This window comes from Lycium ferocissimum, chromosome 4 (assembly GCF_029784015.1).
Source record: "Lycium ferocissimum isolate CSIRO_LF1 chromosome 4, AGI_CSIRO_Lferr_CH_V1, whole genome shotgun sequence".
Taxonomy (NCBI): Eukaryota; Viridiplantae; Streptophyta; class Magnoliopsida; order Solanales; family Solanaceae; genus Lycium; species Lycium ferocissimum.
In genome coordinates this window covers 51,222,249-51,294,337 of record NC_081345.1, presented here as the reverse complement: position 1 = coordinate 51,294,337, position 72,089 = coordinate 51,222,249, and the positions used below count along the sequence as shown (strand labels likewise).

Here is a 72,089-nt window from a genome sequence, read left to right as displayed (position 1 = left end):
GCTTTTAACTTAATATCTAGTACGATATATATATTATGTGAAGACAAATAGTAATTAGTATGTGGAAAGTAAAGGATTTAATAAAGTAAAATTAATTTAACGAGTACAAATCCTAAAATGAAACGATGACGAACCATTTAAAATTTGTGATAAAGTAATACTAGTAATGTTGACAGTAAAATAGTGAAAATAAAAGTAATGATATTAATAGTAGTAGCAAATAAATATAATAGTGAAAATAAAGTGTTTCGCTCGTCAATAAATTTAGAAGCCCAAGGAAGTAAATTGGAATAAAGGAGGGACAAAATTGGATGTCAACAAGTGGTTCACCCCTTAACAGCGAGGAACTTGTCATTAAAGTCCTGAGTGGTCTAGGTCCTGAATATAAGGAACTATCTGCAGCAATAAGAGCTCGTGATAATCCTATCACATTCGAAGAACTCTTTGACAAACTCCTCGCTCATGAGATGTTCATCAAACACTCGGAGCCTAAGGCCGACACACCCATGATCACTGCTCAGCTTCATCAACGTTCCCACAACAATGCTCCTAGAAATAGACCACCAAACTCTTCCAATCGTAGGAACACTACTCCGTCTAATTCTTTCAACTTTCGTAACCAATCTGTCCCAAATACCAATTCCTTCACCCATCAGAACACCACAAAAAACAACAACCAGCGGATTCAATGCCAACTTCGTGACAAGTTTGGGCACATCGCAAAGGTCTCAGAGGTCTAAATCACACGATGCGACTGAAGCTTATGCCAATTTTGTCAACCGTCAATCTTATGCTCCCAATCCCGCAAGCCCTTGGGTTGTTGACTGCGAGCCTCTCATCATATTACAAACAACCCTCAATCTCTCCACACTCCAACTGAATTCTCTGGCACTGATGAAATAATTGTTGGTGATGGTAAAGGACTTTATATCACTCAAATTGGTCACGCTACTTTAACTTCGCCTCGTCTTATTACCAAATTTCTTTTGAATAATGTTCTTTGTTCTCCATCTATAAAAAAGAAGTTGATTTCTGTTGCTCGATTTTGTAGAAAAAATCTAACTCCATTGAATTCTTTCCTTATTCTTTTGTTGTGAAGGATTTGAACACGGGGGCATGTCTTCTTCGAGGAAAGAGTAACGGCGATCTCTATGAGTGGCCAACGGACATGACCAAATCAGCCACATCTCGTCCTCAAGCACATTTTACTGCATCAATGTCTCCTTCACTGCATCTATGGCATGCTCGTCTTGGCCATCCTCAACCTCGCATTACCAAAGCTTGTGTCTCTTCCTTCAACCTACCAGTAAACCATGTTGAGTCTTTTACATTTTGCAAGTCGTGTTTATGGAATAAGAGTCACCGTCTACCATTTGGTAACAATTCAATTTCAAGTTCTACGCCTTTTGATGTTGTTTACTCCGATGCTTGGGGTCCCTCTCCAATTATCTCCTTTGATAATTTCAGATTCTATGTTATTTTTGTTGATCATTTCACGAAATATACATGGTTATTTCCTCTCAATCCAAATCAGGCGTGAAGGAAATTTTTACTAATTTTGTTCGAATGGTTCAAAATCAATTTCAACTGACAATTAAAACATTGTACACTGATGGGGGTGGTGAATACATCGGTCTTAAATCCACTCTCTTAAACTTTGGAATACAACATCTCATGAGTCCTCCATATACTCCCCAACTGGTTGGTACTGCTGAAAGAAAACATCGCCATGTTGTGGACACAGCTCTAACTCTTCTTCACCATGCCTCTGTCCCTCTCAAATTTTGGTCCCTTGCATTCCAGACTGCAGTATACCTTATTAACAGATTGCCAACGCCACTCCTTGGTCTTAAATCTCCTTTTCAGTGTCTCTTTAACACTGCCCCAAACCATCTCAAGCTGAGGGTATTCGGTTGTCTTTGTTATCCTTGGTTAGAGCCCTACACATCAACCAAACTTGATCCCAAGTCCAATCCTTGTGTATTCGTGGGCTATTCTGCTGCCACAAATAGTTATGCTTGCCTAGACCTCACTACTTTAAAAATTTATATCTCTAGGCATGTCGCATTTGTAGAACACATTTTTCCGTTCACAACCAACTATCCTCTGTTCTCTCGTCCACAAGTCTCTCACATGGCTAGTTGGATTTTTCCAGATGCTCCCTCCAGCCTCTCCTCTTCCTCACAATCGCAACCTCCTTCGCCTCCCGTCGCTGACCCAATTCCGATTCCTGCTACTACTGATTTGGTCAACTCCGTCGTTTCTCATGGATCGCACACTCAAGGCCATCGGGATGACGTGCCTACCGACTCCACTATAAGTCCTTCTACAAACTCCTTGTCTTCTTCTCCCTCTCCAAATAGCAGTACATATGCTCCCACACGGCCAGCTCCTGAAGCACCATCAAATCGAATGGTCACCCGGTCTCATAATAATATTTTCAAACCCAAAGTGGTCTTCGATTACCTTGCAACCTCAACTGTAAAACACCTTTCGGTTACCCCAAATACTTTCAGTCAAGCATCTAAATATCCCGAATGGCAGGCTACCATGAAAGACGAATACACAGCCCTCCTCAAAAATAAAACTTGGTCATTGGTTCCATCTACTCCCTCTCAAAACGTAGTTGGGTGTAAATGGGTGTTTCGTGTCAAACACAAACCTGATGGGTCCATAGAGCGTTATAAAGCTAGGTTAGTGGCTAAAGGATTTCATCAACGTCCTGGAATTGATTTCCATTCCACCTTTAGTCCTGTCATTAAAACCACAACAATTCGTCTCATTTTGGCCTTAGCTGTGTCTCTCAAATGGCCGTTGCGTCAACTTGACGTGAACAATGCCTTTTTACAAGGCACTCTTCATGACGTTGTTTTCATGCAACAACCACCTGGCTTCGTAGATTCTCGATTTCCGAATCATGTGTGTAAACTACATAAATCTATCTATGGACTTCGCCAGGCACCACGAGTATGGTACACTGAAATCAAGGAGTTTCTCTTATCACGTGGCTTTGCTCGCTCTAAGTCTGATGATTCTTTATTCATCAAATGGTCTTCTAATTCTCTCATTATTATTATGATCTATGTTGATGACATTGTTGTTACAGGCTCTAACAACTCTCATGTCCAGGCAACAATTAAGTTGTTGGGTGATAGATTTTCGATCAAGGACCTTGGCCCTTTACATTTTTTTCTAGGTGTTGAAGTCATACAGAATGCTCATGGATTGATGCTCACACAAAGTAGCTTCATTGAGGATGTACTCGGAAAGTTCAAGATGCTGGATGCAAACAGTGTGAGCACTCCTCTGTCTACAAGTGACATTCTATCCTTGGACGACGGTTCTCCATCCGCAGATGCCAAGCTTTATAGGCAGGTCATTGGATCACTGCAATACCTAACCTTCACACGACCTGATATATGCTTTGCAGTAAACAAGCTCACCCAATTCCAACATTCTCCTTCATCCAAACATTGGTAGGCAGCGAAGAGGCTTCTTCGTTATCTAAAAGGAACCATTACCTATGGACTTCACTTCAAACATGGTAACTCTTCACAGTTACTCGCCTAATCGGATACAGATTGGGGTGGTATTCCCGACACTAGGCACTCCACCTCAGCTTATGTTATTTTGCTTGGAAACAATCCAATCAGTTGGTGCTCCAAAAAGCAACGCACTGTCGCTAGATCTTCCACAGAAGCGGAGTACGGTCGTAGGTAAGTCTTTGTTATTTTTGAGCAACCGGCTCACCAACCTGCTGCAAGATCTTCGAGTCAAGCTGCCTTGTCCTCCCAAGGTTTTTTGCGATAACATCGGTGTCACTTACCTATGTCGCCATCCAGTCTTTCATAGTCGAATGAAACATGTAGCACTCGACTTTCATTTTGTCCGTGACCAAGTTGAAAATGGAAAAATTTCAGTTCATCACATTCCAACAGGAGCTCAACTAGCAGATGCTTTAACTAAAGCACTTCCCAAAAGGTCCTTTGTCAACTTTGTTAGCAACATTGGCCTCCAGAAAATTGAGCCAATGTTGAGGGGGCATGATAAGGATAACGATGTACAGTCCTAGTACGTTAGGATAGGTATCTGATTTGTATACGTATTTTAGTTCTTCTTATCTTTAGGTCTCTTAAGCTTAGCAAACTCCTTTCTCTTATATACTTGTATCTATATAAATACCACATGTACGTATCAATGATAATCCAAGCGTTTCATAATCATACTCAACTCTTATAGTGGCAAACACCAAACTTCATGTATGTAAATGAAAGTTGAGAATATTGGTGATCATATGAGAGTAAGAATAGTTGTATTATAAATTTTATAACTCATAACCCATCTAACTAAATATTATTCCCTCCGCTTCAATTTACGTGATGATGTTTAACTGAGCCCGAAATTTAAGAATGAAAGAAAAACTTTAAAACTAATAATCTAAACCAAGTCATAGATATTTGTGTAATTATAAATCATCTCATTAAGAGTAAATGAAAAGTTTAAAGTGAAATTGTTACTAAATATAGAAAGATGTCAATTTTTTTAATTGACTAAAAAGAAAAAAATCACATAAATTAGGAGAAAGTATACTTTTTGGTCCCAAATTTGGTTGTTAAAAAACGTTTTTTTTTTTTTTTTTGCGGGGGGGGGGGGGGGGGGGGGGGATTTGTATTTCAATTTATCAACAAAGCATTTGAATCATGGTTTTTATATTTATTGAATAAAGTAGGAGACCAAATTGTGTGCTAAGAAGATTTGAAATGACTCCATTTAACTTTTTTGGACTGTAATGTGTTTTGCGAATTGGTTTCCTTTCTTTATAATGTAGCCATCATTATTAAATTATAATATATTTAATGTCTTCATACTTTCCTCATATAATATGCTTTCACCCAACCAGCATATTAATTTTTAATTAGTTGAAAGACTGCCAAAATAAATAGTTTCGTTAACTTAATATGTACAATGTATAACTTTTTACACCATCAGGTTAAGATAATTTATACCAATAGGACGTAATTTTGTGTTGTTATTCTAACTTTGTTGACTTAGAAATGCAGTCACCAATTTGCTAGAACCGATTAAAATACTTTGATGGTGTAATCATTTTCACGGTTATTAAAATACTTTGATGGTGTAATCATTTTCACAGTTAGTATTACATAAGTTAAATTCAAAAACAAATATATAAAAACTTGTGGTCTCTGTTGACCACTAGTGTGAAAAGAAGAAATAGTCTTCATTCACACAATTTTCCATTTATTATATACTCTTTGGTCCAAAATTAGGTGTTGCAGTTTAGGTTTATATGATGTTACACAAAAAAAACAAAAGTCAATAAAGTAGGAGAACTTCTTGTCTGTTTCTGTTAAGAAGATTTGAAAAGAGTCCAAGTAAACTTTTTGGACTCTAATATGTTAATTATTTTTTAAAGAAGGAAAATTTACATATACATGCATCTGCAGTTTAGGTTTATATATGATGTTACACAAAAAAACAAAAGTAAATAAAGTAGGAGAACTTCTTGCGTGTTAAGAAGATTTGAAAAGAGTCCATGTAACCTTTTTGGACTCTAATATGTCAATTATTTTTTAAAGAAGGAAAATTTACATATACATGCATCTTAGCCAGATGTATAGGCCATTCATTTGCCAAATAAATTCATCTACCATCTAATAATTTTATTTATTTCCAATAGCAAGTGAATGTAACGCATTTGTCAGCAAAACCTTGCAGTGAAAAAGCACAAATGCGTATAACAAACCACCCCTCACACAATGAAGTGCTTGCCAGTATATAATGCTTCTGAATATTATGTTTCCATTGCTTATTAGATAATATATTAGTTTCATCTCTTGTAATTTGCTATTCAAAATAAACTAATTACTGAAGCAATAAAATATTAATATATTGACCTAAACCGCGACAATCGTGAAATGGAGATTATCGTTCTCATGCAACATGAATAAAATTTTGAATATACGCGCAAAAAGAAAAAGTGAGAATAAAGGGAGATACGATGTGAAGTTTTCCGCCATTCGATCAAGTTCATTGATTTTGATTAATATATGAAACCAAAATCAATGAATCCTTGAACAACAATTTATATAATCAAAGAGAATTACTTCTTCTCATATTTGCAGTTCAATAGTGATATAAACTAAGAGTTCACCAAAACAGATAAGGGACCAGGTACCTTATCTGTTCTATACTACAGAAAAGCAGTAAGAAAATAAGCACGATGTTTACGTGAAAAATTCCTTGCTCAAGGGATAGAAAATCACCACCCACTGGAGTAGGATTTCAACTTCACTAAACGAGCAATGTTTCAGATTACAAGCCCTTTGCAACCTAGGAATTAAACTCTTAATCCCTCCCCTTACAATAACTCTATTGCAAGCTAAGTCCTTAACTAACTCTAGCTAAGACTGATTCAACTAACTCTAGCTGAACCCTAACTCACCATAACTAACTCTAGTTAGGCGTTTAGACCAAAAGCTTGTAAAAAGCAAATACCTATCAAACCCTTCTTGAGAGAAGTGTAGGTTTACAATATTGAGAACAAAAGATAAAGACATAAACAACCTAGTACTTAAGGTATCTTCAGTCTGGGGATCTGGTCCTTAGAGTTATTTAAGCTTGATCTTGAAGGCTCTAAGAAAACAGTGGCGGCTGCTTCTTTCACACAAATGAGAATCCTTTCTTTGTAAGTGATAGGTTAAGCAATGCCAAAATGTTGTGTATATAGGGAACCAAAAGAGGAGCATTTGAGTGGCATGTGACCATGGATAGTGACATTACAAAGGCCTTTGGCTTTTAGCAGACATGCATTTGTTCCGTGAGACACCGTGTGTCGGAACGATCTTCATGCTTTTACATATCGTGGTCGTACAACGCCCAGGGAATCTCATCAGGGACCTGGTCCCTTAGCGAGTATGTCAATCATCAAAACTATGAAATGTTTGAACTCATCAAATAGTTTGCCCACTAAAAAGTAGTAAGTCTGGCGGATATATGTTTAAAAATTTGGCTTCGGGTATCAACATAGAGTCATAAACAACATAAAATAGTACTAATATAAAAAAAATTGCGTAGGATAGCCAGTTCGCATGTTTTAGACTATTGGATTTTGTATTGCATTACCGGTAAAGTATCCCCTTAAAATAGGTTCTAAATTTAGATCCACAAATCTCTCAAATCATATCCATAATTTTCGCTATCAGTATCTCAGTATCAATAGGTGATATTCAATAAAAAGAAAATCAGTTTCTTGATAATATCTCAGTATCCAAAATTCTCACATCAATATTTTGAAGACAATGACTTGGAGACATTTCTAAGGACCAGTGAAACTTGATTTGAATTTTTTCAATTTGCGTATTTATGATGTTTCTGATTGTGTGATATTAGAATCATCTTAAGGAGCTTGAATATCAATTTTGGAGGTGTTTGGAGAGGATTTGAGGCGAATTTGAGCCGAATTTCATATTAAAACTCGAAGTTGAAGGCGACTTCACCTGTATGGCTGTATATCCCTCACTATATTCATGTATATCTCATGTATATTAGTGTATATCACAATGTATAACCAATTATCTCTTGTGTATCATGTATAATCTGTGTAAATCAATGCAAAATTGTATGTGATATACGCTAATATACACGATATACAAAATAATATACACATGGCATAGTAGAGTCCATGAAAATATGTGTGTGATATACACAGTGATAAGCACATTCCCTTTTATAGGTATGTTTTTAACTTGAAACAAGTCCAAATCACTTCCAGTCTTCCTCAAATTTTGTATATATTTTCGTCTAGGAAACCATGTCCACTCACACATGTTCAATCGAACAGAAGAGGAGGTTGAAATTTATGCAATTTTCGAATTTTCACTTCACCTTCCTAGTAAATCGCCGGTTATAGTTTAATTGGCTGTACTATATCAATCTTTTTGGGCTTTGATTGCCAAGCGTAATTCTTAGCTTAAATATTAATAAATGCTTAGGATTCAATCAAATAGAAGAGGAGATTGACATTTATGCAATTTCTGAACTTTCACTTCACATTCCTAGTAAATCGCCGGTTATTGTTTAATTGGCTGTACAATATCATTTTTATTTTTTTTGGCTTTGATTGTCAAGCCTAATCTTAGCTTAAAAAATTAATAAAGGGATTACTACGTGGTGTAGAGAACATTGAGTTATTTATATTTAGTAGCTATACTTTATTTTAATTACATCTCATAGCTAAATCTTATATTTCAATTACACAAGGTAACTAATTCAAAATCCATCTCCTCTTATTCCATTGTATCAATCTTTTCCCTCAACTCCCTCTCTCTTCTCCCTCAACTCTCTCTCCATTTTCACTCTCTCTTCTCTGTCGCCAGCTGCCACCGGTCTGCCTCCGCCGCCGGTCATCTTCAACAATTCTTCAGCGCCTCTGAAGCCAACCATGTCTGTTCCAATTGACCATTAAGGTGGGACCCAACAGCCCGCACTTTGAACCTTCTCTGTTCCAATCGACCCACATATACTCAGCCGCCGGTCATCTTCTCCAGCGTTTCAGATCTGAGTATATTTGCTCAGATCTGAATGTATTTCTCAGATCTGAGTATTCATCATTATTGTTGCTTGAGATGTATTTGTTTTTGTGTTGAATACATAGAAAGAAATGGTTTCTGGTTGGATTCTTACCGGACGACGGCGTCGTTGCCAGCGATAGAAAAATCTCTGGTGGTGTATTTTGAGTGTATTTTTTTTTTTGTATCTCAAATATGAGTGTATTTTTTTTTTCTTGTATCTCAAATTTGAGTGTATTTTTTTCTTGTATCTCAGATCTAAGTGTATTTCAGTGAATTCGTTATTTTTTTAGTGTAAAATAAGTGTTTCTTTATTATTTTTCGCTTGTATTTCAAAGGAGATTTTTTTTTTTTTGTATACAAATAAATACAATGAATTTTGAATACAGCCTAATATCCCTGTATTTTTTTTGCATTTATATTGTTTGAATACAATCGAATTTAAATACAGTAAGTTGAATCCAGTGTAAAAGTTGTACGAATGAATACATCCGAATTGAATACAGCGAAATACTACGAATTGTAATACACGTTACTGTAGCTACGAAATGCAATTAGCAAAAGTGTAGCTATGCCTAAAAAAAAACTTAAAGTATAGTAATTTGTGTAAGTTCCTCATTAATAAATGATTAGATTGTATGTAAATGTCAAATATGGCAATAAGGTCAAGTCCAATTGCTAGCCCATGTCCGCTCAGATCTAGCCCAATCATGTTCGGATTCTATCTTATTTTATGTCTCCTATTATCTTTAGCTATTACAGGTTGTTATGTAATTTGGGTGATAGTTTGTACATATTAGGTTGACTAATAGTCGATGTTGATGTAGATGCGGAAGCAGATTGGATTGGGAATCAAATGTGAAACTTAAATTATGTTATTGGAAGAAATAAGAGGGTGTTTGATTGCTTAATGCTTATAAGCTAGTCAAACTAGTTTATAAGCATTTTTTTTTTTTGGCTTATTTACGCATTTGAGAAATATCAAAAGTGCTTTTAGTTAAAATCAGTCATAAATCATATGTTGGTCACCACCACGACTTATGGTTTTACAGCTTATAAGTAGTTTTGATTTGACCAAATCATTTACAATTTTATCCTTAATAGTTTTTGTAATCTCCAAATTACTCTTCCTAAAATATAAATTTTAATTATTTTTCTATTCTATTTCTGCCATTCATCCTTTTTTGTGTAAATATCCTTTTAATATATTATTTCTGAAAATAGCTTTGAGGACATTTCGTCATTTTAATTAGGAAAAATGCTAATCAACATCTTTTTAACAAACACATTAACCATATTATCAGTTTCAACACTTTTATACAACACGTGATCACTTATTTATAATATCATATTTGACATCTAAAAGTAATGTTCAACATTTGATGTTTATCAACTACTTATAATCAACTAATCCAAACGGTTGTAAAGAATAATGAGTGGTTCAGTTTTCCCTTGGGTAAAAGTTTGTTAATTCGTGCTTCTTTGTCTATATTGTATTGGATGTCATAATGTTTTGACTTTTGATCCTTTTTTTAACACCCCTCCACTTTTCTTTTTGCTCTCTTGGTGACGCGAATTCATAACTTTCGGATTGGAGTTTGGGGTGGGGGGGGGGGGGGGGGGGGGGTGCGGATGATTATCATCTGAGTAACCCCTTCTTGTCTTGATGAAGAAGAAATTTTAACTATTTTAATTTTATTTGGCTAAACTTTTAGAAATATGTTTATTTTGAAATATATTTTTTATTAAATTTTTTAACAGTAGCAATATGTGCTTGACTAATTAATTCGAAAAGTTCTTTTATAATATTAGAGTAGTAATTTATGCTAGCTTGTCAATATTTCAAAAGTGCTTCAAGGAAAAAATTACTTTTTCAGCTTATGTCATTGTTGCTAAAAAAATACTTATTTCTTCTTAAAGCTTAATCAAACACCTCGACTCTCTAAAATAAATATTCTTAAAGATAAATACTAAGTACTTGTGGCTTTCGAAAAGTTTGGCCAAGTAGATGATGGGATCACAGTTTAGAAAAAGTACTAGTGGCATTTAAAAATTGAACAAAAATTCTTTTTTTGTCCTTGCTTTAGACCTTTTCTTTTTGCCTTCAAATAAATACATGACATAAAGTCTCTTAATTTTTTAACAACATCCAATGTGAACTATAATGTTTTCTTCCAAAAGAAGAAAAATATTTTGGTTCTAGAGACATCAATTAGATATGCTATATTTATTCTTTTGTTGAGATTTTAATGAGGTTACTTACAAACAAAGATAACTTTCAAATAAATAAAAATAAAATTTTATACCTTACAAATGTTTATAGATGTTAATTTCAATTAAATTAGACAAAGTATATCGAAAAGATGAAGAAAACTAACTACTTTTCTTAATACATTACACTTTCCTTTTACTTTCTAAAAATTTACGTGATGAAAAAATGGCATTTTTTCCTTCTGTTAGTTTAAGTAAGATATTATTTTATAAAATGTATATTTTAATTATTTTCTCAAATGAAGATTCAATGCTTCATGATTCATTTAATCATGTTTCCCTATGCTAACAAACTCCACCTAACATATTTTTTAACCGCCCAAAAAAAATGATACTCAAAAAACATAAAAAGTTTACTCCCTTTTGTTACAAGTTGTTTGACATTACTACTGCTTGGAGAACTAAAAAATTATTTCATTAACTACATATTTTTCAAAGATGTTCTCAACATTTAAACTACTCCATCAAGTTCAGATTATAGTTTCTTTTTATGTAATTTTTAAGTGTAAATATATATTAAGAAATGTATTTATGAATTCAAACAAAAAATTGAACTGATTGATCGTGTAGTACGCTTAGCATTATTTATTTTAGATGAATGGAGTATAAACTACAATTTACATTGTTTGTTATGCATAGAAAATATTATTAAGTATGCGTGCATCAAATTGAAAAAATAAAATATTATAATACACCAAATGATATCGAAAAAAGAAAGTTAATTTTGTTAAACATGAAGGATATGGCTAATCAACATACAAACCAACAAACTATGCCGATGAAAAGATTCAAATTTCAATATTGTTAACAAATGATTAGATAAAAATAAATATTTTAGGTAACAATATCTAATCCAAATGAAGACCAATTTTATCTATTAAACTTTCAAAGTTTCACACTGAACATTTAAAGAGCTTTTAATTAGAGAAATTTCAATTTTGTGCGCAATACATGTTTTAATTAAGGTAACTGCAAATGTGGTGTATTCTCTCATTCAAATAATGCATAGTGACGTGCTTTTTTTAATTGACATCATCACAATTCGCAATTTCTTAAGCGATTTAAGAAGACCTTAAAATTTTCTAAATTTACCAAAATTGGGTGTGACACTTTAATTAATAAAGAGATAAAGTAGGAGTTAAAATAAGGCATATGTCACATCACCTTCAAAAAAATTAGTCTAAGAAGTCTTCTATTATCAAAAAAGGCTTGAAAGTGCCTTGATATTCTAAAACGCCCCATAGTAGAGGAAACAATAAAAGACAGATATAGGTGTAGATTTGGAAGAGAAAACCTTTAGTTGACAACCCTTAGTTGTAATGTAACTAAGAAATCTAACTAACGACTACAAAAAAAGTTAGATCGGCCCTTATATACATATATTAATTTGGTTGGACATTCTAGGTGTCAATATTGTCAGATTATAATTTTAGCCTTATATTTTCTGAAAGAGGATTTGGTCCTCAAGTTAATCTATGAATTGTAACTTTCGCTTAGGTTTGGTATTCATCGTCCTTGTCTAATGAATACTGAATGATTTCTAAGATTAGATTTCTCACTAATCTGTACTAGTGCCGTGGTTCCATTATTTTCAATATAATTGGTTATTAGTCTGCCTACTTGTTGGATATTATCAGGTCGACTTATATTATTTCATTATATATGCAGAAAAATTTAGTTGCTAAATACTTAATTGAGATATTCACTCATGTATTCAGGAGATGGTACGTGGTTTTCAAGTTTTTAACGGCTCCAAACTAAAAAAGATCTAACTCCCTTTGGATTATATATTACTCGCCGAAGGAAAATACAATAATCCACTAGGAACACATGGTTCCCCCAAGATTCTTCAACATTTGTTTCACTAGTCGTCAATGTAATCACATGTTTATGGAACACGAACTATATTGAAATATTCGCAGTAAATGACGACCTGAGTTACAGAAACGAAGATTGTTCTGTGAGCAACACAGGAATCTTTCACAGAAGTTCTTCGCCACAAAGAAGAGAGTTTTCAGAGGGAGAGAGCAACAATACTTTATGTTTCTATGTCAGAAAGTAGCGTGAGATTTCAGATTTAGAAGTCCTAACGTCAGGACTTTTCTTTAGATAAATAATCTGAAGAATGCAACGGTTCAGGGACTCTCCCAATAGTTGTGTCTTCTCTTATTATAATTTAATAATAATATATAACTCATTATATATTTATTAATATGGATATGAATCCGGATTAATAGTTGCCCAAATCCAATTTCCAACACTCTTGCAGTTAAGCTTTTAGTTGCAAACAATTCCATATATAGTTGCTTATATGTACTTTCAGGCTTAGATCTACAATTCCATAGTTGCTTATAGGGGTGTACAAAGTAAACCGACAAACCACACCAAATCGAGAAAAAAAAAACTCGATTAGTGATTTGGTTTGGTTTTAACTAAAAAAAGTCAAACCGAACCAAACCAACCCGACATTACATATATATAAATTTTTATACATAAAAGATTTGCTTATAATGTAAATCATTAATATTTCTTAAGTTTTTTCATAATTTTTGTCTTTTAACATATTATTTCAAGTTTGGACTTAAAATTTTGAATGTTCCAATAAGATTTATAGTTCATAGATGTTAGTAACTCAAATAAAGTCAAAATCAAATCAATATTAATGCTAACAAAAGTAATTCAAGCCTAACACTAGGAATGATAAAATATTGAATATCTATTATTTAGTTTTGCATTGTTAATTCAAACAATGAAAATACATAACTTAATATTTCTGTTTATCTTGTAATTAATAATTATTAGCCGTACGTATTTTAGCACAATTTAATAGTCTTAGGTGATGATCATTTTCATTATGCCTTATTGATTAGCTAAATTTATTTGTTGCTATTTCATTATCTTTTTTGTTGAATATTTTTTACAATGGCATCACTCATTTCACATTTTTGTTCTTTTCTTAAGAAACACCTTAATTATATAGTTGCATCTTACTAGGACTAAAGAAATATTTGAAGTAAAAGTTAATATTTTGTATAAAAAAAAATTGGAAAAAAAAAACAGAAAAATCCGAGAAACCCGAAGTTAAAAAACTCGACTTTTATTGGTTTGGTTTGATTTATCGATTTAAAAACCCGACCCAATTGACTTGGTTTGGTATTTGAAAAACCCGAACCAACCCGGTGCATGTACACCCCTAGTTGCATATATATATATATATATACACACACACATACTTTCAGGCTTACATATACTTTCAGGCTTATATATACTATTAAACCCCTAGACCGTCTTCCTTAGCGAAGGTGGAAAGTGATTCTAGTCAAAGTGAAAAGTGAAAGCCTCGCGATAAAAAATAATATTTTTAGGCTCAATAATATATCGAAAGCCTCTTAAATTTGCTAGTGAATAAACAATGATAGTGTAGTTGTGTATATTTACTTATACCCGTAGATAACCATTTCTAATTGTTAGTGTATATTTAAATATTACGCGAATAAATAATAATATATATATTTATACAAAGCATATACATAGTTATAATGGAAAACAAAGTATACACATATCATAGTACACCTTCTTTCTTCCTTCAAAATTCATTATTCGTGAAAAATTATTTCAACCGGATTATCCATGTTAAAGCTAATAAAGTGGTACGGGAAGAGTGAGCACGTGAGTGTGTAAAATCTTAGAAAGAGCAATATAACTAATGAAAGACAATATGGGAAAAGTAAAAAAAAAAAAAAAAAAAAAAAGTATTTGACATAGGGAAGAATGAACATAAATAGGGGTGTGTGAAGTCTTACAGAAAAAGAAGTTAATGGGTTACACGAGTAATAAATTAGGAGTTGGGCCAAATTTTGTAAACTAGATAATCGAAAAGCATTGAGCCATAATTTTTTCTTTTATTAACTCTTGAAAATGTACTTGAATATTATAATTATAACACAAATATTTAGTGAAAAATGTGAAATTGACCAAACCATAAGTCCACAAAGGCCAAACACCGACAAAGCGCAACTTGCTCCGTTTGGTGGAGTACTGCAAAGCCCAAGCAAACTTTTAAAAGCGCAATTTGCACGATTTCCTTTTGGGAAAATGATCTAAACAAAACATAAGGATACTTTTTCTTATTTACAAAACATACTAATAAAATTACAAAACATACCAGATCTGAAAAAATAAAAAGCCACCCTTCTCTTTCCCTTTTCCCCATTCTCTGTTTCATTGAGAACAGAGCCGCCTCCGGAAAATTAAAAGCGCATCCCTTCCCCTTCTCCTTCACGCCACAGATCTGGAAAAGCCCTTCCCTTCCCCCTTATTCTTCACGTTACAGATCTGGTTTGATTATGTTTGCTGGGTCATCTTTTAAGACTGATTTTTGGTGGGTCGAAGTGGAGAGTTCGCAAGACACTCGCAGAGGCTGTTGTTGGCAAGAGCGGAACTGCTAGTGAAGATCTGGTGGTGTGATTAAAAAATAACATAGTCGAAGATTGTATTTTTGTTAGTTCAGATGTACTTGAGTTGACGAGACTGGATGGTATTGTTGTAGATTTAGGCAGTCGATGAAGATGCTCCAACAGAATAGATAAATTAAAATTGCATTAAAGTTTTGGTTTACACGGCTCAGAAATCGAGTTTGGGTGGAGGAACTTTAAATTTCGGGATTAATTCAGCATGGCTTCTCTCAATGAGCTTTTCCCAGCAGCAAGAAGCCATTGTTGATTCTTCGCCTCCTTCTCTCGAATCGATAGCTACCCTTTTTTTATCTACTTTCTCGCTTTGTACATTTAACAAGAAGAAAAATTTGTAGTAATATTGTATTAAAGTTGTATACAATGTTGTTGTAGTTGTATTAAATTTCATCCCAATTTCGAAGCAAGATTCAAAATTATATTAAATTTGTATGAATATTGTATGAAAGTTGTATACAATGTTATTGTAGTTGTATTAAATTTCCAAAAAATCTAACATGAACTTTATACACAATTATATACATATTTCATACAGTTTTCATACACGAAAAATGTGGGAATTCTAAAACTTGAGCGAGATATACATATTTCATACAGTTTTCATACACAAAATTTTGAGCGAAAATATTAAGTCTTGAGCAAGATATACATATTTCATACAATTATCATACACAAAAAATTGAGCGAACTTTTTAAGCCTTAAGCGAGATATACATATTTTATACACAAAATTTTGAGCAAAAATTTCCATATGTGTTTTGTAAGAAATCTATTGGTACATTTTGTAAACTGAAAAGTATTGTCATATTTTGTAAATATACCCTCGTTTTATGTATACATACGTCATTCTCCCTTTCCTTTTTTGGGGTGGTCTTTAATTTTGTCCCTCAAATTGTTGGGCCTAATTTTTGGTGGCCTAATTTTTGGTTGCCAAATTTTTCACTCAGTTAGGCCTAATTTTGTTACAAAACTCTGTCTTGCAAATTTTCTTTTTTTACTGAGTTGGGGTTCGAACCCAGAACCTCGGAATATTTTAGGCGAAAGACAAAAATTAAAGATCAGTAACTTGAGGGGCAAAATTAAAGACCACCCCCGAATAAGGACAATCGTGCAAATTTCCCGAAAAGATATAGGGAAAAGAACGTCGATGTCCTCTAAAAACAAAATAATTACCTGCTCATACCCCCTTACTTTCATGCCCCTAAAACTATTTACCCAAAATGCCCCCAAAATTATGATACCAACATGGTATCATCCTATCTCTTATATACCATGAAGGTATCACAGAGAACTTCTTTCATTTCTTCAAAAACACTCAGCAGCCCTCTATGAAACCCATATGGTATATATAATATACTGATAGGATTTCATATAAGATCATGTTCATTTAAAAAAAAAACACTTTTTTAAATATGATACCATCGTCTTATATACATATAGTGAGATGATATTATGGAGGACTGCTTCAATCCTTCAATGAGACACTCCTCAGTCTTTCATGATACCATCATGATATATATCATATGTTGAGATGGTATCGCGAAGGACTGCTTCAGTCCTTCAATGAGACTCTCTTAGTCCTCCATGATACCATCATGATATATAAATATACTAAAATGGTATCATGGAGGAAGGTTTTTGAGCGAGGAGGTACTCGGGTAAGTATTTTCGGTTCACTAGGTAAAAGCGAAATTAGTGTAGAAACGAGTATGAGCAGGTAAATATTTTACATTATAGTGGTATTTTGGGTTGTTTCCCAAAGATATCTAAAAGAAAAAGTAAAAATACTTAGCAAACATATACAATGTATTTACGATACATAAGGATAATTTTACGAAATTATCGGATATAGCTACACTTTGAGTTTGTAGCAAATACCTTCTACGCACTCATTTTTTTCCTCCACTTCGATTCTTCTTCGTGTTCACATTTTTGAATAATCACCTCAATTCAATAAACTTTTCGATATTTAATGACAATTTCTTCTTTCCCATTTCTATCTAGGAGGATTATCCTCCCCAAATCCTTCAGCTATTTTCAAGATCGTGGATCGTCTTTGAGAGAGCATAGCATAGATCTGGATCGTTGTCTTCTTCTTGGACTGTATGTTGTATGTATATAGCGGCGGAACAGAGAGGAGTTTTGTATGTATGTATGGAGAGTAGTGTAGATCAGAATTGTCGTCTTCTCCGACTGTACGTTGTATGCATCTTCAATGGCGGCTGACTAGAAGTTGTATGTATGTAAAAATTTCCTTTATTTTTTGCTTATTCAGCACAACTCTATACGCTGATACAGTCTATTGAGTGTGTGCATCACAACCTATTGTGACTGTGCTACTGTATGCGTTGACACAGCGAACTTAAGTGAACACATACATCTTATCGTGATTGTATCCAGCACGACTGTATGCGTTGCTACAACGATTTTGAGCGAACGTATACAAAATGCATATAGGATATGCAGGGATACTATTAGCTATGACCTGTAAATATGCAAACTATAGTTACGTCTCGTAATTAGGTTCTATATTATAGTTGTTTATAAAATTTCCTTTAAAAAAAATCCTAATAGATATATAAATTAATATATATTTTGTTAATTTGGTTTGATAGTTTTGTTTTTTCTTTTAGTACCAAATCAAATCAAATATCGTCAATTTTAATCCAAACTAAATAGAAAAATAAATTGATATATAGTCAGTTTAATTCAATTTTCGATTTGAAGTGTGTCTTTTCAAATTTCTTTGAACCATTCAATTGATGGAGTGTGTTTTTCTATGACTAATTTTGGTGAATAGGTTCAATACAGTAATTTTTAATATAAGAGAGGATGTATTTTAGCCAACAAACTTTCTGATTTAGATTTGAAAGAAATGTTTATTAATTTACTACAAGTTCATAAATATTATGATTGCGCAACTTGGAAACACTTACTTATAAGACTAAGCTGTGAATTTTACCACATAATATGGTGTTTTCTTCCTCCCAATTTATGTGGCACACTTTTTTTTTTAGTCTGTCCCAAAAGAATGTCATCTTTCTGTAATTAAAACCAGCTTAATTTCAAAATTCTCATTTTGTCCTTAATGATATGATTTATAGCTAGGCAATTGTTTAATGTTTGTTTTAGATCACAAAATTCAAAAGTCTTTTTTTTTCTTTCTTAAACTTTATGCCTAGTCAAACATTGCCACATAAATTGGACGGAGGGAATATTAATTTGTAACTTTAACTGATTTATTTTGTGTGCAAAACATAATGTACCTTTTAAACGATAGTTGTAATATTAACTTTAGTAGTTCAACTGCCGTTTCATTTTATGTGTCTTAATTTGGTCAGAGACTAAATTTAAGAATATAAAGAAGAGTCTTAAATGTCGTAGTCTTAATACATAAACTTTAGTAGTTCACTCATCGTTCCACTTTATGTGTTTTAAGTTGAATGGACATGAAGTTTAAGAATATAAAGAAGAATTTTATAATTTTAAATTGAAGGTACATATAACATACTACAAACACCATTTGAATCTCGTGGTCTCAACATAAAGATGTATAATTATATATAACACTAGTGTCGTCTGGCCCATGCTAAGTCCGGGCCAATCCAACGTAAATTTGTAGATATTTTTATAATTTTTTCACTCTTACTTCTTTGTTTTCATAACATAACTTTGACACTTTCTAAAATACTATATACAAAAAGGTATCTCAAAGTTAAAGGAGAACATTTTTCTTAGTTTATACATTAGATTTTTTTAAAAAATAAAAAATAAAAAAATCAAACAAACGCATGCATGAAAGTTCTTCTAATTTCTAATTTACTGAGTTTTTTCGAGATTATAATTTCTGATGATCTAAATCGAATTTTGTCATATGCAAAACTAAATTCACCCACAATGACTAACTTATTTTTTTGCAAAAAAATACTACAATATTGAACTATGTGAAAAGTATGATGAAATAAATAAAGTTAACTTATAAATAATACAAATAAATTTAAGCCTTGGTATTGTAAGATATTTTTTGTAGATCTTCTTTCAAATTAAATCCCACAAAAAAATACTGAAAAATCAATGAAATTAAAATTCTTACTTTAAGTTTACTTTTTTCTTCCAAAAATTCTTAATTTAAGTTTACTCTTTTCTTCCAAAAGATGCATGTCGAGAACGACGAGAAGTAACATTTTTTTCTTTTTTCTTTTTTAATTTAATGAACTTTTTTATGGAATCTACATTTTAATAGTCTTTTCATGTTGAACTTAACTATTTTGTTCTAAACTATATAAAATATTGATTATCCCACATTTAGCAAAATATTTTTAATGTTTAAAAAGTGAAAAATATACATTTTGCAATTGTTAAGTATTGTTACTGTTTCGAGGTCACATTGTATTTTCTTTATCTATAGGCTCTTTTTGTTTTTTTTACATTTTCGGAATATATATAAAAATAGCGTTTTATAGTTCCTCTTCTTAGGTAAACTTTATGTTAAAAGCGTGCGAATGTAATATTAGATTAAATAACTACCATGCCCTAAGATAAATTTTTCGATTGAGACGGAAGGACTATAATTTACATTATTGATACCTTTTTAAAGTATTTAACAATGATATAAGTTATTTGTGTTTACTCTTTTAATTTAAAACTTAATTCTACCTTAAATAAAATCTTTGTGATTGCTTATGTTTTCCAGCATGTACGACTAAAATTACAGGAGGAAATACTTTAAAAAACAAACTTTAAGTTTAATCGGTCGAATAAAATTTAAAATAGCGAATGATAAATGGTAAATAACATCAATAAACAATAAATTTTATTATAAGAATGATTTTTATATAATAATTAATCCTATATTAAAATAAAAATTGTTAACAGGATATTTTTTTACGTGTCTATAATAAATCTTAAGGAAAAATATAATTTGAAATAAGTTTAATAACATTTCTACATAAAAGAATCAAATATGTATGAGTGTGCTTTGTGGGATCACCATGACCTTTTCCATGACATAATCAATTTAGTGGCATGTAAAAAAAAATCCTTAAAGTTCTTAAAATTTACCAAAATGTGTGAAACTTACAAAGTCAAAAAAGTTTTAATTAGGAGTAAAAGAGATAAAATAAAGTCTTGTGAAGACTACAAAAAATAGGGATTCTCCCTTATATATAGCAGTGATACCAAAAGCACCTTACGAATATTGTTTTTTTTTTTTTTTTTTATAACTAATTAACTTTATTACCTGAACTGAAGTTATGTACGTCAAAAAAGAAAAGACTAAGATTATGAGCAACAAGCTCCACATCCCTGTCTAGTCAAACAACTAAGATTATGAGCAACAAGCTTCGCATCACTGTCTAGTCTAACAACTCGTAACAAGAGCAAGCAAAAGAAACTAAACAAATGACCAAAGTACTCAGCTCTGCTACATTAGATAGAAATCAAGTTGGTTTAGCCCGCAGTATGCCTTTAACCCTCCTTATTTAGTTGAATTTGTAAATGAGGTATAGGATACATGGGTACTTTAATCTATTTTTAGTTAATGAAGAAAATATATATGGATACTTATAAATGACTTAAATGTGTGTGAAATCATGTGCTAATGATTGGATAAATGTGTTGGGATTATGGATTTGAGCTAAGATCTTTATGTATATTTCCGTGCAATATTTGAATAATATGATTCAATGAATTATATAGCTATAAACCGGACCAAAATCAGAGAGAGTGAGAGGGAGAGAGAGAAAGCTTCAATATATATTCAAATAAAATATTTTGGATCTGAAAAGTCAACCCCTAAAAGTAAGGAAGTGCCCCCTATTTATAGTTTTCCTCTATGGGCCCTTCATACATCATGGAGCCCTTTTAAAATAAAGGAAGCCCTAATATGGATAAGGTTGGGTCGTACGGTCTGACACCCGTACGACTGATAGAATCAGGTGACAGAACGATCTCCACACGTGGCGATTGAATAACTGATTAACCGGACTAACGGCCACGATCATAACGGTCATGAAGAAACCGGGCTAACGGCCACGACTGACTCAGCGATGTATGAACCGGACCAACGGCCACGATCAACTCGGCCATGGAGAAACCGGACCAACTGCGCTAAGAAGTTATCCCCGGATAAATCGGACCATACGATTTTCTTCAAACTTCTTCTGACCAAGCACCACTGGTGCAATACCCTCGGTCTGAGCACTTGTGTTTGTCTTCTTTCTTTTGTCGGTCCCCGGTCTCACCGGACAAACGCTAACCCAATTTTTACCGTATACAGATAGTCCCCACACTTTCCGGACCGAGGCTTTGCCGGAGTAACGGGAAGTGGATGGATCACGAAACCGGTGGTTCCGTTGGCTCGTTCTTATCTTCTCATTTTGGCGGGAACAGTTGTCACATCCTTCTGTCATCTGCCACGTGTCACACCCCGAACGGCCAATCTCTGCAACCGCCGTTATGCACGTCTTTTCAAATCACGTCTCATTAATTATGGGACACGTGGCGTCCCCCGGTTGGTCGGGATTTGTAACCGCCCCAGACCCATGCCTATATAAGGCCTTCAACGTCCATTCTTCACTTTTACTTCTTCATTTTTACTACTTCACTTCAGTTTCTTCACTTCTACTTCTTCACTTCTGCTCTCCATCCTCAATTCATTATCTTCATTTTCATCGTTGATTCAACCATTTCAATACCCATATTCGTTGCTTGAAGCTGTTTGCAAGAAACTCGTTTTTACTCAAGTGTTGTTTCCTTTGATTGAAGGCATTACTTCATTCCCTTCATTTTATAACATTCACTTTTTCACTTGTTATTTCCACTTTCTTAACTTTTACCTTTATCAAATTTTCAACCTCTTTCTCATCCATTCGAATGTCTACCAACACCGAAACCACTTCCCAGACGTTCCCTCGGTTTCTTCTCGCGGAGCCGAGCCGTATCTCGCCGGGGAAAAACATAGCCGAGCCTACGGCTTTAGACATAGTACCGACCAAGCCCAACTTCAATAAAGAATTTGAAGCCGAAAAACCTTCTTTGGTTGCGGATAGAGGGTACGACGTAAGGCGATACCCCTCGTCCATTACCGAGGACAAGCTTGATCAGGTCCGGGTTGACTGTGGATGGGATAACCGTCCGGTGAAGGTGTTTGCCTCCGGCCCTGATGAATCAATCACCGACCACAGAGAAGGCTTCTTATATATCTACACTTACCCCTTCACGCTCAAGCTCGAACCCTCAATCGATCCGGTCATATTGGAGATATGCCGGACTTATAACGTGACCCTCGCTCAAATCGGTCCGATAATCTGGAGGACGGTAGCTTGCCTCCGGTTGTTGGCCAACAATGCCAAAAAGCCATTCACGATGACCCACCTGATCCGCCTATACTCGCCGAGGCGATTCCGGGGAGGCGTGATAAAGCTCGCCAAGCGAGGTCGGAATCCGATTTTCTCAAAAATGGACGAAGACAGAGACCGGGGCTGGTTAGAGCGCTTCGTCCGGGTGAGGACCTCGGACATTATCCCGGAGGAGTACATGCCCTTTCCGAAAAAATGGAATGATAATCGTAAGTTTCTCGGTTATCCTTTTATTAATTTATTCTTGGATTCTTTCATTCAACACTTTGTATTTACATTTTCCCTTTTCCTTATACCAGCCGTGGCATGGATACCTCCGGCTGTTCCACACATGACCGAGTGGGTTGAAGCGCTCCTCGACCAACACACCCACGAAGAGCTGACATGGGGAATCTTATCGCGTGGCCGATGGGTTGCCCAAAACCATGGTAACATTAATCCCGAGTCTCGTTATATTATTTCCTTTGTCCTTTCTTTTCATAACATTTCTTCGACATTTAGGTTTACCGAAGGGCTCGGTGAATCCCAGACCGGGGGTGGCAGCTGAGCAAGCTGTGCCGGCATCAGCGTTCGATTCAGCCGGGTCGTCCCGCATCATCGCTGCTGCCAACAAAAAACGAAGGAAGCCCTCGGACAAGGGGGAGAAACCGAGGAAAAGGGCCAGGAGCGTCGTCCGGTCTCTAAGGGATGAAGATGAGCCCGATTTGATTATTCGCCGGGTTGGCGTGGCCCCGTCCTTTGAATCAGTCCCGGAGGAGGAAGTTATCGTTCCACCTCCTTCAACCGAGGAGAGACCTTCCGCTCCGGCTCAGCTAACAGGTGGGGAAGAAATACTTTACCCAACATCTCTAAGGTCCATTGAATTCGTTGATATTTCAGGTGATGCCTCTTCTGAGGAGATTCCTTTGCAAAGATCGAGAAGATCCGGACCTGAATCGACTGTTGAAGTTGGACCGAGAGCTGAGTCGACGCCCGGTACGGAGGCCCCAACGGATACTGGCCCATTGCCTACCGAGGACCCAACTATCGGATTCGAAACCTCTGCTCCTACCGAGGCTGCTGGTGCTGTTCCGGCCTCTCCTACTGCTCCGAGGTCGGACAACCTCGACGACATGTTTTTGGATACACCTCCTGCAACCGGGGAAGCTGCGGGTTTCGGACATCTTCCAATTCCTCGACCCACGAGGGCAGCTAGTTGATCTACTGAAATCGGAGCACGGGAGAGCCTAGTGCGCACCTTCCCGGCTCCGAGCGTGGAACCTAGAAGGACCAGATCGGCTGTGGTTACTGTTCCCGAGGACTGCAGCTTTCTGTCTCGCCCGGTGGGAATAGCGAGCTATTTAAGGCCCCTTGTTTCGGACTCGGACAAGAGGAAGATGGCCGGAGTCCCCTGGCAGTGCCTTATTAACGAAGGCATGCATGCGGGCAATCGGGTAAGCCTTTCAGCCCATTCCTGGCATAATTTGATGTGAGTTTTTGGTTCCTCGTTTAACATCTTTGCTTCTTTTACAGAGTGTGGTGCTTGTTAACGAAGCCTTCATCCGTGCCCAGCAAGAGGTTGATGACCTTAGAGGCCAGCTGGACGCCCAAGGTCTGGAAACGGAGAAGTTCCAGCACCTTTTGCAGGTAAAAGAAGATGAGCTGAGTCGAGCAGTGGCCCTCACAAACCTTCAGCCCGAGCTTGATGCAACGAAGGCTGAGAACCTCCAATTAAAAAATGAGTTGGCCGGGGTTGTGGAGCGGAACCGGCTTCTGGAGGAGGAGAAGATCGGACTCAGTCAAGATAACGCTCAGTTTTCTTCCAAACTTAGCGAGCTCGAAACCATCATCTCCCAACTCCGAGGGGAGCTTGACTCGGTCAAATCTGATGCCGTGAATATGGCCGAGAGGCACCGACGGCTTGAATCCGAGTGTGCCAAGTATGAAGAGAGAATGAGGGTATTCGAGCAAAAAGCTGAGGACAGGGCTCGAATATGTGATGAGCTAAGATCCACACTCGAGGAAACGGTCGAGGCTAATGATCTCCTCAAACCTGAGCTTGAGTCGGCCACTCAAAACCAGAGAATCCTCGATGAAGAGAGGAATGAGTTAATGGCTAAGCTGGCCCGGGCTGAGGCCGATTTGGCAGAAGCCCTGAAAGTGTGGAAGCTGTCGAGGCTTACTCCACGGTTGTAGTAGAGCATGAACGGTGGAAGTCTCGGAGGATCACCCTCGAGGAAGCCGAGCGTGGCTTTACTGATCTCCCGGCCCTTATTCTCGAGGCTAGAAGGACCGAGGAAGAAGCCAAAAGAGCTCTTGATTCCGACTCCGAAGACTCTGAGCGGACAGAGTCCGAACATTCTGGTTCCAGCCATACCGGATAGGCCAGGGCTTGTATTACCCTTTGTTTTGCTTTTTTGCCCTTTTATTTTTTGAACTTTACCAAATTTCAAGTGTAAAAATATTTGCATATATGAAAAGCGCATCTTTCCTGTTGGCTACTCTTTTGCTCGAATGTTTGTTACGATTCTTGTCTGAACTGTCGGTCCGTTCTAAGGATAAGCAGAGACATCGGAGTCACCTTTTCGAACTGTTTGTTATACATTGGTTTTTAATTCCATCCGGTATATTTTATCCGGGAGTTGGATAGAGTGGTTTGCCCGTGGGACTTATTTATGCTTTGTGAATTTAGACGTCTCCGAATCACGTTAGGCATTTTTAGGGCCGATATTCTTTGGCTATTCGCTTATCTTAGATTAGGTTCGGGCACCTGAATCTCTGCTTTACCAATTTCTGGTGTAGCAGTCCCCATTCGGGGTGTTAAGATTTTGGCTCGGTTCACTATGACCTTGTTGCCTTTGTCGTATTTCGACTGTAATGCCCGGAGTCGGTATACGGATAAAATGGTGCCCGATTTTCGGGCAATGTGCTTTACTAGGAAGACATATCCGAAATGTAATAATTTGATTTTTCAATAAACTCCAAGTATTTGTACATCATATGAGGGCTTTATCCGTTTCCTTCTGTTTTTTGCCGTAGCAAATTCTAAGTGGACACGATTCGTTCTGATCGTTTGGTCCTTACATCAAAACCTAATACAGAAGGTCCGGCTTTGGTTCTGCCGTAGCAAATATTAAGTGGACACGATTCGCTTTTGATCGTTTGGTCCTTACATCGGAATCTAATACCGGAGGTCCGGTTCATGAGGTCCCAGCGGTGTTCGTTGTTGAACTCTTCCGTTTCCAACTAATCGGGGTAAACCGAGATGTGGGTACCGTAGCCCCCTAGTGCTTATTCGAACTGCGAAGTCGGGTAAGCACTATCAAGCCCCCACTCGTAGGGTGTTGCCCCGAGTATCCGGGTATTTATCCTCGTTCCCTTCTAGTAACACGTTGTACTTGTTGCCTCATTAAAAACCTTATCGGAAAACCCATTTGGGACAAAACCGTACTAAGGAAAAGAGTGCAACACGTGTTTTCAGACCTAGAAACTAACCATATCGGGCACTCGGCTTCCTGCAAAAAGAAAAGGTTAGAAAATAAACAAAAAGAGTCCATACCTTAACAGTAGTATCTCTTCAAATGAGCCACATTCCAGTTGTTGCGCAACCGTTGCCCGTCCATGGATTCCAGCTGATAGGACCCTTTGCCCGTTATCTCGGTTATCTTGTACGGCCCTTCCCAGTTTGGGCCCAGTTTTCCCTCGTTGGGATTCTTGGTGTTCAAGGTAACTTTTCGAAGTACCAAGTCCCCAATTTGGAAATGTCGAAAATTAGCCCTCCGGTTATAGTACCTTTCCATCCTCTGTTTCTGGGCTGCAATACGGACCAACGCGTTTTCGCGTAGTTCATCCGTGAGATCGAGTTTTACGGCCATGGCCTCCTCGTTTGATCCCTCGGTGGTGTAACTGAATCGGAGACTTGGTTCTCCGACTTCTACGGGAATGAGGGCTTCGGCCCCGTAGACCAACGAGAAGGGTGTTTCTCCCGTACTCATTTTTGATGTGGTTCTGTAGGCCCACAAAAGACCTCCGGTAGTATTTCCCTCCAGTGATGTTTTAATGTTTCAAGTCTTTTTCTTAAATTCTGAATTATTGTTTTGTTCGTAGATTCCGCTTGTCCGTTAGCACACGGGTGATACGGAGTTGATACAATTTTCTTGATCTTCAACCCTTCGAGAAAATCATTGACTTTACCACCAACGAACTGGGGACCGTTGTCACAAGTTATTTCGGCCGGAATGCCGAACCGGCAAATAATGTGGTCCCATATGAAGTCAATAACTTCCTTCTCTCTTATCTTTTCGAAGGCCTGTGCTTCAACCCATTTGGAGAAATAGTCAGCATAAACAAAATAAAATGGGCCTTACCTGGTGCCCATGGCAACGAACCAACAATGTCCATCCCCCACTTCATGAAGGGCCAGGGTGATATCACCGAGTGCAACAGCTCTCCGGGCTGATGAATCATCGGGGCATGTCTTTGACATCCGTCACATTTTCGGACAAAATTCTTCGAATCTTCCTCCATCCGGTTCCAATAATAACCGGCTCTGATAATTTTCCGGACTAAGGCTTCAGCACCGGAGTGATTGCCGCAAGTCCCCTCGTGTACTTCTCTCATCACGTACTCCGTTTCTCCGGGGCCTAAACATTTGGCCAAAGGACCGAAGAAAGACCGTCGATATAACTGGCCATCCACCAGACAGAACCGTGCTGCTTTTGTCCTCAGCGACCGTGATTCTTTTGGGTCACTCGGGAGCTTTCCATCTTGCAAGTAGTCGATGTATTTGTTACGCCAATCCCAAGTTAAACCCATCGTGTTTATTTCAGCATGCCCGTTCTCTATTGCCGAATTCATCAAGTGCACCACAGTCCCGGGATTAATTTCTTCCCCTTCGATTGAAGATCCCAAATTGGCCAACGCATCGGCCTCACTGTTCTGCTCCCTCGGTACGTGCTGCATGGTCCATTCTTTAAACCGGTGAAGTATCACCTGGATCTTTTCCAGATACCTTTGCATCCGTTCGTCCTTGACCTCGAAGACGCCATTCACCTGGTTAACGACCAGGAGAGAGTCGCATTTTGCTTCAATTACTTCGGCCCCCATACTCCGAGCTAATTCCAATCCTGCAATCATAGCCTCATACTCGACTTCATTGTTAGTTAATTTAATAGTTCTAATGGATTGCCGAATCGCATCTCCGGGGGGTTCTAAGAACGATTCCTAACCCGAACCTTAAGGTTCGAGGCCCCGTCCGTATGTAGTGACCAAATACCCGACCCTTTCCCCGAGGTTAGCAGAAGTTCTTTCTCAACCTCGAGGATCATGGCCGGGGTGAAGTCTGCCACAAAGTCGGCTAAGATTTGGGACTTGATGGTTGTCCGAGGCTTATATTCAATGTCATATCCGCTTATCTCTACAGCCCATTTAGTTAGTCTACCCGATAATTCCGATTTATGCAAGATGTTCTTTAATGGATAAGTAGTCACTACACATATTAAGTGGCATTGAAAGTAAGGTTTGAGCTTTCTAGAAGCGCTTACCAATGCTAATGCCAATTTTTCAAGGTGGGGATAACGGGTCTCCGCATCCCCCAAAGTTCTACTCACATAATAAATGGGGAATTGCGTACCTAATTCTTCTCGGACAAAAACTCCACTTACCGCTACCTCGGACACAGCCAGATAGAGAAAAAGCTGCTCGTCCGCTTTCGATGTATGCAACAAAAGTGGGCTGGACAAGTACTCTTTTAATTCTTGTAGGGCTCTTGGCACTCCGGTGTCCAAGTGAAGCCATTCTTCTTCCTTAGTAAGGAGAAAAAAGTTGACTCTTGTCCGAAGATCTTGATATGAACCGACTCGCGCCGCTATCCTTCCGGTAAGCCACTGCACTCCTTTGACGTTATTCACCACCTCGATATCCTCGATTGCTTTGATCTTGTCCGGGTTAATCTCGATTCCCCGATTTGACACCATGAAACCGAGGAACTTGCTCGACCGGACACCGAAAGCACATTTCTCCGGGTTGAGCTTCATGTTATATCTTCAACGCACGTCGAAGGTTTCCTGCAAATGTTTTAAATGGTCCTCTGTTTCCAGGGACTTAACAACCATGTCATCAATATAAACTTCCATTGTTTTCCCTATTTGTTCTTCGAACATTCCGTTAACTAGGCGTTGGTAAGTTGCACCGCATTTTTTAATCCGAAAGGCATGACATTGTAGCAATAAGTCCCATATCGGGTAATAAACGATGTTTTCTCTTGATCCTCCGGGTGCATCCGGATTTGGTTATACCCGGAGTAAGCATCGAGAAAACTTAACATCTCATGCCCGGTCGTCGCATCGATCATTCTATCGATGTGGGGCATCAGAAATGAATCCTTCGGGCATGCTTTGTTTAGGTCCTTATAATCAACGCACATTCGAAATTTATTACCTTTTTTCGGCACCACCACTACGTTAGCCAGCCAATCATGGTATTTTACCTCCCGAATAGAGCCTATTTTTAAAAGCTTCGTTACCTCATCCTTCACGAAGGCGTGCTTCGACTCTGCCATAGGCCTTCGTTTCTGCTTCACAGGGGAAAATCTCCCGTCGAGGCTGAGCTTATGAGTTGTTACTTCGGGCGGTATACCTGTCATATCTATATGCGACCATGTGAACCAATCGGCGTTAGATTGAAGGAATTTAATATATTTCTTCCTGAGCTCCGAGGTTAACCCCGTACCCAGGTATACCTTTATGTCCGGTAGATGATCAAACAAGGTGACCTGCTCCAACTCCTCCACTGTAGATTTTGTCGCATCCGACTCATCCGGCAAGACGAATGATCTAGGTATGCCGAAGTCGTCCTCTTCGTGCCCCGGGTCTAATCTCTTTTGCTCCGTTGCTAGACCCGTGCACGGTAGTTGCTATTTGGAATCCTTGTCCCCGGTTGATTCTTCCTTTTGACCCGGTTTTTTGAGTAGGGGTGATGCTTCCTCGACCGCGAACATCTCTCTCGCTGCAGGTTGTTCTCCCGGATGGTTTTTACCCCCTCCGGTGTCGGGAATTTCAGAGCCTACGATGTAACGTCGATGGCACGGCCTCATGCTATGTATCCATGGTCTACCCAACAATGCATTGTATTTTATATCCCCTTCGATTACATAGAACACCGTCTGCTGGATGGTGCCGTCAATGCTGACCGGTAGAGAAATCTCACCCTTCGTGGTTTCGCTCGCCATGTTGAACCCGCTGAGCACCCGGGCCACCGGTACGATCTGGTCGAGTAGCCTTAACTGTTCAACCACTCTCCACCGGATGATGTTGGCCGAGCTACCTGGGTCAATTAAAATACGTTTAATTTGTGACTTAAAAACGAGAATAGAAATTACCAACGCATCATTGTGCGGTTGAATGATGCCTTCCGCATCCTCGTTGCTGAAGGTGATGGAACCCTCGGGTACGTAATCCCGGCTGCGCTTTTCACGAATAATGAAAACCTTGGTCCGCTTCATCACCGGCCCTCTAGGAGCATCTGTACCCCCGATTATCATGTTGATTATATGCTGAGGCTCTACCGGTTCAATCCGTTTGTTCGACTCCCTTTCCTTGTAGTGGCTTTTGGCCCGCTCACTCAGGAATTCACGAAGGTGACCATTTTTAAGTAAACGGGCCACCTCTTCTCTTAATTGGCGACAATCAGCTTTTGGTCTATCTCGTGACCATGGGTTCCATGGTATTCACATATCATGTTCGGGTCCCGCTGGCCGGGATCCGACCTCAATGGTCTCGGCCACCTTGCTTCTGGGATGCGACCTATGGCCGAGACAAGATCCGAGGTGTTGACACTAAAGTTATATTCCGATATCCTTGGTGGGTCTCTGTTGGTTGCCGAGCTTCCGGCATCACTCCTAAACGACAACCCTCGGCTATTCGATGGCCGCTCGGTTCTTCTATCTCCCCGGCTGGAGAATTGACCGGGACCAGTCCTCGACTTCTCCGACCTGAAGCTCGGTTTCTCTGAATGAGAGTATGGCCGATATCTTTCCCTCGATGGCCGTGTCTCCGGGTCATAATTCTTCCTCGATCTCTCAGAGCCTTTGCTCAGGTTTACGGGACCCGGGGAAAGTTCGAGCTGGTCATCCTCCACCCGAATCTTTGACTCGTATCTATTGTGCACGTCTGCCCAGGTCACAGCCTCGTATTCCAGCAAATTTTCCTTTAGTTTGAACGAGGCCGTCGAACTTCGGGGGTTAAGCCCTTTGGTAAAAGCTTGTGCGGCCCATTCCTTCTGGAACCGGAGGGAGTTCCATTCGTCTCCTTTGGAAACGGTTGACAAACTCACGCAATAACTCGTCATCCCTTCGGGCTATCCGAAAATATCCGCCTTACGGCCCGTACCTTTTTGGCACCGGCATGAGCTTTTATGAACGCATCCGCGAGCATTTCGAAAGAAGTGATTGAATGCTCGGCGTATGGTCATACCAAGTCAATGCTCCTTTTGACAACGTTTCCCCAAACTTTTTCAACAATACGGATTCAATTTCATCTTCTTCGACATCGTTGCCTTTTATGGCACAAGTGTATGAAGTCACGTGTTCCTGAGGATCCGTTGTACCATCATATTTCTGGATGTCCGGCATTTTGAACCTCTTTGGGATCAACTTAGGAGCCGCACTTGGAGGAAAAGGCCTCTGAATGTACCTCTTCGAATCTGGTCCTTTCAGAATGGGCGGAGCCCCCGAGATCTGGTCCACCCGAGAGTTATAGGTCTCCACCCTCTTCTCGGTTGAGTCTACCCGCTTTGCCAATGTTTCGAGCATTCTCAATACCTCGGTGGACGAACCAGCCCCGGACCCATTGCTCTCGACCATCCGAGCTTCTTCTCTTCTGGGTTCGGCGACACCCTTAGTCTTCTCCGGAGCCGTTTCATCATTTTTGCTCTGCAACTGGGCTATTGCGACTCCTTGTTCGGCAATAGCTACTCTTTGTTCCTGCAACATTTCAAAAATAAGACGTAAGTTAATATCATCCGGGTATTTGGCACTTTCTGGCCTTATGCCCGGGACAAATTGACGTGACCGAGAGTATTTAAAGGATCGGTAGCCGGCTGGGCGGCGTTCTCCTGGTTCACGGTGTTTTGTCGGTTGAGGCCCTCCCTCGAATCGACAGAATTTGGGTCAACGGGATCCACTGGTAATCCCCGTAGCCCACTGTTCTCATTTTCGGCCACAATCTCGTTGTTGACGTGACCAGATTGTCCACTGTTTGCCATTTGGTCCGTTTTCACAGAGACGAACAAAAGAACTGAAATCTTTATGTGAGCAAATAGAGACCGAGATCAAAGACCACAATTATCCTAGCCCCACGGTGGGCGCCAAACTGTTTACCCCGAAATTGGGTAATAAGTTGAATTTGTAAATGAGGTATAGGATATGTGGGCACTTTAATCTATTTTTTGATAAACGAAGAATATATATATATGGTTACTTATATATGACTTAATATATATATATATATGTAATATCAATATGCTAATGATTTGGATAAATATGTTGGGATTATGGATTTGAGCTAAGATATTTATATATATTTCCGTGCAATATTTGAATAATATGATTCAATGAATTATATACTTATAAACCGACCAAAATCAGAGAGAGTAAGAGAGAGAGAGAGAAAGCTTCAATATATATTCAAATACAATGTTTTGAATCTGAAAAGCCAACCCCTAAAAGTAAGGAAGTGCCCCTATTTATAGTTTTCCTCTATGGGCCCTTCATACATCATGGAGCCCTTTTAGAATAAAGGAAGCCCTAATATGGATAAGGTTGGGTCGTACGGTCTGACACCCGTACGACTGACAGAATCAGGTGACAGAACGATCTCCACACGTGGCGATTGAATAACTGATTAACCGGACTAACGGCCACGATCATAACGGTCATGAAGAAACCGGGCTAACGGCCACGACTGACTCAGCGATGTATGAACCGGACCAACGGCCACGATCAACTCGGCCATGAAGAAACCGGACTAATTGCGCTAAGAAGTAATCCCCGGATAAATCGGACCATACGATTTTCTTCCAACTTCTTTCGACCAAGCACCACTGGTGCAAATACCCTCGGTATGAGCACTTGCGTTTGTCTTCTTTCTTTCATCTGTCCCCGGTCGCACCGGACAAACGCTAAGCATATTTTTACCGTATACAATTTGCATGATCATTGCTTCAGAATTTTGCACCTTGTTTTGAAAGACTTGATTGTTCTTTTCTCTCCAGATATAGTAGACAACAACCACAAACACCGTCATAACGATTCCATTCCTTGGATACTTCTCACTGACATGTTGAGTTGCCCAGTTAAGTTCATAGTCCCAGGCCCTGGTATCCTAGTAATGCCTTTGCCAACTTAGTAGCTTCCCCCATATTTGAGTACACACCATACAAGAAAAGAAGAGATGTGCGATACTCTCAGGCCCTTGTTTGCATAATGGATACACTTGATCAGTTAAATAAAAACAAAGAGAAAAAATGAAAATAAGGGAGTGTTATTCTTGTAAGGGAGTATCATTAAGTGTAAAATGAGAATGTTGGAACTAAACAATTTCTAAATATAGAAAAAATAATATTTCTGAAACGGTATAAAAAAGTAAGACATAAAAATTGAAACAAATGAAATATTTGTTACCAAACTTGTTATGACACACAACAAAATGAGGAAAATCGAATTGGGATGGAGAAAAAGGAGTAATGTTAATTGAAGAAATTGAACTTATGTCCTTCAAATAGGCAGATTTTTAATTTTTTCTCTTTAGCAATTAAACTTATGACAACTGAGACATAAATTTTGTAAGGGCAAAAGTCATGCTAGGTATAATTTGTGATATATTATGATGAGAAAATATAAATTTATGTTTCACGAAAAAATCATTTATTACGAGGGACACAAGTGCAAATGACGTTTGGATTTCTTGTTTGAAAAAATAAAAACATTAATTATTTTGTAAAGAAATGAAAAAATATAAACACTCGAATTTTGGACCTAATAAAAAAAAAAGAGACAAGTGAGGGATGGCTCAGTGGTAAAAACGCGACTTCCACCCACGACTAGGGGTCCCGGTTCGAGCCACACTCGGAGGAAGTGTGGAAACACTATAAATCCTCCTAAAATGGGTGGGGGAAAAAAAAAAAAAATAAATAAAAAAAAAAGAAGATTCGTGAACTTAAAAAAGAAAAAGAAAAAGCGGTTGCCAAGTGGCACTTTCTTTAACCACATATCTCCAATGACTAATTTTGACCTCACGAAGTTCTTGGCAACAAGCAACACGCTCTCCATGTCAGCTAGTGGGTCCCACAATGATTAGCTGGCGGTACTTTTGCTGACCTTTTTTACCGACTAAACGAGTTAACTCAATAACTCAGTACTGAGTTAAGTCCACCGAGTTTGTGGTAAGAGATTACAACTAAGAAGCTGTTTTTTTTTTTTTTTCTTTTCAAATTAAGCCAAACGGGCCAATTCATTTTTTCGAGCTTATTTTAAACTCAAAATGACTTATAAGCTAGTCAGTTAAATACTCAAAAAAAGCTGAAAACAGCTTATAAGTTATTTTCAGCAACTTATAAGCTAAGCCAAACAGGCTCTTAGTACTCCCATCCTAATATTACCTTTCTATATTTAATAACAATAACATACTTAATATAATTTTATAAGTGAGATCTAAGAAGGGTAGAGTGTTCGCAGATCTTACCTTAATAACAACAACCAAGTATAATTCCACAAGTGGAGTTCGGGGAGGACAGAGTGCACGCAGGCCTTAGCTTTACTTTGAGAGGTAGAGATGCTGTTCCCGACCTTTCCATATTTAGTAACAATTTAATTTTAAAATACTTATTTTACCATTAATGGAATAATTTACAACCACACAAATATTTATAGCTCATTTTAAACCACAAATTTTTAAAATTTTGCTTTATTTTTTTTATCGTGTCAAATTAAACAGTCTCATATAAAGTGGGCCGGAGGGAGTACTTTTTTTTTTTTTTTTTCACACCCGGAGGTAGTAGTTTCTAGCCTCTAATTCATTTCCCCCATTTATTATATATTGAAAAAATAAAAAAAATGAATCCGAAAAAATAGTAGTGGCTGAGATTACGATTTGTTACCCTCCTATATTCTATCATTTCACAAAAGTGCAAAGTGGGGTCCATGGCGACTAGCGAAATAATCCTTCAACCACTAATATCCCTCCACGTGGAATTTCCTTCTTCCTATTTTAATCCTTTCTCTCTCTTATTCACCCTCTAGCATTTTCTAGCCTCTAATTTATTTCCCCTATTTTTCCCATCATTGAAAAAAGAAAAAATAATAAAAAATACTAGTGGCTGAGGTTTTTCTTAAAAATTAAAACAAAAAGCTGTTGCCTGTTGTCTCTCTTCTTCTTCATTTGCTTCCAACTATAGTGCTCTCTTTCTCAACTATTTCGATTATTGATTGTACTTTGTGTAGTACTTCATTTCTTCGATCTACTAAAAAAAAAAAAAACACTATGTGTTTTTGTTGTACAAGTGGTGGTGGATGAGTTTGAGTTTTCAGTTCATGCATGATTGGAAAATCTAGTACTATCTTCTTACAACATGGTTTTCTTCCAAGGTATTACTTTACCAAATCTCTAGGGTTTTTTCCTTGTTATAGATTTTATTTTTGGCTAAACTTTTAAGTCACCGTTTGGACATAAGAATTGTGAAATTTTGAAAAAAGTAGTATAGTTGTTTTCAAGTTGAAAATGATATTTGGATATTGGAGTTCTGTTTGGACATGAATACAAATTGGAGTTGTTTTTTTTTTTTTTTTTTTTTTTGTGAGTGATTTGGAGTGAAAATTGTGAAAACAATACTATGTCCAAACAGTTTTCTGGAATATTGTAACAATTCAAGTTTTTGCTTAGATTTGATTTTGGCTAACTTAGGGGGCGTTTGGACGTAAGGATTGCGAAATTTGAAGAAAAAAAAAAATAGTATTTGTTTTCGAGTTGAAAATAGTACTATTTGGATATAAGAGTTGTGTTTGGACATGAATATAAATTGGAGTTGTTTTTGGAATTTTGTGACTGATTTGGAGTGAAAATTGTGAAAACAGCTTTTTGACGATCTATGTCCAAACATTTTTCCGGAAAAAGGTGAAACTATTCATGGCCAAACGGGACCTAAGTTTATTCAGCTGTGAAATTGCTTACTGAATTAACAAGTAGCTAATTGAGTTTATTTATCACTGGGTATATTGTTGTTGTTGTAATTGAGTTTATTTATGAAACTTACTACTTTTGTGTGTTTGTTTGTTTTTGATTTGATTTTGTAAAGGTTTAGGCATCATGCGGTTCGTTTTGGTGAGCAATTCTGGATAAGGAATTTTCTGTCTACCACGTCTATCCTGGTGGACTCTGATTTAATTTTAGAAAAATCAAAATTAATTAGCAGATAGTACTTGCTGTATATTTTAGAAATCTGGAGGAAGGTCTGAGATATTTATGAATTTCCATTTTAAATTAAGATCTTACAATTGATTATGGGGAAACGAAGGCGGATCATTATACAATGTCTGTTTGTTACATGTTCCTCTCTTTTGCAGTAGTGTTACATTATCAGGTTCTTTTGTACTACACAACCACGGCTAAACTATATTTGATAGTAACTGATGTTGTGGGGAGAATCGGAAGAAGAAGATTCGTTCTGTATCCCCTTTTTGTCCCTGAGGACTTGAAGCAGCGCTAGCTACGTTTGGTCCTTGTATTTTGATGGACGCTTACTCCTCTGGGGAGGAGCTTCTTGTTAAGGTGCCTTATTTTGTATAATAATATGACTCTACTTTTTGGTTGATAAGCTATTTATACAAGTCTAATGATGTTGTTTTTATGGCAGACAAGGAAACCGTATACAATCACTAAGCAACGAGAGCGATGGACAGAGGAGGAGCACAATAGGTTCCTAGAAGCTTTGAAACTCTATGGGCGTGCTTGGCAGCGCATAGAAGGTACAATTTATGTTCCTCTTTCATTTTATTTGTTGGAACCAGACTATTAGCCTTGGTATCTTTCTGATAAATATCATTCGTGACAACTGGTATGCAGAAAACCGATTAGTGCATGTATTTGTGAAAATAGGTCTTTGTCTGATGACTCTTGTGATGTTTCTTTTATCACTTACAGCTCAATCCACTGAATATCTCTTCTTTCGGGATTTGGGGTCAACATTCTATCTGTTATGCGTCTATGTATTCTCTTACCTTGAGGCTTTTTTGTGGTTGTTTAGTTATTTTATTCTTTTGCTATTGTGCAGAACACGTAGGAACAAAAACTGCAGTGCAGATCAGAAGTCATGCGCAGAAGTTCTTTACAAAGGTCATTAGCTACCTTTGACCTTGTGCTTAGTTAGATCATTTACTTGATGGTTCCATGATTTGATTTTATTGTGCATCACACTTACTTTATAGACTTATTGATCATTGTTTGCTGTCAGCAAGTACATATTCTAAGTAGATATCTCTCTGTGAGTCATATAAATAAACATATATCAATAGGGGCAATGATCTTCAAGTCTAATTGCCACCTGTGACGGAAAAACTTCCACATGCTTGACCCACAATTGTTTGGGTCAGGCACATGGGGACGTGTTGATTACATAATATGAATAGGAATAGGAATGACTATCTGTCAAACGCCAAAAAGGAAGGCATGACCGGCACCCAGTGCCTTCAACTCCCACCGAGCGAACCACATTAATATAGCTACCCCAAATTCCATCATTATAAGGTCAATATTGTTGAGAATCTAATTGAGTAAATAAAAGTGTCATCTCTCTAACAGCTTACTTTTAGACGAGATGGTCACAGTCTTCAATATGGTATCAGAGCAGGCATAGGTCCTGGGATCGAGTTATCAAAAAAGAAAAATTCACATGCTGGGCGTATGAAAAAGATTCAGGTCCGCACGTGAAGGGGCGTGTTGAGAACATAATTAAGTAAATAAAAGTGTGCTCTGTCTCTAACAACTTAAGCTTTTAGATGAGATGGTCACACACTTAATAAATATAAGAGTCTGACGTAAACACAAGCGTCAACATGAAGCTAGCTTTTCTAATTCAAAATGTAAGTTAGGCCTGTGGCCATATTACATAAGTAGGGAAAAAGGTAGTAACATCATCATTAACATGACAAGAGAAATAAAATGATAGTTCCCATGTGCACAAACCTTCCACAATGTAATTAGAACCTCCAAGAACATATATGATAATGATGGCACGGGACATAAATTCTCAGCTCATCCAAAAAAAAGCTACCTATCCCATGCAACCTTGGGAGTGGAGGTGGGGCCCATCAAAAGTAACTAGCATGTACCATCCGCTTCGAACACAATAGGATCTGAAACAATCAAGTAAGTTGCCCCACGAAGCATCATTGACTCCTCATAAAAAGATTTCGAGTCACGTCTTTAAAACTCCAGGATGCAAGATAAAATAATATATATTATGACATTTCATAACAATGCAGTTAATGAAACTTTAAACAATTGAAAAACAGTTCATGTGAGAGCTGACAAAATTTGAGTCAAAGCGTAATTTAGAAACTTCTTCCTTTTAAGTTAGGGAGTCTCTCTATACAATGACATCATCATATCATCATATATACACCATGAGAAGTATCACGACGGACGGCTGACACCCAATTATTAAGGCAAACTCACCATATTGTTGCATGAGTCAACTGTTGGAGGGGCTAGCACCCTAAATGTTGTACTCCCAGTTTAGGTTGGTAGTAGTAGTAACCATCTTGGTTTAACTATTATCCTACGCTGGCATGTTTAGTTTCTAGACAAACATTTCAGCTTTTAGAATGAATGACCTCTCAATCTTAAGGTTCTACAAAAAACATTTAACATCATCATTTGATCATCTGATCAAGGGGGTAGAAATGTGTTTTGGGCAGTTGAGGAGTAGTCTTCGGTCCCTTATTTATATTTGGTGCATCCATGTAGTTCCATAGAGGATTGGGTGAATTTTTTGGAAAATCATGTTTTTTTGTAGGTTCTTTACCTTTTGGTATACTTCTTGTATACGGCCGATTTTGGCCCTTTGACTAATGAAATGTTTACCTGATAAAAGAAATCATCATTTGATCATTTTTAGGCCCATAACTCATCAAGAGTTTGTCATATTTAGCCCACATAATAACAAACATACTTAGTGTAATCCCACACGTGGGGTCAGGGTAGGGTAGGATGGGATGTACGCAAACCGTACCCCTAGCGTAATGGGGATATTTAGCCCATAAATAATAAAAAAAAAATCATTGCTTTAATATTAACTTGATAGCAATTCAGTATCTGCAATCAAGTTAAACATGAAGCATTAGCTCAACCTCCTCATTTACTTTCATAGAAACTTCTCAAGTTATTATAAACTCATTGTTGTGCTATCTTTAATTTCAAGGCAATCAATTAGCCAACGTATCTTGCTCATTGACTCATACACACGAAACTATGCAAACATCTTTATAAGCTTACATTCATGCATTTTTTGCAAAATCGTCTTAAAGGAAGGTACATGTTAACTTACATTGCTATACCTTCCAAACAAGCTCAACAACGCTCCAAACATTTAATTCAACTCAATCTACACTATTGTAATCGATTTCTATCAATTTGAGTTCAGTTGAATTTGTTTCAATTCATTTAGAGTTTACAAAGTGGCTACAACCCCTCTTCCAATCCAAATTTCACTTTTTCATAAAGTGCACTTGATAATTCAAAAAAAGGGCAGTTGTCACAAAGCATCCCGCATTAGTAGGTTCCGGGGAAGGGCCGCACTCCAAGGGTGTGATGTAGACAGCCTACCATAATGCAATTGCAAGCATTAGTGACGACTTCCGTGGCTTGAATTTGTGACCTATAGGTCACACAAAGACAACTATTAATATATTAGAATCACTAGAAACAAACATTCAACTCATTTGTCGTACTATTCATCTTCTTCTACCAATACCCACAACCTCCACAAATGGTGGAACCTAGGGTTCATTTATTAGCACTTTCCAACCACCAATCAACACTATTGATATCATTTACCTTGTAAATAACCATAAAAATTGAATTTGGAGTGGTGGAATCACCTTCGCGGACCAAATTTTGAAAAATCAAAGTTTAGGGTGTTCTTGACCAACTTGAAGATTTGGGAAAAAATATATAGATTCAAAGGTTGAATGATGTTAACACAGATGTTTAAAAGTAGTATTTAACCGAAAAATACTCCAAAAACACCTTGGTTAGTGGGGAGTTGGTCTTGGTCGGATTTGCTTGACAGAGAATAGTCCTAACTCATTGGGTGTACTTGCAAGGGTGGGTCAGTTGGTTGAGCATGAGGCTTTCGTAATGGAAGTCACAGGTTCGAAACTCCCTACCTACCACTGCAGGGGATTTGCCTTCTAGGTCGAGCTCATCGCACGGGGCTTGTCTATTGCGGGTTATCTCTCTTGTGTGGTTTGTGGGCTATTGTACAAGAGCGGAGTTTACCCTGTACGCACCCGATGGATAGCGGCTGCAGGTTTCCTCGTCATAAAAAAAACTCATTGGGGTGTTAAAATTAGCTAAAATCCCGTGCATGGGGTATTTATAGGCTGTACCAGTCAGGTGCACGCTTTTTCGCGCTTTGAATATCTCTATTCTGGCAACTTATCTAGTTAGCTTTTTGTGCGGCCCCTCAATTGCGCAAAAAAAAGCCATAACTTTTTGTAGGGATGTTCAAATGATGAACGGTTTGAACCATCGGAAACTAGACTTGAAGGCTACAATTTCATGTTTTAGTCATAGCCTAATTTGTTGGATATTGTGAGTAATGCTCGTTTAAAGTTAGGTCTTGTGCTATCTTGGGCGACTTTTTCCATGTTTTATTTCTATTGACCTTCCTACCACTCCAAACCCCTTCCAAAACACACCGTAATCTCGTTGACATATTCCAAGGATTGTATTACCCTCGTGTGGGTCTCACACACCTTGGGGCTACCTTAAGAACTTAGTTAAAGTTTTTAATTGTCTTGAATTGTAAAGATATGAATCTTGGTCCTAACTCAACCCCAAAGGCTAGCTCAAGAAGTGAGGATTGCCAAGCCAAGCCATATTAAAGAGACCACCCATCCCCTTGAAGACCGATGTGGGACTTCTTCACACCCCTCAAGCACAATTCTGTACATTCGGAGCATGGACAATTTAATATGGGGGCTTAACATCAGCAATCATGTAAAGAGATGGACACTGGGCGTAACTCAACCCTAGAATCTAGCTCAAGAGGTGAGGATTGCCCAAGCCATATTAAAAAGACCACCCATCTTTTTGAAGACCGATGTGGGACGACTTCATGAATAAACGTCCAAAACTTACGGGGCTTTACACTATCTCTCCTAAAGCCTGAAGCTTTTAAGTAGAGGTGAATTCTACTATTTGAGATGCTTTAGTCAACGCTCTGGGTTTGGATGTTTCTATTCTACATATGTACATTGCCTAAAATACTTTTGGGAGTGACTTGGTTAATATGATATTAGAAGTAAAACTCTGTATGATAATCTGATCCTCTTTTCTTGGGTTTGGAATGTGTGTCATGTAATAGTATGTATGTTGCATGCAAACTCATGATTATAAGAGTAGTCATAGTCTCAAGGTACGTCAAGGCTGAATTATCCATTCTTTTGCATTTTTTTAAAGCAACTGTTTGTTTTATATTCACCCATAGTTTTGAAACTTTTATTTGCGTTGATGGACTTTTTGTAAAGTGTGATAGTATGTGAACTTTAACACTGTGTAAACTGTGGGAATAAATTCAATTCGTGGAAAACTGAAAAAGACTCAATCTATTAAAATGAAGTTCATGAATTCCAGTGCTCTGCTTCATGATTCCAATCATCTCTTAGGTAGGCAAACTTCTCTTTAGAGAGTGACTTGGTTAGTATGTCAGTTAACTATTTTGAGTTGTTCAATGCTTGAGTTAAGTTAAGACCGTTTTCAGAAACAATAAAAAAAAGATCAGTTTCAGAAACTTCTATGATGAAATGGTATTTTATGATTATGTGCTTTCATCTGTCATGATTACTTGGTCTCCACTCATGACTATAGCAGATTTGTTCTTACCATGGATTACACTTTCTTCGTCGTCTTTATAGCCAATATCTTTACGTAGCCAATTAACTCATGGCGTTTTTGATATAGCAATATATCCTGCTTCAGAGAATGATTGAGCAACAACCTTTCCCTTTTTCGACAACCAAGAAAATATTCCTCATCCAAGTGCAAACAAAATTTTATAAGTACTTTTCATGTCATCCTGACTTCCAGCCCAATCTCTATCTGCATAACCAATCAAGTTCACATAATCTACAGACATCAGATATTCCATAGTCTGAGTACATTTCAAGTATCTCATGTATTTCGCTTGGTTCTTGCATGAATTTTGACGGCAGACTTGCTGCAAATGCTAGGTAAGTTTTTGTAGCAATAAGATATAACAACTTGCCTATCAGTCTTCTATGTTGAAGTAACTGCATTCTTTTCACATTATTGTTCTTCTATTGTCATTAGTTCCTGTCGGGTTTACGCTGCTTGCAATTCTCCGTCTTGAATTGATTAAGTATATTGCTTCATACTCCTATCAAAACGAATACCTTCTCCTTTTTTTGGGACACTTCAATCCCTTGGAACAATAATGCAGGATTTGCGTATCAGTCATCTCGTAAGTTCTCCCCGTGTCACTTCTGTGTTCATTCATGAGGCTGGAATTTTTACTGAAAACCAATCATCTACATGGATGCAGAGAATAAGCACCTAAATCCCATTGATCAAAACATAAAAATTATGGTCAGATGTGCTTTGTGGATAACCTTAGTGAGATAACGATTATTCTCACAGTATCAAGTTCAAGGAGCTTCTTTTAACCCACGATCGCCCCTTTCAACTTATAAACTCTATTTCTTTTGTAAGAAAAAAAATTTCTATGCTCTCCTCTTCTCACCCAGAAACCTTGAGATTGGTTAACATAAACTTTCTAGATAAGTAATTTCCTCACAAAATTCCTAAAAACATAGATCTTTTAATGGAACTAAGATCAAGTTGAAAAGTCTTTACCATTACTTTTGAGTTGCAAGAAATTAACAATTGAATAGCTTCTAGCTGCAATAGGTGAAAATGTCATAAGCAAAGTATCCTCTTTTTCCGTGAATTCTCCTGCAACCAACCTTGCTTTATTGTCTGCGCAGAGTCATTGTAATCTAACTATATTTTGTGGATCCATCATAGCGCACTCATTTCTCTTCCTTGAGGTAGATGAACCAGCCTGATGTTTGGTTTGGTCAATTATGTGTCTCCCTTTTCATTGCCTTTTAGTTGGGCTTCTTCTTTCACTACTTCTGCCGCATTTCTGGTTCAACTGTTATAAAATTTCAAAACTCATATACTTCGATCAGACTCTCTCTCTTTTCTTGGAGGAGAAGTTGAATATGTTGTTGGGTCTTCAGCTGGATTGATATTTAAAGTTGTAGGAAATAATAATATTACTTCAACTTTTGCTTCCTTGGTTGTATATGGTGACCTGCACTTCACATCAGATTCCAATTATCATCCTCATGAAAATATGACGTCTTTGTTAACAACAGTTCTTCTAGCATTAGCATTAAGCAAGGAATACCTTTAGTTTCACAGAACTCTAGTAGACAACTTACATGAAAGCATCTTCACTTTTTTCATCAAATTTGCTACTTTTTTTTTTCTATATGATTATGAGCATAACATATGCTGTCAAAAACTTAATTTAAAAAAAAAAAAAAAATGCTTTTGAAAATCCTAAGATGACTTACATATGGGTTCACTCCACTCTGTGCTTCAATTGGAGGTCGCTTTTGCTACAACTTTGGTAGGACAATGATTCAGGATGTAAACTGTTGTGTTTGTAAACTACTGCCAAAATTGTTAAGTAACCCTTTCTCATTTAACATAGCTCCTGCTAGGACGTTTATAGAGTCATGCCGCTTCGAGATTTTGCTCTGCTTAGATTCAATCAAAGCTCAGCTTGATTTATCTCATTCTCAGTCAGCAGGCGGTTAGGCTCGGTAAAAACTCTTGGTTATGCTCGGTCTCAAGTCTCAACTAAGTAACATAGGCTTGACTCGGCTCGGTTGAGTTGCAAAAGTATTCATTTAAAAATAAATTCAATTATTAACTAAAAGTAGTAATTAATTTAATTGTTAATTTGATAATCAATAAATAAATATTTTAAGTTTGTATTTTGTGCGTTTTTAATTCTATGCAATTAAAATTTTAATCAGATTATAACTTAAGCCTACTTTATGATTGAGTAAAATGTAATTACTTATAAAAGAATGATTAAGGTGTAATGCATAAAATTTTAAAGTTAAGAATGCAAACTTAACGAAATCAACTTATTACAAGACTTTTTTAATTTATTTTTTGCTTTGAAAGTTCAATTTTATTTTATATATTTAATTGACCTTGTCTGAAAATAAACCCTAAATATAAACTAGTATCTTATATTTCAATGACATATGAATTCAATTATCAAATTAAACTATTAATCTTATACTTCATATTTCCCATTTTATGTGAAAAACTTTCCTTCTTGTTTCTCCCAAAAATAATGTAACGTTTTTTGTATTTAAAGATAACTTAAATTTAAACTTCCTATTTTACTCTTAATGAGATGATTTTATAAGGCCACAAGTTCCAAAAGGCAGTCTTTCTTTGTTTCATAAACTCCGTACCAGAAAAAACATCATTACATGAAATAAGACGGAGGTAATAATCCTTTTTCTAAATTCATCATTTTATTATAAAAGTAAATTTTCTTTTCTTTTTCTAAGAAAAAAATTGTGAAACTAATTTTTTCTAAAGGTGTAGTAGTGCCGCACAGAAGCGAAAGTTAAATAGTCAACTTGGACTTGGCTCTGCTCAAGTTGATTGTAGTGTAGCAAAGGTCGGTAGGACTCAGCTCGGCGTGGTACTATATCAACTCGGTTGAGTTGATGACCCTCTCTCATTTTATCCTCAATATATGTTACTTCACCTTGTGGTGCATGTGGTAAGTTCATCTTGGCATCCACATCTCCATAATACTTATCTTGTGGATATATTGGACCTTAGCAGCCCAATATTCACTACCATATAATATTGTTGGTGTTATAATTGTTATTTTGGTAGGCATCCTTCCATCATAGCACTCCGGTAGCATTTCTCTATGTCAACCATCTTGTTTTAAATTTGAGTAACATCTTCAATCTATAATTCCATTCTCTTGAAACAACTATTCTAAATACCTATATTGTTTGTGTTTTGGCACAACAGTTCTGTCTAGTCTCACCTCAACTTCGCTCTTCTCATGCTGACTAAACTTGCATTCATGTACTTGATATTATTTTTACTTATCCTAAAACTCTTATTCTCTAGAGTTTTTCTCCATAGTTTAAGTTTTTGGTTGGAATTATCATTGGTTTCGTCAATTAACACTATTAGCATCAAATAACATATACCATGATACCTCATCTAATATTGTGTCGGTTAGCTCATCCATAACCAGGGTAAGCAAGTACGGGCTCAATGTTGATCCTTGGTATAAACCCACTGTTATAGGGAATTCTTTTGTACCTCCTACTACTGTTCTCACACTAGTGGCGACTCATTTGTACATGTACTTTATGGCATTCATATATTGAATATGAATCCCTCTCTTCTCCATCACCCACCAAGGATCTTTTGCGGTACTCTATACTTTCTCTTAGTCAATGTAGACCACGTGTAGATCTTGCCTTTCGCGATAAATTTCCATAAATCTTCTTAGCAAATATATAGCCTCTGTTGTATATTTACCAAGCATACATCCAAATTGGCTCTGTCACTCTTATCGCATTCCTAAGTCTACACTTTATCACTCTTTCCAGAATTCATCCTATGACTCATGACTTCAATGACCTGATAGTTCACACAACTTTGAATATCTCCTTTGTTCTTATAAATTGGAACAAGAGTACTCTTTCTCCACTCGTCGGCCATTCCTACCACTTCTTAGTATAGCATTGAATAGCTTGGTGAGCCACTCTACTCCAACCTCCCCTAGACACTTCCAAACCGCAATGGGGATACTATCTGGACCCCAAGATTTCCTTATCCTTATATTTTCCATGGCATCCTTTATCTCTGACGGCTTAATTCTGTGAGTGCAGTTAAAGTTTCTATCATGCACAGACGTCTGCAGGTCCAAAATGTTATTCTTTTGGTTTGAGTTGAACAATTGATCAAAATAGCCTCTGCATCTCTCATTAATCTCATTATCTCTTGTCAAAATTTGTCGAGAATCATCTTTAATATACTTAGTTTAAATCCTTAATCATTCTTCAGTTTTGCAACATTTCTTTCTCCTCTTAACGTGTCCCTAGCTTTTGGTACAAGCCATCTAGAGCTTCCCCTCGGGCTTTACTAATAATAGCCTTCTTAGCTTCCTTTTTATTTTTGCTTGGATTCTCTTCCTTTATTACCTGTTGTATATCAGAGATTTCCTAACATCTTAATGCATTATTACTTTTTTTAAAAGGTTTGCCCAATCTAGTTCAATATTAGTCTCTGTTTTATACCATGTTGCAATTATTTAAGATTGTGGGAATACAAGCTCGGGGAAGCTCCTGTAGGATCGAGAAAATGTGGCCAGTGAGTCATATTGCATTTCAAATTCTAATCCTCTTCTCCGTACTCCAGTATCGTATAAAAATAGAGTCAACCCAGAAGGTTATAGAATAATTTAGGTTTTTTGCCAATTTACTAATTTCCGATCGTATTATAGGGACTTTCAGGTGCAACTAGGGATGTTAAAGTTTAATGACGGAAATTAGAAAATCATATGATCTTTTAACTACAGTTTTTGATTAATTAGCTAGTTGATTGGGGAAAGACTAGAGGTGGATTAAGTGTAGAGAATGACTTCTTTTACCAAGCTATGGTTGGAGACACCCAAGTCAAGAATCTGTGAGCCAAAAGATGAAGATTCCCTGGACCAATATAAGTAGTAGATGATGATAATGATATGAGATTGAGAGCTGTGCTATTAGGAGTTAAACTTATTCCAGATCGAAGACGGATAATTACTCGAATCGAATCGAAGAGATTTGTAGAGGATATCTGAAGGCGAGAAGGAACAAAGACTTACTAACATAGCAGCAATGCAATTTAAGGGACGACGAAGGTGTGAAAAGGAACATGAATCTGGATTCTTGAATTGATGATCGGGAAAGAAAATTGGTTAATTCGAAGTTCTCGAAGTTCAAGTCTAGGAGACATGGGGATTGTGGTTGAAGCAAGGTCCTCCAGGGATACACAACTGCTGGGTGCCACACGAGCTACTGAATTTGGTGGGTCGTCATTGGAGCCCGTTAATCAAAGTCAAACGGTTCTAAAAACCAAAGGGACTCTGGAGCCCCGGACCAAAGAACCGATCGTGGATTATATTATAAGGGAAATGCAGTAGGAGGTAAAAAAATTTAAAATCGTCAGTGGATATGAAGAAACACAGACAAAAAATCACCTGAAAGGACCTCAGATTTAGGGAGTAAATGTGAAAGATTATGGAGATCCCACATACCAATTCAAATCGAAGAGGCAAAAGTAACTTGTGGATTTCAGGTCAAATTTGAGAAAAGTAGAATGGATTGGTAATGGAGGTGTTGTTGCTGTCAACAGTACAGGAGAAGTTCTGTCTGACATCTAATTGAAGACAAGTGGGGACAAGGAAATCATTAGTCATCTTAGATTTTAAAAGATGGCAAACCCAGAGAATACCAAGGAAGATACTGCCTGCACTTCGGCAATCTGTTGGTACGAATCTGAAACTCAAAGGGAACTGCTCCAGGTCTTGAATAGCTGCGATTTAATAGGGCAGAAATAAATCAATTAAAATAAGGTTGAAATTTGAGTTGTAGCAGTTATAAGTCCTAATATATTAAACTTTTCATGAGCTCTAATGTTTAGTTATTGAGACTTCCAAATAAGGATGTGGATTAGGCATCTTGAAATAGTGGTTGTTGAAAAACTACCATATTTTGTATGTAATTTGAAAAGATGGACTAACATGAGCTGAGAAAAAGTACCTTGATAATCTGGAGTAAGGGCATAAGGATCAACTAACATGGAAAGTTGACTATAAAAAGTATATATGGTAAGCCCCCAAAGACTAGGGGCACCCTATAATTGGTTGTCAAGTCAAGGCCCAAATGGGAAATTGCTCATAAGTTTCCTCTATAGATGATAGTTTGGTATAGCATACCTGTTAATATATAGAAATGTTTACCATTGTTAAAAAAAAAACATCATGCACTAAAAGGAATTCAATCAACGTGGACTTCAATAGGAATAGATGATAGTCATTTACTCACGCCGTCCCAACTTATGTGATACTTTTTCCTTTTTAGTCAGTCCCAAAAAGAATGACATATTTCGATATTTAGTAATAAATTGATTTTAACCTTCCGATTTTACCCAATGATTTATTGCCATGGAAATTTCTCAGGCTTGTTTTAAACCACAAGCTCTAAAAATCTTTCTTGCCCTTTTAAACTCCGTGCCCAGTCACACCTTCACTTAAATTGGGAAAGAGGAAGTAAGAAATAAGGTGTTAATTTCTTTTCCTGAACAATAGTTGGTCTTATAATTAAAAAGTTTTGAGTGAAAGACCATTTTCACATGGTATCAGAGCCTCTAAGATCTTGGTACAGCCTCAAATAGCTTCTGTAGCCGGTGGGCGGTCGCCGCCCATTGATGCCGCCCGCCTGGCCAGCCATTCTTTGAACAATAGGGAACAATTCTTTCAAATGACATGAACATTTCTGAAGCTATGAATACTAACGTAGTAACATAGACAAAATGAACTGAAAAAGAAGCCACTTATGGTAAGATAAATCGAAACAAGCATAGAATGTTCTAGTTTTATTCTTCAAGAACATGCTAGTAGTTTATAAAACTAGCTTGATATTGGGTGTGTTTGGTATGGAGGAAACCATAAAATGTTCTAGTATTATTCTTCAAGAACTTGTTGGAAAATATTTTTCAATTTTCTCTTGTTTGGTTGGTCAAAAAACACATATTTTCTCCGGGAAATCAAACTCCTTAAAAATGAGGAATGACTTCCCTAATGGAAGTGGGGAGAACAAGTTCTACAAGTCACATTCCTAAGTTCATTGTCTCCTCTCCACCCACCCAACTCCCCCAAGCCTACCCGTTGACCATCCCACCACTCGCCACCCTCGAACCCTCACTCCCCATTCTATCCCGCAAAACCCACTTATTTTCCAAGAAAACATTTGTTAGGAAAACATTTTACTCCGTACTAAACACACCCATTGTGAATGCTCATACCTCAAATTATAGGGTGGTAGATATACCTTTTTCTTGCTAAATTGCAGTTTAATGGAAAAGGAGGAATGAGATAACACTTTGAATTTAACTTGTAGGTTAAACATGATGTCATGAGTCATTGCTAATGTAAGTGGCAGTTACGCCAAGTTTATTACTTAGTAGTCCTTTTCTGCGTAACATCTAAAAATTGACCAAAGGTACAAAAGCGGACAAACTTATTTGGCTATAAAACTAACCTAATCGAGTCTAAGAGTTTGGACTTTGTTAAGGGAATAGATTAGATAAATCTGAAGAAAAGAAGAGTATATTATATAGTCATGTTGAGAAAATGAATTTTGGACCTAACTTATCTTGAAAGGTAGTTCAAGCGGTGAGCATTGTCTAAGACCATATGAAGAGATTAGAACCCATACATTTAACAGTTGTTGGATTTTAACACGCTCCACGCACAACACATACATTTAACAGTTGTTGGATGTTAACACACCCCACACACATACATTTAACAGTTGTCGGATGTTAACACACACCACACACAATTAGTGTTGGATATCTATTATAGAGTAGCATAACGTGGGTGGCCCAACATTAGTAGCCGAACAGTATGATGAGTCTGGTTGATACCTATTATGACCCAAAACTAGAGTGTGGTGACCAACACTCAATAAACTAAACCTTGTCAGGTAAATCCATATCCGTATTTCCCATTATACATCATCATCATAATAAGGGCTTTTAAGCTGCCCAAATAAATGTTTATAATCACTACATGCTAAAGTAATCTTCAAATCATGGCGCTTACGCCAAACATATATATAGTACTCCGACAGGATTATCATGGAGCTTCTAAGAGATTACAAACACAACCAACATAGAGTTGCACCCTGGCTACACAAATGAATCACATAAAAAATCAAGGTCTCCACATAAGTGTGGAGTCACCAATTATGAAGAGGCGGAGGGAGATAACTCTAGCCCGTAGCACCCTCACGAGTCAAACATGTATGAAAAATATACGACGACTAGGGAGTGAATACGTAAAATACTTTAAGTCTCATCGACTTCCTTCCAAAAGGCGGAACAAGCCTTTGAGACCATAACTTCATAAATCCATCGCTTAGAGCACAACTATTTGTTTTTTGTGATGAATATTTAACATTTCATATTTATCCATGAACTTTTGGATCATGTGCATGTAATAAAACATTCATAAGACTCATTTGAAGCATAACATGTGTCATAGTCTTTATAGGAAGTCCTACTTTGCTCATGAGAGCCATACTTATAATCCACCCATGAGGGCCATAGAGGGTCATACTTTCTTGTAATTTGCCTCTAAGGGGTTATGTTTTTTGATACTTCACCCACGAGGACCACACTTGCTCATGTTTTACTCACGAGGCCAAACGTACTCAATAAATATCAAAATGTGGCTCATAAAGCCATAACAAAATTGCAGCAGCAGATCCTACATTTCTGATGAATTTTCGAGTGGCAAAACAACTATTGGTTTTTAGTTTGCAATACCAAATAACATAGACAAGGCCCCTCTCTCCCACAATGGTTTGACTTGTCATCAAGTATCAGAGCGCCAAATGAGAAAGTAAAGAAGTCAATTATCTTTATATATATATATTCTTCAGTTCCACTAATAAAATAAATTTTATATTGGGAGAAGAGGAATATTTTAAAAGGGGAAAGTGAAATTCTTGGTTATGGAAGTCCTGTGTCTAAGATTAATGGAAGGAACAAACTAATTGAAACCTTTAAGTGAAGTCATAGTATTGGCCAATTGGACAAGGTAATTACTATTCTTTTACGAGAGGAAAGTTAATGGGGCTGGTTTGGCTGTGCAAACTGCTCAGCCAAACCAGCCCCATTTTTTTTTTCAGAGGAGATGAGGGGTTGAATAACATAAACCTCTTTAGTTTAGTGGTACTAAAAGGATAGCTGCTCCCCAGTCGAGAGACGTGTGAGGCCTCTTCTCTACAAAGTTGAATTTGATAAATGTGATTGTTTTATTATTCAACCAAATACCATTTCTTCTTGGTGCCTACATGCTTGTGGCTCGGAAAGTACCTCAATTCACTGGTAATTTCGAAGTTCGAGCTCAATTTTAGAAGATACACTTAGATCTTCATTGTCATGTCCTCATGTCTTTAATTTCAGACATAAAGACTATCTCGCAACTTGAAACTTCAGCTTTAAGGTTTCAAATTAATGCGTCATGCCTTCACCAGGAATTGAAGCTTGTTTCTTTAGGGAAAACAAAAATCTTTGATGGCTATTGAGTCCCAATTGAAATTTTAACTGGTCAGCAGTAGATATACTCTTGTCTAGGCGGGGACTCTAGAAGTTGTGTTGCATGGTTGGAGAGTGACAAGTAGGCTGGAGAAGGGTAAAGGGGATTGACCGTAGGTGATGGGAGCTTGAGATACAGGAGTGAAGAGTGACAGGGGAGGTGGGGAAAGGGAGTAGGGGAGTGACAAGTTGTTGGGGAGGAGTGAGTAAGTGCTTGGGAACGGAGCAGCAGCTGAAGGCGGAAAGGCGTGACTGGCTGGGGGGATTGGGGAAGGGAAAAGGGATCAGCTCGCATGGCGTTTGTAATGGGTTGGTATATTTGTTTCAATCTTGAAGCCTAGTTCTTCTTTCTTTGTTTCTTTTTTCCTTTTGGTCTTTTTGGGGAATACTAGTTAGTAGAGGGTTAAATAGGTTTAGAAGATTATTCCAGCATTGGTGGACAATTTGGGAAGAGAGAAACCAAAGTTGTTTTGAAGACAAAGCCAACCATTTCCAGAAGATTAAAATGAAGTGTTTAGGGTTGTTCTACTTTTGGTGTAAGGGAATAGGTTTAGAAGATAATGAATCAATCTCTGATGTATTAGAATCTTTGTGAGATGACACAGGATCAGATGCTTACACTTTTGTAATCTGTAATTAGGGGGACTACACAGTTTTGTGTAGTCTTTATATATATATATATATATACACACACAAATATGTTACCTTCTCAAAAAAAAGAAAAAGAAAAAAAAAAGAGGGTTAAGTAGGATATAATTGGCTTTTGTTCCAAACATCACCGCTATGTAAGATTTCTAATATTGGAAGTTCAGGACTGCTGAGATTCCTAAAATGACAATTAGAGCGGAGGTATTATGTATTTTCCAAATTAGAGAGGTCTATTTAGTTGCACTAACAAGATGATTCAGCTATGCAAGTCCAATGATTATAAACTCTGATTGCTCCTCTTTTCATGTTAAATTTTCCTATAGCCATTGTGTTAAGTAACTAGTCTGTGGACTGACATTTTAGTTTCCTAATCTGGTCCAGTTGGAAAAGGAGGCTCTTACGAAGGGAGTCCCAATAAGTCAAGCACTTGACATTGAAATTCCTCCTCCACGACCTAAAAGGAAACCAAGTAATCCTTACCCTCGTAAGACGAGCATAGCAGTTCCCTCATCACAGGTGGGAACAAAAGATGGGAATTTATCGACACCTTTTTCTTCCATCTGTGAGGATAGGAACTTATTTGACCTGGAGAAAGAGCCGATTACTGAGGTATGGGTTTCTCTTCATCTTGAACATCTTTTACTTTGTTTTCTTTGAAGGCTAGTTATATTCTTGTTCTTTATCAGAAACTTGGTGGAAACGAGAAGCTGGGCAATGTACAAGAAAACCAGAACAAGAAAAATTGCTCCCAAGGGTTCACTCTTTTCAAGGAAGGTGCTTCTGCAGCCTCCGTGTCTTTAGGAAAGTCCTTGCAAACACATGCGGCACCTACAGATTTATGTGCTTTAAGTGAGTCTGTGCCTGTAAACAAAGGAGTGGTTAACCATGAGATAGCAAATAAATCTTTTCTCACTGTTGAATCCAAAGATCATCAACAGTCAGATAGACTCGATGTCAAACAGTCCTTTCAAGGTAACAGCTCTTGTAACATCTTCGACGGGGGGAAATCTTGCCAGTCGAGTGAGAAAGTGGCACAAGGCGAGAAAAAACATCCACCAAGTCAGCCAGATCATTTTGGGGAATTCTCAAGGAATGATATGCAAGTGCCGCACAACTATCCAAGACATGTGCCAGTGCATATTCTTGATGGAACAAATGGTTCTCAAACTACCCCAGATATGTTATATCAAGAATCTACGAGTCACCAAATAGGTGGTATCCCGGGGCTCCCAAATTTGTATTCTAACCCGGCTTCATCTGCTACATCTGAGCACCATAGCAATGCTCCACAATCATCTATTCATCAGTCATTTCCTTGTTTCCACCCCACCTTCACCCCTATTCGTGATCCAGATGATTATCGATCGTTTCTTCAATTATCCTCTACTTTCTCCAGCCTTGTTGTTTCTGCGTTATTGCAAAACCCAGCAGCACATGCTGCAGCAAGTTTTGCCGCTAGCTTTTGGCCTTATGCAAATATGGAAACTCCAGCGGATTCTCCAACAGGCAACACTGCAAGCCAGATCAACTCAGCTCCTAGTATGGCAGCAATTGCTGGTGCCACAGTAGCAGCTGCAACTGCATGGTGGGCAGCCCATGGGCTCCTACCATTGTGCTCTCCATTTCAAAGCAGTTTTATTCCTACATCAGCAACATCAATTCAAGTGGATGCCTGTCAACCTAGAGTAGGCAAGAATGAAGGAAGAGAGGGAACTCATAATTCTCCCCATGCTCAGCAACCCGTCCCGGAATGCTCTGAAGCTTTGCAAGAACAACAATCAGCTTCAAAGTCGCCAAATTCACCATCATCAGAATCGGAGGAGAGCGAAGGTAGGAAGCTAAAAACTGGGTTAACGGGTACTGATATCGAGCAAGGAGCTGTAGTCACGGAAAATAGTAATCCAAATGCAGGAAAGGGCAGGAAACCGTTAGATCGCTCTTCCTGTGGATCTAACACACCTTCAAGTAGTGAAGTGGAGACAGATGCTTTGGAGAAGGATGATAAAGGTAACGAAGAACCTCAAGAACCTAATGTTAACCTTCTAGCAGGAGACGCTGCGAATCGGCGTGGTAGAAATTTCATCAGTCCAACTGAATCTTGGAAAGAAGTCTCCGAAGAGGTAATGAAAGCTTTATTCTTGTAAGATCGTCAGTGACCATTTCTTGCTTTACTAATTTCTGCTTCTCACCTTTTCCACAGGGACGGATAGCTTTCCAAGCTCTTTTCACCAGAGAAAAGTTGCCTCAAAGTTTTAATCCTACACTTGATCTGAGAAATAAGGGAAAGATCATTCTTGAAAAGTTTAAGCAAAATCCAGATGAGAAAGGTCCATGTATATCGCAGTTAGACCTTAATGATCAGGCATCCAACATGTGTTCCAATCATCAAGCAGTGGAAGGTAACATGCTATTAATTGGCAACAAAGAAGATGCGGAAAAATGCCTACCAATGATGGATCTTGGACAAGTAAGGTTGAAAGCTCGCCGTACTGGATTTAAACCTTACAAGAGGTGCTCATTGGAGGCAACAGATAGCACGGTGACAGGTTCAAGCTGTCAGGATGAGGAAAAAAGCTCCAAAAGACTTCGGTTGGAGGGAGAAGCTTCGACTTAGTGTGTCAATGTGCAATTCTACGAGGGAACCTCTCTTGTTGCATGGAGAGCGCTATCCATCCTGTCATTATCTTTTCCCCGTTTATATTACCCAGTTCTAATGTACACGAAACTTGTCGTGTAGGTGTGTACCATATCATTTTATTTACTGTTTTAATTGGATTTATGCAAAGGGAGACCTTGAACAATGAACTTAAATGGATGTATTTAACAATCATAGCAAATTGAATGGACCTTGATTGGACCAGTTTCTCAGCAGAATAACATGTGAGATACTCATGTTAACATATTCCATTCGTTGTTCTGCACCATATTTCAGGATGGAATAAAATGCGATACAACATTTCACATGGGTACGTGACCGGAGCGTGAACAGAACTCACGACCGACCTTGAATTATAGACAAGTGAACTCATACATGACTCCATATCATTGTTGGATAATCATATTCTTGACTAGTGAATTTATATATTTCAGAATATGGGTCTATAACTTCACGACCCCCACACCCAATTAAATGCGAAAAAAACATTTCATGACATCACAGGTATGTCCATTGTGTAATCCAAATGTATTTTCAGGAAGAATCTGTTGAATAGTGTTGTTATACACATAAAATCTGAGATTTTGGAATAATGTGTCGTCATCATTTGCCCAGTCTTAAGAGGACTATATTAGTAGTGGTCCAATTATACCACCAAAAGAAACCTTGAATCATCTTACACACACTAGCTATGTAACCCAATTATACCATATCAATATATCATTGTTGGATAATGTAATTCTTGACTAGTGCATAGCCGCAGTTCCCATCACCAGCAAACAAAACAAAGGATTTTGGGGTCAGAGTTCTAAGAATGGAGTCCTCTTTGGCAGGGAGCTCAAAAATAACAGACTAGGCGGGCCGGGTTGCGGACATCAGATGATTAAAACAAAACAACAAGAAAAACAAAAGGTGGTCCCTGTGCTCTCATGCCAGATCGATCTGTCCACTCCACAAGTGGCTTTATGGACTTGCAAGGCAGAGCATGTAAATCATTGGCTTCAATGTTAGAAAGTTCTTCACTGTCATCAAAGAAAATAATGGGGGTCAAGGATACAAAACAATCAGGAAGGTTTCCAAAGAAAACTACGATAAAGTAAAGAATATTGCCAGTCATCAAGTTGAAAAGCTCCTAAGAGTATCTTACTTATGCACATAACATATTGGTCCAGATGTGGCATGCGAACTACAAGACGCAGAAGAAGAAAAACCGTTGCTTCAATACCAACATATATCGTAGAACTCTCTACATGTGACATGTCGAAAATGCAAAGGAAATAAACTAATATCAAGAAACATTTGCATTGTGTCTTAACTAATAACTCACGATCAGATTGCAGATTGGCTCATTTACTAGAGCATTTATTATAGCTGCACCCCCATAGTTCGTAGACAATTTAAATCACTTGGATCTTTTATTACATCAAGAGTTTTTTTTCATTTTTCGTGGAACTCTGAGTTAAACAAGGAGGTGGATAAACCCAACCATACAAAGAAGCAATAGGTGGTCGGGGAAGACACTAGAACAGAACTTATTTCAATCAAAGTTGTAGGGAGTACTGGAGTCCTACCCATGTCATATGCCAAACTCAGTGAAGATTGCTTCAAATGAGACTTGAAACCAGGAGGCAACTTTGAGAGAACAGATTAATTTAGATGTTGCTCCACGTCAATGCACCTATCAGGATACATTTGCATCGTGCCTTAAGCCAACCCAAGATCAGATTGCAGATTTGACTCATTTACTAGAAACTATACAGGATATAATTTCTGCATCGAGATTTTTTTTCATTTATAGGCACGGATCTTGGGATACATTTGCGTCGTGCCTCAACTCTTGTTAGAAACTAGACATCCCTGTGTCAGATACATATCCTGTATATATCACCCAACATGAGCCAAGACAAAGTTAATAAACTAATCCTCATGTACAGGCCATCTTCTTACTAAACTGCCCACAACCAATATTCAACATGTACACTATTGACCAAGAGAAAGCACCAAATTCACAAGGTCATATATTTTGCCAAAGTCAGCTTATCTGCATTATGCATTCTACATTCTAACCATTAAGTGTATGACCATCTCATTTGAAAGCTTAAGTTGTTAGAGAGAGCACATTGTTATTTACTTTATTATGTCTTCACACGCCCCCTTATGTGCGGGCTTGATTTTCCTTGATGAGCCAAGCACGTGAAAATTCTCCTTTTGGTAATGGTGACATTGACACTTGAACCCACGATCTATGCCTGCTCTGATGCCATGTTAAAATGTGTGACCATCTCATCTAAATACATAAACTGTTAGATAAGGTACATTTTAATTTAACTTAATTGTGTCTAGAACAATAATCTTGTCAAGAAGAAAAATATTAACAACAAGATACAGTGCGTGATAATGAACAGACGAACCTGAATACACAACATTCTCAAAAAACCCAACCTCGACATCATCCTATCCAACACTTAGGAAACCCGAAATCACGCACTGTAGACAAAATGATCAAATAGGTACTTAATTTTCTCATCAGTCATCAACTCTAAAATTTGAGTTGCCCCATCCATCCTTCCATCATAGCAGAAAGAGTAAAATAGCAATAAACCCTACCTCAAACTGCTACAAACGAATCGCCTTCTCCCACGGGCACTGGAGCTGGCACTATGATGTTCTGGAGTTTAAAAAAAACAATGCCAGGAAAAACAGACCAAGAATTGGGTAAGTCAAACAAGTAGCAGCTAATGAAAGTATTGATTAGATAGCCTATGGAGAGATCAGCTTCTCCTTTAAAAGAATGAAAAGATCATAAATGCTCAACCAGTGAGAAGACACTTGCATGCCAATGTCACACTTTGACCTCTCTAGGAAAGAACAGTGTACTGAACTGATCTGCAGTTTGCATTAGTATAAAATGTTAACATAGCTGGCCAAAGCTTTGAGAAAAGCTCTAAATTAAGGGATGCATATTGGACAATGAAAAGAAATTCTACCATACAAATATCAAAAACTGCAAGACAAAGATGGATCACTTTCCTGAGAAAAATATCACGAGGCTATAACTCATACTCATATAGCTCTTTGATTTGTTCATCCAAGATTCTTAATGTTTCATATATCGTTCTTCGCTGTGGGTGAGAATAGTCACCAGCAGCAAATACACTTTTCTTCCTTTCCACTTCAATCCAACTGCAACCAACTGGCTTCTTAAGATCTCTCATTTTCATAGACCTCCTTATCTCTAAGACCCCATCCCATCTAGCATTTTCCGCATACATATTTGAGATGATTACATAATTCCCGATATCATTAGCATTGACTTGAAACAACCGATCTGCCGCAGCACGGCCCATATCAACCTCCTGATGGATTTTGCAGGCACCAAGAAGCGTTCCCCATATATCCGCATCGGCTTGAAAGGGCATATTGGTCACAAAGGAAAATGCATCTTTGATTCTGCCTCCGCGTGCAAGCAGATCCACCACACATGCATAATGTTCCATGCCAGGTTTGATTTGATGCGTCTTTTCCATCGAATCAAAGATCTTTAACCCTTCATCCACAAGGCCAGCATGACTACAAGCAGATAGCACTGTAGTGATTATAACATGATCAGGTTTAAAGTCCAGCTCAAGCATATTATAGAATATCCCAAGTGCTTCTTCTCCCATTCCATGCATAGCATACCCTCCAACCATTGATGTAAACATCACAAGATCTTTGACAGGAGATGATTGGAAAAGCTTGTATGCATATCCTAGAGTAGCACATTTTGAATAAACATCTATGAGAGCTCCAATCAGATAAACATCGTCTAGAAAAGCTCTAATCACATATGCATGGCACTGCTTCAGCAAGTTGCTTGAGGCCATTTGAGCACAAACAGGAAGAAGGCTCAAAATGGTCATGGCATCAGGCCTCATTTTGTGATACTGTAACTCGGTAAACAGACTCACTGCTTGATCAGGACAATCATTATCAGCATAAGCTTTTACCATCAGATTCCACGTGGTAAGATCTTTCTCGGTCATCCTCTGGAATATGCCATGTGCATCTTCATGCAAACCATAATTCACAAACCCCGAGATCATTGCGTTGCATGTGATTACATTCTTGCTTTCTGATAAATTCTCAAATATTCTGTTAGCATAGTTCAAATTGCAACACTTTGCATACGCATCAAGTAAGGCATTAGCGAGAGTAGGTTCAGTATAACTTTTCAAGATACCAGATCTTACTGAAAAACCATGTGCTTCTTTGACCTTATCCATTTTGTAAATGTTACCAAAATAGCGCACCACAGCCAATAATGTGATCGAGTCAGCTTTTATCCCCTCTAGGAACATCCCCTTTAACAAGTTAATAAATTCTTGATGAAGTTGGTTTTCTGCTAAGGCATCAAGCATAGTGTTCCATGATATCAAGTCTTTATTAGAAGTCAATGAAAATATTCGATGTGCCTCTTCAATGTTTCCACATTTTGCATAAAAGCTTATAAGGGCATTAATCACAGAGATATCCTGATGGAGGGAACTGTGACGGATTACATACCCATGGATTTGCTTCCCGATCAACACGTCATTGAGCCGTGAACATTCAGGAAGAATGCTAATAAGAGTAACAGAGTCCGGTCCATTCATCTCTTCTTTAGTGAATTCACGGAAAAATTCCAATGTCTTTGACCATTCACCATTTGCTGCATACCCAGCAATTATTGAGTTCCAGGATACCAGATCTTTACTCATCATATTCCGGAATAAAGTCTCTGCTCCTTCGAAATTTCCAGCTCTCAAGTAGCAACTCAAAAGAGCATTGATGACGGTGACTTCTGATAACAACTCAGCCCGTCGCAAAACATAACAATGCATCTGCCTTCCCAATTGATAACCATCTATACCTCCTAAACTAGGACAGATAGGAAGAATATTTGCAATAGTTGCATAATTAGGTAGAATCGAACCTTTCAACATCAACCTGAACAATTCAAACGCCCTGTCTGTAAGCTTATTCTCTATGAAACCTGCAATTAGGGGTGAAAAAATTAGTCCATGAAAACATGATCCGCCCAACCCACCCAAGTTTGGGCTGGTCATTGACCCGCCCATTTATTAGCTCAGCCTATTTCAGCCCATCAAAAATTGGGCTGATATGCAACCAAAATTGACCCATGAGAAATCTAGTCAAAATATTCTCAAAAAGACATTCTTTTTATTTGATATTTTATATATCGCTATAATAAAGAAAAAAAATAGTTTTATTAGGTACTAAAAGATTATAAAAGAATAAACAAAGAAATTGAAACTTAGTAGAAATGGGCAGGTTGGTTATGACCCGCTTTTAGCCCATTTCAGCCCAAATAACTTTGGGGCAGTCAATAACCCGTCCATTTATTAACTCAACTCATTTTGACCCGCCCAAATTCTACCCAACCCGCCCATTGACAGCCCTACCTGCAATCATTGCGTTCCATGAAACAACATCCTTGTTAGAAATTCCACGAAAAGTAGCAGCCGCATCTGAAATATTCCCAGATTTTGCATACATAGATATGAAAGCATTTCCTACCAGTGTTTCACAATCCAGTCCATGCTTTACTGCATAACAATGAACACTTTTGCCAGCACCCAAAGCTCCAGAGCTAGTAAGCACAGGAATAACAATAGCAAGAGTAACAGAACTTGGCTTAATATAATCTGCTCTTTGCATTGAATTAAACAGTGTTGTCATCTCTTTTTCATGCATTCGCGATCCAGCAAAGCCGGACAACACAATATTCCACGTCACTGTGTCACTGTATTTAATGTGACTGAATATTTTTTGACATTCATCAAGATCTTTACATTTAGCATACATGTTAAGCAAGGATTTTATAACAAATTGACAAGAATGATGGCCTAACTTAATCACAGAACTATGTAGAGCTTTCCCTAATACTCTATCCGATATCGAAGCACAACATTTGAGAGCATTTGCAAAGACTTGGTAATCAGCAACTGTTGAATTTTGTGTTTTTCGGATAACGGTAGAAAGTACTTCATTCTTCATGCTAAAAGAAAGAATTCCACTAATAATTCTTTAGTAAATGCATAATGACTTTCATAATCGTATGGATTACTTTCTTTATTCACCGAAATACAGGATTATCCCCAGGAATCAACTTTAACACTCCCAATTGTACCAAACTCATAGGGCTTAAGATAATTCAACCAATTTTCCACAGGGTCGGAGGGAGAGTGTCGTCTACAATTTCGGCCGATCCCAGTAGCTTTACTTCAAACTCTGTATAATAACACACTCAGTGTAATCCGACGAGTGGGGTGTGAGAAGGATAGGATATATGCAGACCTTACCCCTACCTTTGTGAGGTATAATGGTTGTTTAGTTCAAACTGTGTACAATAACATACCTAGTGTAATCCGACAAATGGGGCTCGGGAAGGGTAGAATGTATGCAGACCTTACCCCCTACCTTTGTGGGGTATAGTTCAAACTCGGTATTTGCCTTAAATATTTATTGAATATCTAAAGATTATTAATTTAGAACTCAGTAACTTAGAAAGATTAGAATCCAGAACCAATAAGCTTCAAATGATGACTCCGTCTTTTATTCGCTAACAAATTGAAGGTCTGCAGGAAGCATAAAGCATAGAGAGACTTGTCAGTTGAACTCTACGTTCATTGACTTTTCGGCAAAATCACTGAAATTGGGTTCTTACATAGCCTGTTTGCCCAAGCTTATTTTTCTCAGAAAATGTTTATTTTTTTTAATAAGTGCTTATTTTTAAAAAGTGAGACGTTTGGTCAAGTTTTGGGAGAAAATAAGTGTTTCTGAAGCAGCAGAAACTATTTTTCAGAAGCTAAAAAAAAAAAAAAAAAAAACTTTTGCCCAAAAAAATACACCACTTTTTAATGCTTGGCGAAATAAGTTATAACGGTATGGTTTAATTAAGGTAAGAACCCAATTTCGGTGAAATAATGTAGTGATTCTCTTTTCGAAAGAAAAAAAAATTGAAAATGAATGAAGAGAGATAAAGGAACTTACAGAGCAGAGAGGTGGAAATAGAAAAAGCAGCAAGGAGTTCACCCGAGAGAAGTGAAGAATTGGAGTTTTCTGTAATTTCAATGTTGAGTAGAAAAAATTCAAACACTTAAACTTGCCAGCAAATTTTATTGGGAAAATAATACTGTATGTCAATTATGGCAAAATATTTATTCATTTTAGCTTAGCTTTTTTTTTATTACCTGCTATAGCCACTTTTTCACCCTTTTGTTTTTTCCTTCTTCCTTCATCTCCAGCGAGCTACCAGATCCTCCACCACTGTACAACATATAAACACCCCTTATACATTATGTATAAACTCCTCTAGTGTATAAACACCTCTTGTATAAGTTTGTCTAATATTGTATATTAGTTTTATACATTATTATATACTTTTGTATAAGGTTTATATGTTGTATACAGTAGATGTATAAAGTTGTATGTTATTGTATAATGTTATATACAGTCAAAAAGTGTCAATACAGGTGTAATTTAAAAATATAGCTACACAAATGTAATTTTGTATGCTGGTTATGCATTACTGAAATTTTCCCTTTTTTATTTATACGTTCGAACTAAGGTTTATTTCAATTGAGCACGTGAACACATAATAAAGTGTTCTTATTAGACACTTATGTTCATATTTTGAAAAAACTTTTGCTCTTATGCAATTACATAGCTAAGTTTAAGAAAAAAAATCCCTTCCCCTCCCCAAAAATTTATAAAATTATACTTTTAGCAGTAATTTCACCTATAAATACTCCTTACCATTCTTTAGTTTTTACTTCAATCTCTTTTATTCTCTCTCTATATTATTCCTCTATTAAATTGTTGTCAAAATTCTCTTTGAATTTTTTTTTGTGAAGTAAAATTACAAGATCAAGTTTCAATTTTCAAGTCTTCAATTTACGGTTATCTTGTTTTTTCTTTTCTCCAGTACTATGGTACATTGAATTTATTATACGGAAAAGGCTCAAATATGTCATCCAACTATCGGAAATGGCTCATTTATGCCACTCGTCAATAGTTTAGCTCATTTATGCCATTGAATTATAGAAAATGGCTCATTTATGCCATCGAACTATAGGAAATGGCTCATTTATGCCACTCATAATAGTTTGACTCATTTATGTCATCGCTCGTTGCCAAAATGACTCATCCATGCCATTTTTCATTAACGCCGGTTTTATAATACCAGATATGACACGTGACTCCAATTAGAGGTCTACGTCATTTAATTAAATCAGCCCAATTTTAAATACCAAATTAATAAAGAATCTGATTCATACACCTTACCCACCCACAACCATAATCTAGTTAGAGGCCACGTGTCATATGTGGTATTGTAAAACCAGCTTTAATGAAATATGGCATGGATGGGTCATTTTGATAACATGCGATGGCATAAATGAGTCAAACTATTGATGAGTGGCATAAATGAGTCATTTCTTATAGTTCAATGGCATAAATGAGCCATTTCCTATAGTTCGATGGCATAAATGAGCCAAACTATTGACGAGTGGCATAAATGAGTCATTTCTGATAGTTGGATGGCATATTTGAGCCTTTTCCGTTTATTATATTCAAATGGTGATATAATAAATTTATTATTTTATTAATTACTTCTTGAAAGGTGTGTCAAGTCAAACATAAACAAGTAAAAATAAAATAGACATAGGCAGTATATCCTCAAAGCACACAAATTGAAACGGAAGAGTACATAATATAGATTACAGTCGTTAGTTTCTTCTTCAACAGCGGAATCATTTGCAAAGTCTAGACTCAAAACCTTGTACCAGAACACATAAACAAGCATTCACTAGTAACTAAACCATGATGGTTGATCACTGGCAGAAACAGGATATGCACTCAAAAGGTACTGAAACGCCAATATTTGACTCGATGATATACTATTCATAGACCATAACAGATAAAACATACTCTCAGTAATAACAACTCCAAAGCCAAAGGTTTACTGCCCAACGGTACTTGCTCCAATCACATCAAGAAGCGCGATAACAATTTGATAGCACGAATGTACTTCATACATCGCGTATTTCACCTCCTCGTCTGAAAGAACTGAAGACGATTGCCAGCACGGACGCATTTCAACGATAGGCATCTTAATATCAAGGCCAGCTTCAACAATCAGCTCTTCTAACGTACCAGTCAGAAGTTTTGGCTTCTTAAGAATCTTAGCACCAAAATAACAAATATCCACCACCATCTTAAATTGGAATTTATGGTTACCGTTATAATAATATGGGAGAGATTTCATGCCTATGTTTCTGGTACCTACAAAAGTGATATTTGTGTCTTTCAGGAACTGAACAAGAGAAATGGGGGTCTGAGATAGACAATCTAGGGACATCATGCGCTTAAACTGAATGATCAGGCACCGTTTCTTTACATAAAATAGCAACAGATCTCCACTATTTACAACATCAATTCCAACAATATTATTTGGAGACGACTTTAATTCGCTCCTTAGTTCGTTAAGGCCATGGGACATAACATTTACACGGTCAGCAACTCTTGTGATGATAGTGTCACCACCAATTATCACATTGTAAATGCTCATTTTGAGGAGCCAAGGAAGGGGAAGTTGCTCTGACATTTTTAGGGGCAGGTTGGCCATTGCTGGTAATTAAAGGATATACTCCGTATATAGTACTGGTAATTTACTTGGATATACCAACCGTGCATTGTCTTCTTGGATTCTGTGGCTACAAAATTCTCTTCACCTGGGGTAGCATTATTTCGATAAGGGCTTTCCAATTCCAACTCTTCATTCATTCTCGTTTCAATTTACGTAACGATATTGGTCTTCACACGGAGTTTAAGAATAAAAAGAAGACTTTTGAAATTTGTGATTTAGAACAAGTTATAGACCTTTGTGTGTCTATAAATAATCTCATTAAACGTAAAATGAGAAATTATTTCAATATAGAAAGGTAAGATTTTTTTTAGATTGATTAAAAAAAAGAGTTGTTAAATTAAAAGACAAGTACCTTTTTAAAAATATAACCGACTGCTCTTTACACATGTACATGATGAGATTACAAAAGGCATTTCCTAACGGTCTCCTTGTGTTACCAAGAAATTTCTACAAGCATGAAAAAGTTATTGAAGCATGTTTTGTCCGATGAATAAAGTGTTTACACAGCCTCTATGTCATTTAACGTCATCCTCTTTAATTAAACCGAACAAGTATCCGTCTCCCTCGTCAAAAGTGCTTATTTTCTTCAAAAAAATATTTATTTTAAAAATTGAGGTGTTTGGTCAAGCTCTTAGGAAAGTATAAGTGCTGTTGAATAGTAGCAGAAATTGTATTTCAGAAATTAAAAGAGTAGTTTTTCTCTAGAAGTACTTTTGGAACGTTGTTCAAGCACAAAGTACTGCTTTAATGTCGGCAAAAGTGTTTTTCAAATTGATTAGCCAAACATAAATTGCTACTCTCCGAAAGTATTTTTCGAAAAGCATTTTTGACAAAAAAAAATACTTTTCAAAATAAGTAAATTTTGAAAGCTTGATGAAACAGGCTACGAAACTATCAGGATATATGACTTACGAGTTACAAACATGTGTACAAAATCAGAGAAACGCTTGTTCAATGTGATTTGGAAGTCTTATTGAAACAATAGATTGCTTGTTTATGCATAAGAAAATGGACATGAAAGCAGCAGGTCATTACTGTACATAATTACAGCATGTATTTTATCATGATAGAATCCGAAGAGTGTGAGAGCCTTCCTCTTTTTCCGACCAATTTGATCATTGCAAGGAAGATAGAGCCTTAATATTCAGAACTGCAGGGCTTAAGTGAACCCTCTGGCAGGGACATGTATTGAATCAGGAGACATAGATATCATCTGAAGAAGGCTTGAATTGGAAAAAGTTTCTTCAAGATTATGCGTCGACGGACACCTCCTATTTCTACCATCAATTCCTTCTTTTGTTATGTGAACCATTTCTCTTGCAACATCTCCCATGTGAAATTTTCCATTTTGGGAACCAAATATTATGCATCTTGTTGCAAGGTCTGCAACTATCTCTATCTGTTCCCTCCGGAAAATAGGCTGCTCATGATAATAAAGATGCGGATCGACTATCTCTTCTAACTTCCCACTTGTTATCTTCTGTAAAGCCGTCTTTGATGGAAGATGATCAGAGCTGCTACCTGTAATAATCTCCAAAAGAACCAACCCGAAGTTGTAAACATCGCTTTGCTTTTTAATATCGGTGTTTGCATTCGTGGGGAGCTCGAGCCCAAAAAGTTCCATGGTCAAGTCCTCATCTAGAAAGATGCAATTGGCATTAAGTTCGTGATGTATGATGGGGGGACAAACCTCAGACTGGAGGAATGCAAGAACATTCGCTGTTTCAGCAACAATGTTTATCCTGTTGTGCCAATCGAGACCTCTTTTAGTCTCGTCTTTAGCTTGAAAAAGATGTTCCCCGAGGGTCCCATTAACGGGATATTCATACACCACTAACGGGGTGTATCCGGAATCAACAGACCATCCAAGAATCCGAGGAATATTCTTGTGTGAAACAACATGTAATGCCTCCACTCGAGACAAGACCTCGACGAGTTCTCTTTCACTATCACATTGTATCCTGTGAACAGCTATCCTCAATCCATCCGTAAGGATTCCAGAATATAATGTAGCTTTGCCACCATCATGATCGATAAGTATTTGCTCATCTTGAAAACCTGTAGTGGCCTGTTCTAGCTCATGATAAGTAAACATTCGGACAGTACAAGGTTTCTGGAATGAGACATTACCCTGACTCCGAGTCATACTAGGATGATCGAATATATCCGTCTTCATAGGCCGCCTTAAAACACAGAAAAGTGCTGCCAAGGAGGTAATGGTGAGTGCTGAAGTGAGAACTCCTGTGGATATGTACACAATTGCTATGAGTCCCTCTCCTCCGGACAAGAAAGGATTTAACATATATAGTCAAACCTCTCTATAATAACATCATCTGTTCCGATATGTTTTAGCTGCTATAGCGGAATGCTATTATAGAGAACATATAATGTAACAAAACATGAAACATTGGTTCCACAGTAAACATGGTTTTTATAGTGAAATGTTATTATAGAGGATGACTGTTATAGAGAGGTCTGACTGAATACTTAACAGTGTAAAAAATTACTATTACAATAGCTGTCGTAGCAGATAAGGTAAAATGGAGTTCAATCGAGCATAGTAAATCCAGTACGATTTATTTAATGCCTCTTGCATTTCTTTTATGAGTTAAAACATGCCAAATTCAATTGAAATTACAATCACTAGTACAGAGTACAGACCAGCTAGAATTTCTGTTTTCCTTCTGCCATGACTTGTTGAGTTAACACATGCTTTGCCATACGCTTCCTTTCCTTCTTTGATGCAAGCTGCCAAAGAACTCACATTTGGTTACAAGTTAATCATGGACAATAAACTATCTGCAATATTGATGATAATGGATCACTGTTATATATGATTACTTGTTTAACTTGTGTGCACTGTCAGTTTACAATTTTTTCACGCCATAAAGTTGAGATGACCTATAATAACACATAACTGTTTATAGTAATTCTTATTTAGTAACCTAAAATGTGGTAAAAAGTGTGCTATCAGCGGTTAAAAAGCACCAATAGTGTAAAAAATCTATATAAAATTCTATATGTTGTAGTGTGTGTAAGTTAAATTTTATGAGAATTTAACTTATATGAACTCACAATATATACATTTTTACATCATCTGGTTAAGATGACCTATAACAATAGGTAATTTCCTTTAATAATTCTGATTTGGCAATGTAAAATGCAGTAAAAAACATGCTATTACCAGTTAAAATATGTTGATAATGTAGAAGTTCTTTTTGCTGTCACTTGTTAGTGTATGAGGTAAAACTTTTATGGGATTTAACTTATGTACACTGATAGTCGCACCATCTGATTAAGATGACCTATAACAATCGCTAACTGTCTATAGTAAGGTTAGTTAAAAGAACTCACATTTTAGACACCCGACTCCAACAGCAAAACCGTCGCCAACATATCCATCTTGGCATTCGCATCTAATCCCAGCAGCAACACTCGTGGCATTGATGGTATCTGAATTGGCAGCACAACTTGTCGTCGTTGAATTTCCTGGAACAGCCCATTCTAACTTAACACCGCGTTTGCTTACTTGTTTCCCAGATAAAACAACCCAAGACGAAAATCCCCTGCATCCAAACTGAGAAAAAGTAGAGAAACCATCTCTCTGATCCGCATTCCAAGCACTGCGATCAGATAATGGGTAGCAACATGCAGGGTAGCTACCCAGGGACCCGTCACAACGAGGCATTATGTTTTTCTCGCAATCAGGTTTGCACAATGACGAATCCTCACAATCGTATAACCCTAAGATATTTTCTCTTGATATGCCAAAGTAGTCGTTTCCATTAAATCCAAACGACCTGAGGTCGTTGTACTGACGACAATAAGTGGTGTTTGGGAAATCGACTAGTACTCCATCGGAGAAGAAGTGGAGAATTCGATAGCTTTGAGAACCAATGTTGAGGAAAGGTGAAGTGGAGTTGATGCACGAAAGGCGAAAAGCATCAGAAAGCGAAGAATTACATATAGATTGGTTCATGTAGAATGGAAATGGTATGTGAAACTTCCCACATTTCTCTTCACAAGCTGCTTCATGCTGATATTGGTTTTCTCCTTCTTGCTGATCTTTGGCTATATGTGAGGGAGAATGAGCAGTGGAATTGCTTAGAGATAGTGTGATAAAGAGAACAATGAATGAGATTTGGACAAAGATAAACGGGAAATTAGAATGCAGGGACAACATCTCCTTGGTGGCTAATTTTGACACTATAACTTATCTTCAAAGGCTAAGAAAATCTACAAATGCAAACACCAAGGGATACTATGCAAATTGGCTGCTTTCTTTAATGGAGGAAGTTCCTCTTTACGACGGAAACTATGTTCCAACCAAGTGAAACTAAGAATTTGACAGAGTTCGCGTTCTGATCTATGGGAGTTGAACTCAAAAAACTGGCCAAGGTTGTCTCCTTTAGAGCGGACGAAGTTGGCTCAGTAATAGAGGAAATGTGTGGAGGCAACAGACTAAAGGCACAAGGCAAAAGAACTTAGAAGGGTTAATGAGGGAAGTAGTAAACTGTGAAAGACAGATAGCATGTTGGATGATAGAAGGATGATTGGAACTTAACCTTCTACTTACACTGTATCTTCTTTTTCTTGCAAATCGAACCTAGTCAAGCAATGAAAGCAGAAAAGAAAAAATCATTTTTTAACGTACAAACGTACCTTTTTTTCATTTTTTATTTTATGAAGTTCCTCCTTTCCAACTTTCCTACAATATTCATTTCATCAGAAAAAATGACGGAGTAGACACACGTAGTACTCTAATTGGACGCGAAAGGAAAGCTAAAAGATATTGGCGAAAGAATTATACTCTTCTCTGTAAACTTGACTATAGATTACCTCTCTTGTATAGACCAACAATCTTTTGATATAATATGCACACCATGCCAGGGGCGGATCTTGCCTATGTGGTACGTGTTCACGTGAACTTAGTAGCTCGTGTTTAAATTTTTTATTCACAAAATATTCATAAATATATGATTTCTAACTCAATTATTATTATATACTCCCTCTGTTCACTTTTACTTTTCCAGTTTTTAAAAAAATACATTTTCACTTTTACTTGTCACTTTTAGCATATCAAGATAATATAATTCTTTTTCCCTGTTTTACCCATAGTATTATAATTACTTATTTCAACTCCATTAAAAATATGCACCAATTAATATGAGTATCATGGTAAATTATGTACTTCATTTATTATTTCTTAAGTGTGTGCCAAGTCCATAGGGAATAAGTAAAAGTGAACGGAGGGAGTGAATAACTTGAGCTCGTTATAAACTCATAAACTTCAAATCTTGAATGCTACGTCTAACCCTGCCTATCTTTCTTGTAAAAATATTGCATGAATATGCTAATGGGGGACTAAAAATACGAAAGATATTCACTATCTTTCTCGTTTAACTATCATTTGTGTGGAAATCTTGAATATAGCTTGAAATTGAGGAGTTTATCTGGAATTAAGGAAAGGGAAGACAATTGGTCTGAGGAATGGGGTACATCCTTGTAACTGCTGTTGTGCCAACTGTACACGTGGCGAGTTGGGAGACTCACTAAAATACCAGGCTCAAATTACCAGGTCTCGTTTTAAGTATAAGAAAAAGAAAATTATGTACTGTATTTAGTTGGTTTCATCCAAAGATAATGAGAATTAAATACATGAATTGTTTAATAGTAGTACCCTGTTTCATTTCACAATAAATAGCGTCCGAGTACAAAAGAACATATTATTCTTTTTAATAAATTCGGACACTTATTCTTTATTTTTTTTAACAAAAGAATTGCTTAATGATACATTTTTTAGTCGATTATAGCATGTCACATTTCTATACTCTTGTTGTCTCAAATAAGTGGCGTTTTAGCCAAAAATAAAAATAAAAATTGTTGTTTTAGGAATTCAAGAAACATCTAATAAATTAACTTAGAAATGATACCTTATATTTACTATTTTTTTGTTGGGCGTAAAAAGAGCTAAAAACGACACTTATTTTGGGACAAAAGGAATATTTGAAAACTGTTTGCATGTTACCCTTAATGATATGATTTAAGACTATAAATTCTAAGTGTATTTTTGGTTTGTCGCAAAATTATCTTTCTATCTTACATTTGATGCCTAGTCAAACGTCACAATATAAAATGAGACTAAAACTGTTAAAAAATGGGTACTATAAATAACAACATTCTTATAATTGAGGATATTTAAACAAAGACAAAAATGTTTAACTTCTCAACTAAATTAGAATCTCTGATACTATATGCAATTAATTAATTAATTCCATATTTAAAAATTGTATACCGGGGACAATAATTCCGTATTAGTAATATGTACTCTCACGTGATATATTATTAATACACCAAACTATTTATTCGGAGAATAGAATTTATCTCCATATATTCTATTTTTAAGTACCAATTTTAGTATCCCCCTCAATTGAAATACCAAGAGTATAAATAACTGGCATTGAGAACAGTAACAGTACATAGTTTTAGAATATGAATGAATGTACTGCATCATCGAGATTCGTCTTGTTTGAGTATTACGGTATGTCAGGTGGCTGTATATACAAGTAAATAAAAGGTAAATAAATGATAGTAGCACAGACTACAAAACAGTTTTAAGTTCTGCTGTATACACTTACAATATACACTAAAGAGATTTTTTTACACATTATTCTCTGAAGGAAACAAAAATACTCAAAGGAATAATATAAGCACAAGCGGAAGACTCAACAATGGCTATATAGAAGAAATTTATCAAACTAGAGAGAGAAGGTAGGAGACTTTACTTAATAACTCAAAACTAGGGGTGTACAAAGTAAACCGACAAACCGCACCAAACCGATAAACCGAGTCAAACCGAGAAAAAAACCCGACTAGTGGTTTGGTTTGACTTGGTTTGGTGTTGAACAAAAAAACCCGACCATAATTGGTTTGGTTTGGTTTTAGCTAAAAAAAGTCAAACCGAATCAAACAAACCCGACATTACATGTATTCAGTTTTTAAAACATTTATTTGTAATGTAATTTATAAATATTTCTTAAATTTTTTCGTAGTTTTTTATCTATTATCATATTATTCAAGCTTGAACTTAGAATTTTGAATGTCAATAAGTTTTATATCCTATGGATGTTAGTAACTCAAATAAAGTCCAAACCAAAACCAACTCAACACTAATGCACAAAAGAAATTCAATCTACCAATAATGTTGGATATCTATTCTTTAGTTTTGTATAATTGGTTTAGGGAGTGAAAATACATAGCTTAAGTTTTTTTTCTTTGTCATGTAACTAATACTTGTTAGCTGTACTTATTTTAGATGACTTAGTAGTTTTAGATTATGGTCATTTTCTTTATGGCTTATTAATTAGCAATATCTATTTTAACCGACTTTATTATCTTTTTTTAATATTTAATACAATGTCATCACTCTTCTCACATTTTATGTTATTTTCTTAAGAAACACCTTAATTATATAGTTGTATCTTACTAGGACTAAAGAAATATTTAAAGTAAAAGTGTATATGTTTGTATCAAGACTATTCCCGAAAAAAGAAAAAAAAACCCGAAAAACCCGAGAAAACCGAATAACCCGAGAAAATCCGAGGTTGAAAAACCCGAATTTTATTGGTTTGGTTTGGTGTATAAATTTTAAAACCCGACGCAATTGGTTTGGTTTGGTGTTTAAAAAATCCGAACC

The 72,089-nt window shown here is 37.0% G+C and overlaps 3 protein-coding genes across 16 annotated transcripts; 1 reads left to right on the top strand and 2 right to left on the bottom strand.

Moving 5' to 3' along the window:
* The first annotated feature begins 35,103 nt into the window (after window positions 1–35,103).
* Window positions 35,104–54,906, top strand: LOC132053484 (protein LATE ELONGATED HYPOCOTYL). 2 transcript variants are annotated; one of them, XM_059445540.1, is made up of 8 exons: window positions 35,104–35,308; window positions 36,016–36,041; window positions 36,284–36,488; window positions 36,574–36,685; window positions 36,991–37,052; window positions 52,428–52,655; window positions 52,733–54,166; window positions 54,247–54,906. In XM_059445540.1, the coding sequence occupies exons 3-8, from the start codon at window positions 36,450–36,452 to the stop codon at window positions 54,658–54,660; spliced, it is 2,289 nt and encodes a 762-aa protein (XP_059301523.1). In that variant the 5' UTR covers window positions 35,104–35,308; window positions 36,016–36,041; window positions 36,284–36,449; the 3' UTR covers window positions 54,661–54,906. The 2 variants fall into 2 exon arrangements, with proteins under 2 accessions (XP_059301523.1, XP_059301524.1); XM_059445541.1 differs by having other exon boundaries at window positions 36,016–36,169.
* Window positions 54,907–55,233: 327 nt separating this feature from the next.
* On the bottom strand, window positions 55,234–61,840 carry LOC132053482 (putative pentatricopeptide repeat-containing protein At5g08490). 13 transcript variants are annotated; one of them, XM_059445535.1, is made up of 8 exons: window positions 60,147–61,448; window positions 57,690–59,716; window positions 57,518–57,588; window positions 57,310–57,370; window positions 57,114–57,189; window positions 56,834–57,002; window positions 56,274–56,577; window positions 55,234–55,724 (listed from the first exon to the last, which is right to left on the bottom strand). In XM_059445535.1, the coding sequence occupies exons 1-2, from the start codon at window positions 60,739–60,741 to the stop codon at window positions 57,753–57,755; spliced, it is 2,559 nt and encodes an 852-aa protein (XP_059301518.1). In that variant the 5' UTR covers window positions 60,742–61,448; the 3' UTR covers window positions 55,234–55,724; window positions 56,274–56,577; window positions 56,834–57,002; window positions 57,114–57,189; window positions 57,310–57,370; window positions 57,518–57,588; window positions 57,690–57,752. The 13 variants fall into 13 exon arrangements, with proteins under 13 accessions (XP_059301518.1, XP_059301520.1, XP_059301513.1 ...); XM_059445537.1 differs by having other exon boundaries at window positions 57,695–59,716; XM_059445530.1 differs by adding an exon at window positions 61,738–61,840 and having other exon boundaries at window positions 57,310–59,716; window positions 60,147–61,322.
* A 3,508-nt stretch (window positions 61,841–65,348) lies between these two features.
* On the bottom strand, window positions 65,349–69,072 carry LOC132054841 (probably inactive receptor-like protein kinase At2g46850). The gene is made up of 3 exons (XM_059446807.1): window positions 67,748–69,072; window positions 67,055–67,141; window positions 65,349–66,634 (listed from the first exon to the last, which is right to left on the bottom strand). The coding sequence occupies exons 1-3, from the start codon at window positions 68,574–68,576 to the stop codon at window positions 65,553–65,555; spliced, it is 1,998 nt and encodes a 665-aa protein (XP_059302790.1). The 5' UTR covers window positions 68,577–69,072; the 3' UTR covers window positions 65,349–65,552.
* Between the last annotated feature and the right edge of the window lie 3,017 nt (window positions 69,073–72,089).

Coding starts and splice junctions, on each gene's coding strand:
- LOC132054841 (XM_059446807.1), bottom strand. CDS start 68,576: ATGTTGTCCCTGCATTCTAATTTCCCGTTTATCTTTGTCCAAATCTCA. Junction 67,142..67,747: donor TGGAGTCGGGTGTCTAAAAT/GTGAGTTCTTTT, acceptor GTTCTTTGGCAG/CTTGCATCAAAGAAGGAAAG. Junction 66,635..67,054: donor GAAAACAGAAATTCTAGCTG/GTCTGTACTCTG, acceptor ACATATCCACAG/GAGTTCTCACTTCAGCACTC.
- LOC132053484 (XM_059445540.1), top strand. CDS start 36,450: ATGGACGCTTACTCCTCTGGGGAGGAGCTTCTTGTTAAG. Junction 52,656..52,732: donor AGAAAGAGCCGATTACTGAG/GTATGGGTTTCT, acceptor GTTCTTTATCAG/AAACTTGGTGGAAACGAGAA. Junction 54,167..54,246: donor GGAAAGAAGTCTCCGAAGAG/GTAATGAAAGCT, acceptor CCTTTTCCACAG/GGACGGATAGCTTTCCAAGC.
- LOC132053482 (XM_059445530.1), bottom strand. CDS start 60,741: ATGAAGAATGAAGTACTTTCTACCGTTATCCGAAAAACACAAAATTCA. Junction 59,717..60,146: donor ATGGAACGCAATGATTGCAG/GTAGGGCTGTCA, acceptor CCCTAATTGCAG/GTTTCATAGAGAATAAGCTT.